This window comes from Thunnus maccoyii, chromosome 18 (genome assembly GCF_910596095.1).
Source record: "Thunnus maccoyii chromosome 18, fThuMac1.1, whole genome shotgun sequence".
Lineage (NCBI taxonomy): Eukaryota > Metazoa > Chordata > Actinopteri > Scombriformes > Scombridae > Thunnus > Thunnus maccoyii.
In genome coordinates this window covers 20,100,350-20,162,435 of record NC_056550.1, presented here as the reverse complement: position 1 = coordinate 20,162,435, position 62,086 = coordinate 20,100,350, and the positions used below count along the sequence as shown (strand labels likewise).

The window sequence follows — 62,086 nt, the reverse complement described above, 5'->3', positions numbered from 1 at the left end:
AAAAGACGCAAGATTGTGTCTATTATTTGTTTCATTAATGTATTCGCAGTTTCTTGCCTAAACCTAATATTCATTCTGTCTTTAAGGTTGAAGCATCACAGAGAAAGAGGGTTTATGACTTTCTTACTGAACTGTACATAACAGGTAAGAAGACAGAAAACTAAAGACTATAAATGTTTTTGACAAGAGTCATCGCGGATGATGATACATAATAGTCAAGTAATTTTTCCAAATGTCCTAACAGGTACAAAATAGATATGAAAAATGCATTAAATAGAAAAACATACTTGTTTCAGACTGTAAAAAACTGTTCAGCTACACAAATTCCCTTCAGCTGCAAAGCTAATTCATGTCATTCAGCTACTGTAAGCAACACAATATATGGTTCCAGTTCCTCACAACAAATACAGCCAGACTTGATAATTACAGAAAATACACTCTAATAATATAGTTTTTCCTGAGATGTGCTCATGACTCACATCCATCCTCTTCCCCTTGTGAATAAACATGTCAGTGGAGTGAATAGAAAAGGCCCTCTCTCCATAAAACAAACACTCAGGACACACTGTAGCTATCATTATTGTCAGCATGATTTACTGAGCAGCACTCCGCTTGTCTAAGTTTAACAGCAGAGATCATTTAGTTGACAAATTGCAGACCTAATCTGGAAATGGAATACATTGTTTCATATCTTTACTTTTCATCTTTTTATTATGTTTTCGGAGAGTGTATTTTCAGTTGTCACATTGTGGACTTCTTTTTCATTCCTAATGTGTTAATGTCAGGGAATCATAAATCATCAATGTGTCTTTTAAATCATAAAAAGACACACACTGGGTTTTGATAGCAGGGGATACGTTCTTGTTTTGTTTTTTTTTGTTTTTTGGGATGCAATTCTTCAGTGATGCCTCTGCACAATGTGAGATAAGTGCCTCCCCCTGGCAGTTATTATATCTGCCAGGATGACTGCGCTGCATGAGCAGACACATCCCTTGATCCCTGTGTATCTGATTATTTTGAGCTCAACCTTTCCATTGCCACATACCATATAGCCATCCTATCGGGCTAAACACACCTGACTGAAAAATGTAACCTCAATGGAACAATATGAACAGTGAATAAGTATCAAATGTGCAATAAACTGATGTTATCAGAAAGCAAATACCCAGACATAGAATGGTGTTTGCTGGTTTTCTCAACATTAGCATCCTGTAAAGCTGCAGGTGAGATAAGGCATGAATTTGAGACTTCTAAGAAAAGATTCAAGGAAAAGTTTTCAGATTAACTGAGAAAAACTCAAACTAGAAAACAGGATAAATGACTTTCAGTCTAAGAAAAATGAAGAAGATTATGACGAAGAAGATCAAATGTTACTTTCTGATTTTGATTTAAGAAAAAAAACTGTGCTGGAAAATAAATCTCTTAAGAACACAAACACACATTATAAAAGTGTAAATTGATCCTGTGCTGCTTATATGCAAACCACTGACAGAACTCTGAAAACTATTGTTTTCACTTTGGCATAATGGATTTGACTTTTCACACATTACATAAAAAGCAAAGAAACATTTTTTTTGGTACCCGAGGATAATTAGTGCTGTGTTAGAGAGATGTTTGAACTTTTTGTTATCAGTCCAGCTGGGAGTCCGTGGATGAACTCTTCCTGAATGAGAATCAGACAGTATCCCCGAATTAATTTAGGGAAAGAAAAAGAAATCAGCAGATGATGAAAAGTAGGAAGATGTTAAGTGGTTGGCTGTCTGCCTCCTCACGCAGATGTTTTTTTATATCTCATCAGGCTTGTTATGGTAAGTTTTATAGAACCCAATGCACAACCAATTTATACATGACAAAATGAAAACGATCAGAAGAAATTACAGATACAGAAATGAAAGAAAAGGAAAAATTGGTTGGACTTGTTCAAGAAATAAGAGACTGTTATAGAAGGGTCGTTGCTCATCCTGATACTAGTACTACTTTTGTAATAGTACAGATATTACAGATGTAACTTGCAAAGTTAGAACTTGTTTTTAGGCTTCATAAATGTGCAAATAAAATGAAAATGTAAACTTACACATTGTTAGGAATGAATCGTAAATGCAAGAAACTATCCTCATTTAGCACATAATTCGACATGTCTTCTTCCAAATAATAATAGCATTTATCTAGATTATAGTTAGTGCGGTAGACTATTTCTAAGTGTTTAAAGCATTCCTAAATACCTAAATAGCTGCATAAGATTCAAGATGACGCCATGGAGCCTGTTTCCTTGTAATTCCAGTTACTCCCATCAAAGACATTTTAATTACTAGCCGTGCTATAATCTAAAACAGTATAACTAAACTCTAGTAAAATAAATAAAAATGTAATAAACAACTAATAAAATTAAAACACTCCCTTATTCTACTTGAGGCCCATCTGGAGACCCTTGGCTGTCCCTGTAGCCTCTACTTTGTGAATCAACATTTCACATTTACAGGAGGAAAGAATCCGAGAGGTTTGGTGTGTTGATCTTCATACTACAAGTGTTGCTGGAGTTCTCATCTCTCTAGACTTCTTTCCCTTCTCCGTGCACCTTGGAAGTTGGTGAAGTTGTGCCAGAGACCCTTACTCTGCATCTGCAGCAGATCAATTCACAGAGGAAACAAATTCACTGTCAGACGAGAGATTTAAAGGAAGGAGAGCTGAGAGTCAGGGGGATTTTGATGCCTCAGGCTTATGGTCTGAACTGTTATATGCTTTGTAGATTTGGTTGAAGAGAAGTAAACAGGGTGTCTTAGAATGTATAAGTATTATTGTGTATATATATATATATATATATATATATATATATATATATATATATATATATATATATATATATATATATATATATATATATATATATATATATATATATATATATGTATATGTGTATATATATAATATTTATATTGGAATGTATATATTACCAAATGGCATAAAGGACAGACAAGGTGAGACATCCTCAGTATGGATGATCAAGATTGCAATATAAATTAATGTAACTGAGGGGATATCAATCATCTAGCTGACTTATAATCAGTCACCAAAATCTTATATTCTTATAGAATATAGAGAAATGACTTCCAGCTGTACATGCAACCAGCTGAATGTTAAAAAAAAGTACATTTACTCAAGTACTGCACTTTCACAGTTTACACCCAAAGCACATGATTAATTTATCAAATATGATGAATTGTTATAAATTAAACCAACCAACAGTAAGTGAAGTTTATAGTAGCTCCACTTCCATCAGTTACTGCATGAAAATGGTGTTTACACAGTAATGCATCAGTAATAATCAACCGATTAACTGATAATGATAAAAACTGATAATAAACTGCCTAATTTATGATAGAATGCTCACATTTGTGCTGCATAATGTCTACTGTTATTTTTGATATGTTTAGTTTAGTTTTTTAGTTACTTACAGAACTTAACTCAAGCAATATTTGAATGCAGGACTTTTACTTGTAATTGACTTTTTTTTTTTTAAATTTAAGTATTTGCAATGCTTAATAGTAAAGCATCTGAATACTCCCTCCACCACTGCTTGTCAGTTAGCTTGTATCCACAAAGGTTTAATTCTCATTAGCAAACTATAATGTATAACTGCAGTGATGTAACAAAATAAATCACAAAACACTTGCATATGTAGTTGTACATCTCCAAATGTATCAAAATTCTTTTAGCTTTTATGCTTTTTATTTTATTTTATTAGCTTGTTCATTTAAGTACACATGACTCAATGTTTATCCAATTATGATGTATATTACCTAAATCATTATTGGAGTATTGATGCTATCGATTCTTGTTGAAGTTGCATTGTCATTTTGTGTGCGATAAGCGGGTACGCCTGCAGGAGGCAGCACTGCGCTGGCGGTAATATGCTGTTCGCTTCATATGAGTGAAGAAGAAGAAGCAAAGGGCGGCCTTCAGCGATACAGCACATTTAGCCAAGTTATTTGAGCTAAAACGATAAAATCACTTTCCCTCCTTTTATATAACCGACGTAGGGATTGTTTGGAATAAAGATCCATTCATGTAAGTACGTACAGCAGCCACTGTTAGATAATGTTTGTGCTGTTTACCGGGTCTCAGCCAGGATCTGAACATCAACAGCTCGCTATTGTTTGCGTTGGGGAACTAGTTCAACTTGGACATGCCTATGCTCGGTTAGGTTCAGACTACTTCCTAGAAACTTAGCCGGGTAACGTCATGTATCTGGTTAGGTCTGTGTGTTTCTTACGCCGCGGTGAACCGCTATGTCCTTCATTTAAGAGTGTATTTGTAGTGTGTAAGCTTCAAATTGCTAGCCTTTGCTAGCAGATGATGATTTGCTAACGAGAAGTCTACTCGGTGGTCCCCGGCCGCGGGTAACACATGTGCGCTAAATGTCATGCGTCCATCATCGGACACTTCCATGTACGAGCTGCGTTGTTTCCCCTTAAAACTTAATTTAAAAGACGTGTTTCTTCTAAGTCGTCCACTGTATTAAAGGAGAAAAGCTTGTTTTTTAATGGAAGCTTCTAACTACGACAATATATCTCCAAAACAAAGTTAATTTTGGCTTTGCAGACCGAAATGGGCGAACTCGCCTAAAGCTAACATCATCACCATCTTCCTGGTGTCATGCTTTAAGATATACTCTCGTCTGATTATTAACTAGTTTTGAAAGAAATGTGAAGTAAAGCGGTGAAAACATTAAATATGAGCTATGACGAGGCATGTTTGACACTTTGACTTGGCGGTTTTATGTGCTGTGAATGCAATCTTTCATTCAAAACACAATAAATAGGCAACTTCTACCTTTTTATATGTTCCTAAACAAACTATTTAGGCACACCAAAAAGAAAAGGATTAACTTCCGTATCTGCTGACTGAAACACCTGAATATGTTGGGAGAATAGACGCCATACGCTTTATAAATCATGTCCGATAATGGATACCTTGCTTTCAGATGCTAGGTTAAAACAGTTTCCCTTGGCCAATAAGTGCAACTCTTATTGTCCACACCCTCAGATGTCAAGTTTTCAGTGTAACTTTTAACATATTAAAATGTGAACAACTGTTTTGTTGACCTAATTACCTCGCAAGCTAACCAAAAAAAAAAATTCAACCTCAATTTCCGTGTCGTCATCTCTGAATGCGGAAGCTGTAAACACTGAGCGAATCAACTGCCAGGCCACCAGTTGGACAACCTGCTTATTATGATTAATGATACGGAAGGTGTGTTTTTAAGTTGGGGATTTCTGTCTGTCACTATCACCAGTTAATATACTGCATATGGTAATTTCAGGCGCTGACTCCCAGGAGTGGATGTTAAAACACGCAAACATGTCCGGAGCGTGTCAGGACAGAAGGAGCCGCTGGCAGGAGATTCAGAAAAGCCTACAGTTCATCCAGTAAGTGTCATGATGAAGGTCGCCGGGTGTTAAAGTGGGAGGGTCTCCCTCTCAATGGATCCCTGACTAACTGAAACTCACAAATGTAATACTTGAACTCCTAGTAAGTAAGCACACTTGTGTTAAGTAGGGATGCAACTAATGATTATTTTCGTCATCAATTAATCGGTCCATTATTTTCTTGATTAGTTGATGCCATAAAACAATGAAACGTGTTGATTGCTGTTTCCCAAAGCCCGAGATGACGTCTTTAAATGTTTTCTTCTGTCCCGACCAACAATCTACAACACAAAGATGTTCGATTTACTGTCACAGAGGACTAAAGAAACCAGAAAATTAATTGTCTTTTGCAACGGTGACTCAAAATGATTAATCGATAATCAAAATAGTAGGTGATTAATTTAATAGTTGGCAACTAATTGATAAATTAACTAATGGTTGAGGCTCTAGTGTCAAGTGTGGTAAGAGTCTACTCTGCTACTGACACTATGTTTGACACTTCCCAATGTTGTGGTGGCCACTAGTCTTTCATATCACCATATTATGGAAATATTGTAGATAGCAACTAAAACATCAGCTGGGGTTCTTTTAAGATGAAGGATCTTCACTATAAATACATGTGTGCTGCTGCTGCTGCCCCTGTTAGTGGGTTTTAATGACAAATCTTGGGCACTCCGATAGACTGCGTGATGCAAGAATGACGATTTGTTTATAATGTTTTATATTTTCCTGATCTGATCACATCTCTGTATGCATGCATCGAACAGACTCACAGTATGTCCGCATATTGTTTCAGAGCTTTGCCAGGCAGCGCAGTGTTGCATTTCATCTGATCTGACAGGGCCCTTTATTCTTAAAACAAAAGTGATACTTAAAATACTACTGTGCAGTCAGCTTGAAACTATGTGGATGTCATGGAAACGCAAAGTGTAATGCAAACGTAATGAACCATTTTACTTTAGTAAACCGTGAATATTATATGCTGAGATTTACAATACATCATCCTAAACCCTGAAGGCTAATGACACTTGGAATCTGTCATGAAGAGAAGCAGCAGTATTTTAAAGGTGATGAAAAGTGGTTTTCCTTATTAAATGCTCTCTTCAGCATGTTGCTGGTGTTACCTGTGAGGTAATGTGATTACCACATATGATACTGGCAGACAGCTTTTGTCCTGCAAGTTTTCTTCACTGGACCCTGAAAAAGAGACCACAACCAAAACCTAGTGCCCTCAAATTATAATTATATAATTATCAATGTAATTATTGTTAGTTTTGAGTAAAAATAACATCTATTTACAACACTGATTTAATGCAGCAGTGCATCAGATATTTAATAACTGTTGTGGATATTAGCCTTGCCTGTGTTATACAAATTATCAAAAATCAGTGTCAGCTGATCAGTGTTAATGTCTTTGCTAGATTTTTAGTCTGTGTGTGTGTGTGTGTGTGTGTGTGTGTGTGTGTGTGTATATGTATGTATGTATATATATATATATATATATATATATATATATATATATATATATATATATATATATATATATATATATATATATATATATATATTTATAGATTAGAATTATATTGAGACTAGAGCTGCAACAATTAGTTGAATAATTGATTGGTTGGTCATCAGAAAATTAATCAGTAACTATTGTGATAATTGTTTCAACCATTTTTCAAGCGAAAAATGCCAAAAAATATGAGCATCTCAAAATGTGAGGCTTTTTTCCCCCTTTTCATTTATGACAGTTAATTGAATATCATAACATTTTGGGTTTTTAAAGAAGACGTCACGGCGGCCTTTTAGACACTGTAAATGCCATATTTTCACCATTTTTTAACACTTGATATACTAAATGATTAATCAACTAATCAAGAAAATGATCGGCAGACTAATTGATAATGAAAGTAATTGTTGGTAGCAGTCCTAGTTGAGACGTCTACAGACGTTTACGCCGCCTTAATTTCCTGCTTTTCATTATCACCTGGTGTAATTCACCACAGTAACCATGTTGCTTTTGCTGACTTGTTGGCATTTGGCAGCCGGTGCAGTCAGTACCTGCATGCACAGCAACCCACCAAACCACTGACACAACAACACGCTCACCTGCACACCTTCCTGTCTCGCTGCCCTCGCGTCTCCAGCTCAGATTTGTTTTGACAATCGAGAAACCAGTGTTGTTATGACAATATACTGAAGTACTGTAGATAAATGTAGAAGATAATAGATAAATAAAGAGAAGTATCATGGATAAACTTGTGAATCATAATTATTAAAGCAGAACAGTAGATACTAGTTGCCGATATACTAAATGTGGATTTGTGTCAATTTAGAAAAACTGATAATCAGCCTCTTTCACTCAGTTGATTTTCATAGATATGTAGATAAGAGATGATGATGATATCTGAATACCGTTGGACTGTCAACACTCACTCTGTTATGTTTTGGTTCTGCTGGCACTTTGAAGTTTTGTCACTTGAACCTCTTTTTCTTTTTTTATTTTCAGATCAAACCTTCCATTTCCTGGAAGTCAAGAGCAGTATGAGGTATGATATGTAAATGTCGATGTGGGGTTTCCAGCTTCCATTTTGCATCAACACTTTTACTATTTTGAGTTAAACTGATTTTATAGGACATCAAGTCAACCTGCAATTTTCTTTTTTTTTTTTACTAAATATAGAGAAAAGGTTGCTGCTCTGTTCATTTACATTTTGTACTGATTCGGTTTCTTTTACCTTTTTTCAGGTGTTCATTAAGGATCTTGTATGGAATCTGTTTGGAGAAGGAAATGACGTATTTAAAGAAGGTGACTGGACAAAATCCATGGAGATGTACACGGAGGCCTTGGGTATCGCTGATTACGCTGTCTCGGAAGACATCAGCGTTCCGACAGCTTTACTGGAAAAGCTGTATGCAAATCGAGCTGCAGCGTACTTAAATATCGGTCCGGTAAGTAAGCTGTGACTCTCTCTCGCTTTTCAGTTTCGCTATGAATCACTTTGAATTCCCTTCCCATGTGTTTCTACTCAAACAGTTTATATATGCACTTGAATAAGAAAAACAAAAGCACAGTCCGAAATACAATGAGCAGGGGGGTTTTTCAGTCGTGTAAAAACTTCTGCTGTAAATTCTACATTGGTAAAAGTTGGACTTTGTATCGTCCACTTCATGTTTGAGAGCCCAGTGTTTCATACAGGTTGTGTGTGTGTGTGTGTGTGTGTGTGTGTGTGTGTGTGTGTGTGTGTGTGTGTGTAAGATCTGCTAGAACAGGTGACTTGAGGATTGTTTGCACTGTTTAAAACAAGTTACATTTCCCAAAACACAATTAATTACATTTTAGTGTGAAACAGAGGTGGTAGGTCCTTCAATTTCATTAAATTGGGGGGAAAACAAACTTTATTGTATTCTTCATTGTCCCCTAATCATTACCTCATTTTGTTGGCACATGTCCTTCACATATTTTGCAATAGCTGAAGGACAGACTGCAGTATAATTGGCCAAAAATATTACCAAACCACTGACCTGTGAGGACAATTTACTCTTGAACGGCGTTCTTTGTACACATTTTCTGAATAGTTCGTCATCCCACGTCATTTTTGCGGTTTTTCCTGACAAACCTCTGTGCTGTAGTTACTGCACTGATTTAAACGTGTTTATCTGTAATAGTGAAAATATCCGGTTAAGTAGCTTTCTTCCTTCAAGGGAGTGCATCATTAACTAGCTACGTTTGTTTGTGAGATTTCAGGTTATGTTGAAAGAGTCGCGTTTTTATAAATAGCACATCCACAGTGTAGTACGTCCCCGCTGTGTGGAAGCTGCTCTCGGATGAGTTTGAGGTGATGTTAGTAGCTCCGTGCTGAGGATAATATTACTGTATCATAATTTGCTAGCAAACTACATCTGATTGCCATCGACAGTTGTCATTTAGATTGATGTTTTATTAGTACAATCAGTGTTAAAGACACACATTTCTTTTGTTTTAGGTGCTGTGGCTGTGATTTTCTATTTCTCAAAGGATTTAAAACAGTGTTATCTGCTCACTGTGTCTGTGTCTGTTTATTATGAATAAAAATATCACAGCCACCCTTGAAAAACAAACTGCGCCGTGCCCACGCCTTCAAAGTAACTTAATATATCAGCTGTGAGTGCTGGAATGTGCCACTACATCATTTATCACAAATCCACAGCGAGACTTGGATTGTTTACACACCATATAGACTTCATTTTCAGCACTTGACATCATAAAAGTACCAAAAAGAGAATCTTTATACCAGTGTTTGTTTATTTTTGCCATTTCTTACATGAGAGCAGTACTTATTAAGCGGTTGCGGAGGTTGTGCTTGTGGCATCTTAAAGTGCCCACAGTGCCACACTGTGCTCTTCCAGTTTGACAATCTTTCTTAGCCTGAGGGCAGCTAGGTCACATTGATGTTAGTGGGGTGGGGCTGTGTTACTTAATGCTGTCCTTTTGTAAATGAGATTTCATCTTAAAACAGTTAATTTTTACTTTTATTCTTTACTGAAATTAAATGTGACTTCACTTCTTTACAGGATAGAACAGAGAATATCACTAAGTATATTAAAGCAGTGCAAATCAATGAACTAAAGAGGTTCTTCTGCAGGTCTCAATAGTTTTATGATGTGTAAAAACTGTTTTATCCTCATACTTTTCCCACTTTTGTACCCACCGAACTCTATAATACTCCAGCAAATCAGTTGAAAGCTTGTGATCCAGTAAAGAAAATGTCCATTTGGTGAAATTTGATCCTTTCAAAGAACATACAGTTCTCATTCCTGTCACTGTTTGTTGGTATTGAATTGTGTCATATGGCAGTAAAAAAAAAAAAAAGCAGCTGTCTTCAGGGAGGCCACACACATACCTGACTTAATCAACATGTCAATTTATCGATGAGTGATGTCTTTGTTCTCTCTGTTCACAACAACACTACAGTTAAGTAGAGCTTTTCTAACTCTGGAACATGTTTTTTTTGGTTTTTTTTTAAGGGACTGTATGACCAAGCATTAGAAGACTGTGAAAAGGCTCTCCAGTTGAACGACGGGAACCACAAAGCGCTGTACAGAAAAGCGAAATCCTTGAAAGAGATGGGTAGACATCAAGAGGCCTATGAGGCTGTTGCCAAATGCTCTCTAGCGGTGCCTCAGGTAAGATGGTAACGTCTGTGTTTTTATGTCGATTTATCCAAATGTGCAGGAAAATCTACTCGCTGTCTTTGTCTTGGCAATTTTTTTTTTTTTTTAAGTAAGAAATTAAGCAAATTGAAACGTCCTCCTGGCTGCCAGCACGCCCAGCGGAGCCCTGATGTTTCTGGCGTTTTGCCCGACACTGAGTTCCACAGGCTACATTAAAAGATCAGCTCAGTATTTAAAGACAAGTGATTGTTCGTTTGCTGCCTTTTAGCATGGATTTAAAAAACGGAGGTAGAATTGATGTAGATGTAAAATTGTCTGATTCATATTAGCAACTATTGAGTTTTTTTTACTCAGTCTGGTCCTATTTTATTATATTTCTATTTGTCTTTCTTATATAATACACATTTATGTTATAGTTAGGCCTACATTATGATAAGTAAGGCAATATGCTTTACAGTTGAGTACATCAGTGGCCTCACAGCTTTATCACAGTGCATCACTGTCCTGTAGTTTTGTATAATGTTTGTGAAGAGGAGTATCAGTCTGGTTCTGTCGTGGCAGGAACATCTTTCAAGTATTTCATCATGTCGGAGAACTCCAAATCTTTACATGCTGTTTTATAACCAGCAGCACTTTACAGCTGTTGTTCACCTTCAAAAGTTTCACAAAAAAACATTTTTAAAATAAAATCCTTGCAGATGGAAACAAAAAAATATCTGATAGTCATGGAAAGTCTGTCATTTCTGCCAAGTATATCCAAAACTATAAACATATTTGAATAAAAGCATTTTTCTATGATTTTATAGCATGATAAGAAGATGATTGTGTTTGAATAACTGCTGTGAATTTCTGTTTTTTTCCCCTCCAGGATGCCAGTGTCACACAGCTGACTCAGGACCTTGCCAAAATTTTGGGATTGAAAATCCGTAAAGCTTATGTGAGGAGTAAGGTAAGTGTGTCTCAGGAACTACATCGTAGTCACATGACACTTACCCGTGTCACTAAAAAAAAAAAAAAAGCATCACTGAAATTCCTGAGAATTGTCACTGTGGTCATTTTTGAGGAAGTCGCTCTAAACACATCATAGTTTAGTGATCTGATTCATGGCTTTTACAAATGAAGACAGTTTTTGCATATAAACTGAAGTCTGTCCTAACTATATACTAAAGTATTAATTTAATTAAATCAATTTTTTGTGTTTTTTTTTTTCCCTTTTACAGCCTGCCTTGAATGTTTTGCGAGGATCAAGTTATCAAGATGCATCATCTGATAAGGTAACGACATGACAACTTCCTCCGCTACACAGTATTAAATATATCTGTATGCTGTCTGAAGAAATGCATCATTCAATGAAACTCTCTCTGTGTTCATTCAGTCCTCTCATGGCTCGTCTTCAGTTGAAGATATAGAAATTGGTAAGTTTTATAGCTTTGAGCAGCTTTTTATTTGATCATTAAAGAGGCGCACGATGAAAATCACTCACCCTGTTTCTCCTCTCGTCTTTTTAGAAGTGCCTCAGTTGACCCAGGATAGCGGCGTTTTGGTTCCTGTCCCAGCTCCGATCCAGGTTCCAGTGGTAGTGCACCCGCCTCTAAACGACGCGGCGGTGGACGAACTCCCTCCCAGCAACAGTATCTTATCTGCGCCCCCGTCTGAGCCTCCAGGCTTCGAGTCTGTCCCCCTGCCCGTGTCTGTACCTACGTCAGTCCCTCTCCCTGTGCCCACTTTTGTAAACGGGTGCAGAACTAGTAAGCCTTGCTTGTTGCTCGAAAGCAGTCAAGATTTTGACGCGGATATCATCGGGGACGACCTCGACGATCTACTGGACCAAGCGGGCCCTGAAGCAGCCATGGTTAGTGAGCGGATATGACCACAGGGTCTCTTTTTATGAATAAAATGTGACAACGTGTCGATACCTGAATGCACATGTGACTTTGCTTGTCTCTTCCTTCAGGTTATACCCACAGTGAAGGGGCCTCTTCCTTTGCCAACCAGTATTGCCTCGGGGAGTTCAATGTCAATTCCATTCCTAATGCCATCTCACATCAACACGTTTCTCCACAGTAGTGCCCAGCAGTGCACGGTAAATCTACCCCCTCTGTATCACAAGTCAGGGTCGAGTGCGTATTTTGGTATGGACACTTTTGACGCTCTCACCCCACCTCTGGACTCCCTGGATAGACTCACCATGACAGACTTTAAACAGACAGGTATGATACTCAGGTTCAACTTATTATTTTAATTATTACTATTGATAATACTCCATCAGAATCAAATTGAATAAACAGGTTAAGTATTGGTTGGCTGATATTGTTTTTTCCCCCTCTTTCAAAATTCAGATTATGCTCAGAGTCCGTTCATTCCGCAGGTAATTACTGTTTATGTTATGAATTATGACAATGACAGTCATTTTAGACATTTTTAACAGGTTTATTTTTCACATTTCATTTAGTTTTTTTTCCTTTTTTTTCTTTTTTTTTTGTCAATACAGCTGAACAACAATGAAAGTCCAATGGGAATGGCTGTGGGTATGCCAGATGTGAAGGGCTCTCCTGCTGCTGTGGATTTAGCAAAAAACCCCTTAGCTGAAACACATGAATTCAAACAAGCGTGCTCACTCTGCTACGTCAAAACTGGTGAGGAATTGCTTTTTCGGTCCTGCGGTGTGGTGGTGGTGGAAGTGGTCTTCTTAAGAATAGGGATGTATGATTTTTTTTTTTTTCCATTTTCATTTCCATATTGGCAGGGCCTGGAGTGTTGGATTACACACTTCATACTGAAGACCATAAATGCAAAAAGGACGCTTTACTCGGCCGAATCAAACATTCGCCCGACAAAACGTGGAAGCTCATTCGACCCAGACCAACAAAAACCCAATATGTTGGACCTTATTACATATGCAAAGGTAACATTTATAAATATATATATTTCCTTGCTTCATTTATTCATCCCTACAATCGACTCAAAACGAGCTATTTTAATTTTTTCCACTGTTTTCTACATTTCTAAAATTGATTACGTGGAAATCATAAATGGCTACCTAATTTCGTACTACTAGTTGAGAGTGAAAATTAAATTTTAAATTTGGTACTCAACCCAATGTGCCTTTGCATCTTTTTGCCCCAGAATGTAAAATAATAAAGATTATTGGTACAGAATGATGTCATGTTTTTGCTGTTGTTGCACTAAAAATTCACATCTGGATAATCTTAAAATGTGTTGTTGTTGTTTCAGAGGTGGCTGTAGGAAAAGAGTGCCTGTATCCTGGCCACTGCACATTTGCCTACTGTCAGGAAGAGATTGATGTTTGGACTCTGGAGAGGAAAGGATTTATCTCCAGAGAGCTGCTCTTTGATCCTTTTGGGCCAAACTCCAATGTAAGGTTGACTGTCCCCAAGATCTTACAGGAGCATCATGGGATATTCATGTTTCTCTGTGGAGTGAGTATTTATTTACCTTTTTTTTTTTTAAAGCCACATCTCGTGTGACATCAAGTGCGGTGGTGTGCATTTAATAAATAAGCTGTGTTGTAGATGATGCTTATTGGCAGCACTGTTTTTACTCCACTTTTTTACAAGAAACAATCATCCGCTTTCAGCACTTTCATGACAAAATAGGAAAAATAAGGCAATTAAATATAAAATGTGATGAGTGGAATGTTAAATTTTTGCCATTTTGGGTTTTTTTTTGCTTCTGTGTAATAATTTATGTTTTCCGGTGCTTAGTAGCAGCTGGCATACAGTTATTAGGGAATTTCAGAGTGATAGTCCTTTTTTATTACCATATTAGATTTGTAATTTATTATTTTTATATTCATTATAATACATATTATTTGATCTGCAGGTGTGCTTTGACCACAAACCCAGAATAATCAGCAAAACCAACAAAGATGATCCGTCACTTTGCTCTCATCCAGTGACAAAGCATGACTTTGAGGATCATAAGTAAGTCGTTCTACATTTCCTAAGTCTGAAACAATCATTTGTGGTATTACTAGAAAAGAACACTGTATTATGAACACTGCACTTAAATGAGAGTCGAAATAATCTACCAAAGCAAACAAGACCATGTGCAAATATGCGAGGGTTATAATAAGATTAGAGGATGATGGTGAGCATTATAGCACTGTTTGTCTTTTTAGGTGCCTGGTCCACATTTTGAAGGAGAATACAGTCCGTTATTCCAAAATCAGACCCTTGAGTCCTCAGTGCCAGCTTGATCTTTGTCGCCATGAAGTCCGCTACGGCTGCGTGAGAGAGGACGACTGCTTCTACGCCCACAGCCTCATCGAGCTGAAGGTCTGGATGATGCAGCATGAGCTCGGTAAGAATAGTCTTTGAAATATTAAAAGAGCGCAGATGCTAGTGTACCTGAAATATGGTTCTTCTAAAACGTTGTTTTCACAGGATTTATAGGATTTTATTTACTGCAAAGGAGTTTTACTGTATGGCATGTCATGTTGCTTCCCATTTCAGTGACTATTTAACGTTACGTGTGTATGATTATGACCAGTTATATATGTGTTGTATCTGTAATATAAAGTTGAAATGTGACAAATACAAGAACTGTAATTAATCCCTGGATTAATAAGATTAATGACAGGATTGTATTAGCATTTAGATGAACCTTCACATCAATTATTTATTTTTAATTTTCCATTTATCTTGCATTATGCAGGTATCACTCATGAAAGTATTGTCCAAGAGGCAAAGAAGTTTTGGAATGCAACAGCTACGTTGCAGGGAGCTCAGGTAAGGTCAACATCACAACTTGTTGCTAATTTCTTGTAATTCTGAGGTTAATTTTAATACAACTGGCTTTGACTCCATTTAATATGTATTTTCCACTAACAATTTCTTACGTTTTTTTGCATGTGTCATCTATATATTTGCAGCATTCATGCATTCATATGGTGTGCAAGCTTTCTGCTGTTTTGATAGGTGTATTGTTGGCTTTTTTTTTAGTTGTATCACTGTTGCTGTGGTAACTTTGTGTTAAATCAGAATGTTTTTAACTTGTCCTTCGAATCTCATCAGCAGCTTTCCAGTGCACAAAGAAGGTTTGGGCCTCCAAATCTGAAGATGATGTTTGTTTGTGGCCAGTGCTGGAGAAACGGCCAACTAAGTGAAGCCGACAAGAACAAGAAGTATTGCTCAGCCAAAGCGAGACACACGTAAGTATTTAAAAAAGTCTCTCACGAATCGTGGACGAATCGGGGGAAGAATTGATGAGTGAAACGGTGCAATCAGGTACATCACTACCACCGACTCAGTTTCTGTCTTTCTGTTTCAGGTGGGCAAAAGACAGGCGGGTGGTGCTTGTTAGTTCCCATGAAAGGAGAAAGTGGACAACGGTTAGACCACTTCCAACCAAAAAGCCAATCCCATCTCAGTTTGAGGTACATTTTCTTACCCTACAGTTCGCCCTAAAACCTAAATAACATAAGCTCTCCATGCGTCCGGCGAGGAGCATCACTAAATGTTCTTCTCTTCCCTAGATTTGCATGCATGTGACAGCTGGCAAGAAGTGTCAGTACATTGGGAATTGCACGTTTGCTCACAGTGTAGAAGAAAGAGACCTTTGGACTTACATGAAGGAAAACAACAGTGAGTTTGTCAAGGAGATGGAGTAGAATTTAATCAGTAGAGTTTACTTTAGTATTTGATGCACCACAAGCAAACACTTATTTTATCCCCCTCATTTAGTTCCAGATATGGATCAGCTTTATGAGCAGTGGCTGCAGTCTCAGAAGCCTGGCTGGGGGGAAGAGACCTCGAATAACTCCGTCAGGGAAAACGGCAAACAGATACACATGCCGACAGACTACGCAGAAGAAGTGGTGAGTTGATGAGGCTGGAAATAAGTGATAGAAAGTTTGTGTTTAATCTGATCAGTGGAGTTAATTCTGTCAAATTTATTGCTACCAAGACTCATTAGCTGCGTTGCGTCCTTTTTTTTTTTTTTTACCTTGTTTTGGTGGATATATATGTAGTTGTCAGAATGTTGATGCAGTAAAACTATTGGTGCCTTTATGGTTAAATTGGTGTAAACATTTTGATAGGATCTTGTTTTAATTTAGTTATTTGCAGATGGATTCAAATAAACAGCGATAAATATGCATTATTTAAGAAACAGTAATTAGTCATTTGTGTAAATGAGATGGCTCTGTGTGTGTGTGTTCGCAGGCTGGCAATCACTGTTGGCTGTGTGGTAAAAACTGCAACAGTGAGAAGCAGTGGCAGCAGCATATCACATCAGAAAAACACAAAGACAGAGTTTTCAACTCTGAGGATGATCAGAACTGCTGGCAGTATCGATTTCCCACAGGCACTTTCAAAGTTTGTGAGAGGTAAGATTATCGGCCGCCAAAAAAATACGTCTCAGGTTACCAATCTGATTCCAGTTGTTTCTCATGGTTGACTTTTTGATCGTGTGTTTTTTTGACAGGTTCCTCAAAGGAACGTGCACAGAGGATGACTTGTGTAAGCTGGCTCATGGGGAGCAGGAGCTAAAGGAGTGGATGGAGCGCAGGGAATTCCTTTTGATGAAACTTGCCAAAGCCAGAAAAGACCATCTTATAGCACCAAATGACAATGACTTTGGAAAATACAGTTTTCTCCTTAAAGACATTAAATAATTATGTGATGACAATATTCATGTTCACTTGCAAGGAACGCAGTATTCAAACAGTCTTGAGTCAGGTGATCTGTGAGGGCCTCAGATGTCCACAGGAAATAGCCTGATCACAGCATGATTTTAAAGCAGGGGCGTTCAGGACCGGCCCTCTGATTGGTGGCTGGTTTACTCTGATCTGAACTACCGGAGTGTTATTGTTAACAGCAAATATTGGGTGTAAGACACTTGAAGCTTTGCTATGCACCAGGCAGTAGAAAAACTGAAGACGGTGATGAAAATAGCATGTGTAAGCCTTGATCAGAGACGTGTTCAGATACTCACAGCTGACCTAAAAAAAAAAAAAAAAAAATTCTTTTTTTTTTCATCAGTTTGTATATGTTAATGACCTTTACCCGTTCAATAAGTTTGAGGTATGGGATACTTAAATTGAGAGTTCAGTTGACATTCTTATTTTAATCTGTCGGCATAGGTCGTTCTCACTTTCCACTTTCCATTTATCTAATAGTGTTACCTGTGTAATGGGCACCACACCAAATAAAAGCTTCTTTTTTTTTAAATACATGTTTTAACTGTTGTGTGTGTGTTTAATCGCCATTTCTGACACGTCACAGGAAGAAATCTACTTGGATTACATCACTTTTTCATCGTGGGGAAAAAATGTTACTGCAGAAATTGAGAAAAGGAGCAGCTATGTAGTTGGTCCTTGTGTTCCAAAAAAGTTATTCAATCTCAATTTGCCATTTAGGTAAAATAGCTCCTGACACGATTTTTTTTTAGATTTTTCTTATTGTCAAATGTGCACAGCCAAAGCAACAGTGAACTGATCCTACTTACAAGTATTGTGTGTGTGTTCTATTGTTGTCCAAAAACTATTAAAAACTCATCAATTAGCTACACTGTTGGATTGGGTGACCTGTAACAATGGTTACTGATAACAGTGATAAGATTGTAACTCTCCAGAGAGCAGTTCCTTCAACAACAGACACTGCTGAGCATGTGCAGGAACGCAGTTCCGTCTACAGAGCTTTGCTAGCTTGTGCTACATATCACAACCTCATGACTTGTACTGAGACTCTTTGTGACATTTATAATGTGGCACAAAGTCAAGAGGTTGTGAAATGTAGCACAGCAAGCTAGCGAAACACTGAAACGTCTGCTGAAAGATACATCTTATTATATTTTTATTATATCTTATTGCTGGTATTAGTCTTTGGAGCCATTGTCTTCCAGGTGAAGGAATGTGTCAACCAGTGCAGTGATGTAGCTCAATCACATGTTTTTAGTAGTTTTTGGACCACAACTGCGGTCTACAGCACAGAGGAATAAGATATACCAGGACACACATAAAATGCTTGTTAGTAGGATCTGCACATGAGATTTGTTGACAATAAGAAAAATATAAAAATCAACAGCCATATCCATTAAATTCATTCAAATTTCTAGAAGAGAAAAGTAGGCCAAGAATGTAAACTGAATCTTTATTTATTACTTTATTATTTACACTTAATGCATCCAAACATCTATGTTTTTCTTGTCTGCAAACCTCAGTAGATATTTCCCACAGCTACTGAACAACTTGTGTGTGTCAGCTCCAGGAGTGTCTCTGAAGGACTCCTTGGAGTAGGGGCCAGTGGAAAAGTCTGTTACGGTTCGTATTTTACAGTGTAAATATTTACAAACATGTCAAAGTCTTCATCGCTCTTGCGTCGTACCTCCTAGTTAGGAGGCTGACATTCAGGAGAATATGCTGTTCAGTCCTGTGAGGTAGTTTCTCAGTTGTCATGAATCACTTGAGTACTGCCTACCCAGCAGGACATATGTGACAGGAGCAGGTCGTCCTGCCACCAGCGAGGCAGCGTTTCCACCAACAGCTCTCTGTATTCAGACCAGCACCTGCTGCAGGTCCTCCACCTCCAGCTTCCACATCCGCCTGTGAAGTGCGGCGAGCTCAGAGAGGTCTGCCATTTTCACTGCGCGGATGACTGGCTCCGGGGATGTGGCCTGGATGACACCCATCACCATGACATATTTGCCTGTAAAAACAGCAGCAGGTGGTCCATTGTTCAGTGACAATAGATTCCAGGAAACAAGGACGGTGATACGGATGTGGCTGTTTTTCAGAGACAAAGATATTATTCATGTACGTTAATTTTTTAAAATCTTAATTTATCTGCTTCAGCCACACATTTCACATTTTTTTTGAGATTTGTGTGGTAGGTTTTCATGTAAACCAAACAATAATTGTATGAGTGATTGGATGTACTATAGGCTGCTTCAAACACACTAATATACTGTAAATTGCTTGTTTATTAGGTATTTATTTAGCTAAATCAAAAGCAGTCTAATACAACAATCTTGTGATAAATAACGTTCAGTTTTTGTAAAAACTGTTTTAAAGAGGTGTTAATTCAAGTTAATGGTCGTTACACTGAGAAGTGTTTCTAATATTTAGTACACCGTCATTGTTATACACGAGGTGGACAAAATATTGGGAACACCTGTCAGTGTAACACAATACAACTCAACAGCCGCCAAAATGACCATAAAGTTAAATTAATACCTTTAAAATGTTCATTTCAACAAAGAAAATAATCTTTATCACAGTAGGATTTATTGCAGGGTTGTTGTCTTAGACTGCATTAGCTTTTAAAGATCCCCTCCAGACATGTTTTGACATGTATATATATTACTCTGCTTTGAATAATTTGTGTCTGATATGATTTTTCGACAAAAAAGTTAAATTATCTTCTTAAAATCCTTAAAATTACATCTTCTCCTCTTCCCTCATTCAAAATCCCAGAATCTATAAATATGCAAGTATATTTCATTTCAGAAGTTTAACTACTTCACAGTGAAGTAGGAAACATCTTCTGTCATGTTCATTTTCAGTGTTTGTGCACTGGAGGCTTCAAGTTTCCACATCACACTCGTGTAAGTTGAATATTGGATCAGGATTGGCTTCCAAACTATTTTGTGATGTAACAGATCCTGCTTGTAAATGTCTGTTAAAACTGAATTTTCAATGAGCTCAGAGAAACTTTCCACTTTCATGAGATGAATATGAAAACAGCCTTCTAGTGTCAAACTTTCCATATACATCACTCTGCAGAATGAATTCCAACTGTAAAACAAGAAGAAAAACATATTTTTGAGTGGAGGGGGATTTTAAGTGTACCTAACAAACTGGCAACTGAGTGTACACAAGACATGCACCTTTGGCAGTGGCGTAAAAGTTTACATTTTTTTAATTCCAGTGCCAAAAGGAATAAAGTTTCCATTAAAAGTAAAAAGCCTGCATTTATTTATCAAACAACAGCAATGCATCATACTTCAGCTTGTACGTTTGTGTGTAAAATATGAATTTGCAACAGTAGTTACACCATCCATGAGTGATTTAATACCTTAATAGACCTTTCTCACCAGGTGTAACTGACCATGACAGTGTGAACAGAGCCATCAGTAATGTTACAGTATAGTTACACTTGTGTAGGGATGCACCAAACAATTATTTTCATTATCGTTTCATCTGCCAATTATTCTCTTGATTAATCAATTAATCATTTAGTCACTGAACTGCTAAATAAAGTGAAAAAAGGCAATCACAACAGTGATGTCTGAGTTGTTTTATCAGTCAATAAGATATTACATTTTCTGTCATATATGACAAAAGAAAAAAACAGCAAATCGCAGCATTTGAGAAGCTCCAACAAAAGACCATTTGGCACTTTTGTTCACAAATGTCCGAAATGATTTATCAAATATCAAAATAGTTGCCAATTGATTTTCTTTCGATCGACTAATTGTTGCTCTACACTAGTGTTTTTACCTGCTGCAAGTACAAGATTTGCTGTAGAAAGGCCTTTGTACTTCTTAAGTTCATAGACTAATTTTGTCTTTAGTGTTGCAGATACAACCATTGGTTGAAATGAAATATTGCACAGGGGGTTATGCTGTACTTTGTGTGTGTGTTATTTAATTCAAATTAAATTCATTTAAATTCATCAAGCAGAAACCAACCACCTGGTTTATTTACCTTGGGACAAACATGGTTTCCCTTTGGGGATGTTGTTAACGCCCTGGACAGCAAAGGTCCCCGTCTCATCCATCAGCAGCACGGTGTTCCGGTCCAGCTGGACTTCCAGGACAGTCCCCTGCATCCACACCAGTGACACCGGCAGTGATCGACCCCTGCCCAGCCTGATGACACACCCATCCCCGCTGTCAACTGCCCCCCGGCTCTCTGCTGTCCTCAGCTGACCCGAGAGGACCTTAACGGGCGGAGGACGTTTTTTTTCTCCGGTTGTTTTCTCTGTTTTGTACATTACTGGCTGCCGCTGTCATTTAACGATGGTCCACGCGTGGAGTACTCCAATAGTCCGTTTGTAGTTCCCGCGTCCCGCCAACAACAATGCTAAACCGGAAGTTTCGGGAATATCCTTCCGCCGGCAGCAACTTCAGTTCCGGCCGCGATAATTTTTTTTCCTAGGACGGCAAAGTCATTGACCGCTCTACTCTGCCTCTGATTGGCTTACCCTGATCGTATTGCCGTTATCCCAACCAATCACATGCCTAAACCTAACAAACTCAACCAACGAAGGCAACGAGTACTAGCCAATCAGAGGCAGAGTAGGGCGGGTCATGACTTCGCCAAAAAACACCACCTCATGTCCTGAGAGTGAATGACCAAACTCCTTACAATTGTGTGTGTGTGTGTGTGTGTTTTAAATGTTTTTGCTGTACAGCACTTATAAAATAAAGGCCAGGGGGACTATTTTTGTTCATTAAAAATAACAAATTGTGAGGATGTTGGACTTTATCTATATAGGCTGTAACATAAAAGTCAAAATGGAAAGTTGCAAAATGGAGTTGCAGTCTGGACTTTACATTTTGACCTTTACCTTGAATTTTTGACCTCAATACATTTGTTTGATTAGAATGAAGGGTTTGAAATAATGATGCTGTAAGCTGTAGGGACACCTCATATGCCACAGGAATATTTGTTCCCCTCACAGACACAAAGTCCATGTGTTAAGAAACAGAAAAAAATATTTAACTGTATTGTGCTATCAGTCTCTATAGCAATGTTAGTTGAAAATGATACTGATGCTCAAAAAGTGGTAGGAAAATTGAGCAGTCATTCATTTTGATCAACACTGTCATGAAAAACACTAAAATAACTACAAAATGATCAGCCATAATGTACTAGTGTTTTAATATTCATTACTATTTCTTTTCATGTGTTAAAATACAAGACAATATATTCATCATGATTACTTAACCCTGTATGTAATGCAATTCTATTCATATGAATAATCTAGGTACAGGACTTTATCACTTGAAGTGACATAATCCATGAGTAATAAAGAGAAATAAGGCTGTGGAACACAAGCCAACACCCAGCTTCATTTCCTCCATTTAGGTGTCCTGCTGAACAAGCACACTGGCAACTGTTTGCCAAAATACATGTGGTATACACTGAAACAAAGCGCAAAAGTACCATCGTCTATAGTCTGAGACCAAAATCAAGCTTTTTGGCCATCATACCAAGAGCTACAGTTTGTTTAATATAAGCTAAACACTGAACATTACATCAGGGCAGAAGACTTGTCTAGGTAAGTACAGAGAAATCCTGGAGGAAAACATGCTGCAGTCTGCAAGGAAGCTGCTACTGGGAGATTTATTTTTTTTAATCAAACAAGCAACCCAAAACATAAAGCTGAAACTGGAAAGGAAGGACTTTAACGGCCAAGTACGAGAGTCAATCTAATTCACAATTTGTGGCAGCACCTGAAAACTGCTCTTCACTCACAATCCCCAAGCAACTTGAAGAGGAACGGTGAGGAACTGCAGTGTCTGGATATGCAAAACTTTTGGTTCCACACAATCTGGATCCAAAACAAAGTTTGAGTGACTTTCACACAACACAGACAGGACAAACAACACTGCTCTAGTTCATTCATTTCATTAAATAAGTTTTATTTCTTTAAGAATAACTGAAGAAAAGTGTTAGCAATTTCTGTACAATTGTTTCATTGTTTTCCCTTGGATTTGCTGAAAACCTTGAATGATCAACAGGGCTGAGAAATGTTATGCTGCCACATAGTGCACTTTTAGCCTAAGAAGAATATGATTAGTCCACAGGTATCCGTCCGTTTCTTTCAAATATATTCCAATTAGTTCCTTAAGCCTCACTGTTGACTCCAGTTTCATTTTTCATTGGCTCCTCCTCTCATTCCCAGTTCATCATTGTCAAAAAAAGAGGCACATTAGAAATACTGCCATTTTCCAAGGACTGTGTCTTTGATTGCATCAACAAACTGTGCAGGCACCCAGTAGACCCAATATTGAGAAGCTTCTGTTGGACCCAACTGAAAAGCCTACAAAAGATTAAAAAAAAAAAAGGGTAGTACATTTTTAAATACAAATCATAACACAGGACATCTAATCTAGAGTATATGCATGATATTTGATTAAACCATTTAAAATGAGAATGAATTATGAAAAAATAGATATCTACATAAAAAATATTTGAAATAAATCAATATTCAATAGGCCTGATAGATACTGTAGATATACTGTGTGTAATATACTGGCTGTCATAAGACCTTTCAATGAAAAAGACAAATTATTTTTGCAGTATATTACAGCCCACTCAATCACTTCCATAGATGTTCTGCAATGCACAAATTAAAGTGATTTTCCTATTCTGTTTACCTTGACTCTCCATCCTTTTAACTTAAATTGTCAATTACACAAGGTCGATCACCAATACCGACGACTGTCTAACAGTTTCAGAAGAAAAACTGCCTGCCCATTGCCGTTTTAAATCATCCTTGTCTCCTCTACCATCTATTCCTCACAGATTTCAACTCTTCAGTGACGCAGGAACAAGCTTTACTTGAGTGACTGGCTCAGAGATTTAACATCTGAACATTTGTTAGATACTACACCCTTTTTCTTATTTTTGGCATCTATCAGAAGTGAAAAGCAACAGCAAGAACAAATATTGCATTTGTTTGTAATCTTTCTAAGAACCTTCATTGTCTGCACTTGTCGTTGTGGTATTTAATTCTCCTTATTCTGATTTCACATACCTCGTCTCCCAACAACAGGATGCTTTGCAGCAGAATTTCGTTTCCATTCCAGAAAACTTCCTATAATTTTATCCCAATTTTTATATTTGTACATTAGAAATATATTAGATTATTTATTTTACATTTATTACTCCTAGAAATTTTAAGATTTAGGTTACTTTTTCACTTTGCTGTAAGTAGGAGCAAGTCACTTGATAAACGAGTCTCATTGCTCTCACTCAGCCCCATTTTTTTACTCTTAAATTGGTTCTTTGGAGCATTTTTAAAGCTGAAATCTTGGAAGTTTGATAAATACAGGCCCAGATGTTAACTTTCATTATGAATATTTTTGCTTCAATGTGCTCGTGGCTGGCTTACATGAAATTCAGTCTAGTAGATTGATATTTATAAGATGAATTCCATGATAAATAGCTAATTTTCTGGGTTTAATGCTTCCCATTCATGCAAAACTTTAGGTTAACAGGGTAACCCCAGTTCTCTGATAACCGAGCGAGGTATCTCACTATAGGAAGCACCTTCAGGCATGACCAATCATGGAAACTCCAATAACACCACGTCTGTCAGGAGACAAATCAATCATCCTGAGATGCACAGGCCAGCCCCTCCCCCTTTATAAACACCTGTGGCGTCCTGCCTGTCATTCTATGTATGTATATGTATTTCTTCCAAGCACCCCGCACATGCAAGCAGGGCAGTGTTGTGAGATACCTCACTCGATGATCAGAGAACTGGAGTTACCCCAGTAACATTAAGTTCTCTTTCAAACCTTGCTCGGTATCCCACTGTGAGAGATGTGGCCCAGTCCTGCATTGCGTGCTCCGAAGCCCCTAACACCTTGACCCAGAACTGTCAACACCACAAGCCCTCTCCATGGACTAGCACACATTTAGCATGAACCCACACTCAGGACTGGAAGAGCCAGTGAAGGTGCGCTAAAACCGAATAAATTTGTGTGGGGATGCCAAACTAGCAGTGGCACTGATGTCACCCACAGAAATGCCCCTGAACAGAGCCCATGAGGTAGCCATAATCCTGGTGGAGTGACCCTGCTGGGTCTCTGGGGGCTGCAGTCTACAACTCTCATAAGCAAGAATTATAGCTTCCACCACCCAGTGTGACAGGCTCTAGCGACTCAGAGCCCTAAGCAGAGTAGTTTTGAGAGAGAGCAACTTCTAAATTACAACAGTCCGAGGGCTCGAAAGGAAACCCTGAGATTGCTTCCAAAACAGTTGCCAAGTCCCATGACATAAATAAAGGATTGCGCGCAGGCCACAGCCAGCGGGCTCCCTTCACAAACCTCCTTATCAGAGAATGCTGTCCAATTGGCACATTCCCAAAACCCACATGGCAGGCTGAAATTGTGGCCAAATAAACATTAATGGTGGATAAACCTTTACCACTGTCCAGTAAATCCTGCAGGAAGCATAATACATCCAGAACAGAACTTTGGAACGAAATGATGGCTCTAGCCTCACACCATCTCACAAATACGAGCTAATGATGAATGCGTATTTAGTGACCTTGTGCTTTGAATACTCTCAATCACCCTCAACAGGACATCTGACTCATTCAAACTTAGCCTCTCATGTTCCAAGCCCAGAGAGCCAGTTGTTCAGGGTATGGGTGAAAAATCTGTCTGTGCGCCTATGACACCAAGTCTTTGCATAACGGCAGCGGCTATGGCTAGCTGTGAAGGAGCTGCACTTGCTCCGCCATCCACGGTCTGCTGGGCCAATATGGGGCTATCAGAACCAAAGACAGCCGCTGCTCTCTCACTCTGATCAGTATCTGAGCAATGAGGCTGAGTGGGGTGAAATGTGTCTCACTTTCAGCCGTGCGTCCCTTCCCAGTGGTGTGTCTCTGTTTCTTAACGAAAAGAACAGAAGACATTGCATGTCTTCGAGCAATGCAGAGATCTACAGACGCTTAGCTGAATCTCTCCCACATCAGGTGAAGCACTTCGGGGGTTGATCCTCCACTTGCCGTAGAGAGGATTTCCTCTGGAGAGCAAATCTGCCCCGCTGTTCAATACACAGGGGATGGTGCGCCGTGCTTGCTGCTCCACATTATTACACTCTGGGCCGGTCTGTTTAATTTCAAGGAGCGTGTGCCCTCCTGCTGGTTCATATAGGCCAGACCAAAACATGGCAATTCATCAGGAATGGAAAAATTATTTGAAAGCCAGGATTACAGCAACCCACCCTGTCAGTGAAGCATCCTTTGACACCATTTTCCCCATAATTACCGTTCCTAAGGGGACACCGGTGGCGAACAACCCCCAGGTCTCTCCAATTATGGAGAGACAGGAGACATTCCGGTGAAATCCCCACCATTCAGCCGAGATGATGTCATATGCCCAGACGTAAAGAAGACACCCAACGTTGGAAATCCCACATTCTCAACAACCCCTAAGAAACAACAGAAATGACTGAGGCCATCAGCCCTGTCAGGCAGAGGTAGGCTCATAATGAGACCGGGTTACCCCAGATAAACAGAGTCAGGTGCTGGCAAAATGTCTCCACTTGAAATTGTGACAGAATTCTGAGTGGGAGACAAAATGCTTTTTTGCATGATTGACATGGCCACTCTAGTGAATGTTTGTGATTCCCCCAGACATGCTGCAGCGCATCCCAAAAGCAGCTCTCCACTCCACTAAACATATGCACCTAGTCTATTTTTGGTGGAAACCACGTCAGGCTGAACAGAGCAGATAAGCTGGGCAGAAAGTCAGACACAGGAACAGCAAAGTGTCTGTTTCGTGACCGTCCGCACCCGCAGCACAGTCGCAGCAAAAAGTAGCAGAGTGAGACATCTGTCTTCCGTTCTGTTCTCTGCTGTAAACACATGTAGTCTAGCTGTTAGTGAGCAGCTGCTGTCATGTCTCCCCGGGTCTCGGTGCTTGTTTTCGGCAGAAACTCTCTGCGTGTCTCTGTCCAGATGGCAGGCGGGTTGCTCAGGTTCTGGTTCTAAGCGGCGGTCGTTCTCTGGCTTGTCCCCACGTCTGTGTGCACCACAGCCCGGCTTTACATGGAGGACAACCCGCTGGCAGCAGCCTGAAACCCGCCGTCACTAACTCTTAAGTAGGGAGAAGAAATTTCGCTCTCCAAAGCCTCTGCTGCTTCCCCCATGACCTCTGAAAACAGTACACAATTGAAAGACGATGGTTTACTGCGAACTGAAGCCTGTAACCCCTGGTAGTGGTTGTAAACACCCAGGGGTGAACTCTGCATGCGCGCCATTCTTCCACTTTGACAGCAAGGCGACCTGGGGGCTTTAGCCTCAAAACTGGAGCAGCTGCGCTCTCTTGTGGAGACAGTCTGCCTCAACTTTTTTGTTTTCTCTTTTACACACTGTGGCCACAGCTTTATTCCTGGCTGCGACAGTGGCTTCTTTAATGAAAAAAACATGTGAAGTCTCGGTGTGAGCTTTGCCTGACACATTCCCAATTCCCCCTTCTGAACTGACCCTGTAGGGTTCTGGGGGCGAGGAGAGAGACATGAACTAGGAAGCACCGAGGGAACTTGTGCTTCTCTGTGTCTGTGAATGGGTGGAACATACTGGACCATTGCACAGCACTGACTGGGACACTGGTGTTTTCTTCTCCTCTTGTGGGGAAGAGGAAACTCCCAGTCTGTCCCCGGAAGGCTCAGGGCAGGGATCTCTCTGAGTGCTGACTGCTGAGCCTCTGTTTCCACTGACTACAGTTCCTAAGTTGGCCTCTTCTTCCCCTCCAACGGGCGGGATGAGCAATTCAACCCGCCAGCGGCAAAGGCTTTTGTCCCAATGCTTCTGGGGAACTGCACCTCTAGACACACGGAAGATAAGGTCCGTGACGATACATATCTCCTCCCAAATAGCTGAACTTGGGAGAACCCTCATCTAAAAAGTGGCCCATGTCCTGGAACAGCTCAGCCTGATAAGCTCTAAGCAGGGTGACCACATTACGGTTTTTCACAGACTGAGCCGCTGACTTGTACATTTTCTGGCACATGAAAGTGGTGATGCGCTCCATCTTTCCCAGGAGAATGGGCCCAGCCAAGGCGAGGGTGGACTGGCAGTTGGGATGAAGATGGTATGCCACCGACTGCTCCACCATTGGAGCAGTTGGACAGTTTGTCCCAGTACTGTTTCATCTCCTTCATGCATGCAGGGACGGCAGCCATGACCTGTTTCACAGAGATCTAACGGGAAGGCAGGATTTTGCCATCATATGGATCACTCTCATCCCCTTTGTCATCCACAGATTTACTCACCTTGTTCGGGTTGACTTCATAGGGGCAGGGGAAGGCTGTGCCTCCTTGCTGAAAGAGCTGCTGAGCCACGATGTCTGAGCAGGGGGAAGGATGGCATCCCTATCTTGTCGCCAAGATCCAAGTTAATGTGATCCTTGTCCTCTGCTCCACCACTGTGCTTGTCCCTAAATGTCGAGCAGTTGGTTGAACAGAGGGGAACACTCACTCTCACGACACTCTCAAGCAACACTCGGGGATCCTCACCGGCATGGTGCAGCAATGCAGTGAGTCTGTGAGCGATGCCTGTGCATGCGTAACTCCCATACATGCGGTCCACACATGGCTGGGTGGGACTCAATGTCCTTAACCTTGCTGCCACCAACCTTCCCCTTACAAGATTGGTTGCCATAGCTAGCTACAAATTACTGACCGCTAACAGCAGAAATGGGGACACAGCTCACCTCGATGTGCTAGCTTGTCCCGTAAGCGGTAGAAAAAAGAGAAGAAAGTGAGAATGACAGGTGGGACACCACCGGCATTTATAAAGAGGGACAGGCTGGCCTGTGCATCTCAAAATGATTGGTCTGTCTCCTGACAGGTGTGGTGATATTGGAGCTTCCATAATTGGTCATGCCTGAAGGCGCTTCCCATAGTGAGATACCGAGCAAGGTTTGAAAGAGAATGCGTAGGTTAAAAATGAGATATAAAAAGCTGTTGGTAATTGCAGTTATAGGACCCTTTTCAGTAAAACATCCAGCTTAAAAAGATATCAGTTTCCAGACGACAGAATTGTCAACTGAGCTTTACATTCTCCTAAACTTTATGATCTCTATATCAATGCTGTTAAATGACACTTGAAAGAGATCTGGATCTCCAATTATTTGTCACAAGACTTCTTTTTCACTGACAGTGAATAACAGCAGAGCCTTTAAACATAAAGGTTAATCTAAGTCTGCTTCTTAGCTACTCTATACACTATTATAATGTAAATGAGTTTGGTCTCTGAGTGTTTGGCATTCTCATAAAACGTAAGTCTGACATGCAGGTAGCGGCAAGAACAGTTACCATCATGCTATAGTCCTCATGGCCTTCAATGGGTTCAGACACTACGTTTTTAATGGAGCCCATTGGGACTTTCTCCGTTCTCTCTGCAGAGGAGAATACACAAAGATGAAGAAAAAGTTATTATCAGTATCTTTGTGTTGCACTGAGCTCGGCAAAATGAGGCCAGCAGCAATAATCTCACCCTTTGTTCCAATCCACAACTGATCCTGCTCCAGTTTGAATGTGAGTCTAACTTTTCCTCCGGACTTGTTATACATTCCGGATAAAGGCACTGTTGGTAATCGTTCCTGTTAGTGAGATGGAGCAGTTAGTCACTATGTCTGGTATTGAAATTACACATTCAATAAATGTATTTCTCTAACAGCAGCACTCAACTGCTTTAGAATTACAAGCCAAACAAAATGAAACTTTGCTCTCACCTTTGTTCCTTTGACAGCTGGCATTACATCATCTGGTTTACCTTTATCCAAAACTTTCCTGTGTTGCTGCAATAATGGGGGTTATAGAAAGGTTTAAAAGTCACAAAACCTTACCGAAAATACTTTACTGTACTGCATGTGCGTGTAATAAATCTTACCTTTTGCCTGCATAAAGGCTCTTTCTTGTTTTCTTCGGCTTTAACTTCCTGCTGAATGACCTCTTTGGGTGTATTCACAGCTAATACATCATTTATTGTAGATCCTACCACCATTATTTTTGCACCATTTGTAATCTTTATTTCACGTAGCGTCTTGTCCTCTGGAAGCAATCCTTTGTACATCACTTTCTGCATTGCAGGTGGAAGACCTATTAAGGTGAAGGAAAACAGTCATTACATTATTAGTCTTTGTCGATCACTCTGAACACTCACAATGATATTTAGTTTAAGGTTTGAACTACTGTCTGCTCTTACCAGTGAGAGAATGGATGCTCTCTTTTAGTTTGGCTCCGGTGCTATCAACAGGAATTTTCAGATCATACTTTATCTTGTTCCAGATAATCTTCAAGTCAACCATCTCCTGCTTTTCGTCTGTGTTGTCTCCATTGCTAATACTAGAGTCCTGAGTTGTGGCGTTTCCCGCATCTGACGGAGATTCTGCGTCACCTTTTTCAACAAGTTCACCTAGTGGTTCAGCTTCTTTTGACTTTGCCTCAGTTTCCATTATAACTTCTTCACTTCCTGTAAGAGCATGAAAACTTTAGATTTATTTCCATTACATAAAATCATATACTGCATCTGCATTCAATGTTGTTAGTTCTCAGAATAGTATATCGCACATTTTACCACATAGATGAAACTATTCTGAAAGTCGGAGTGTTTGTCTTGCAGAAATGACATATGAACAGTGTATTATATAATGCCATACGAGCGAGCCTGCTATCTGTGTTAATGAAAGTTTTATTTGGTCTTTTTATTTAGTTAACACAGTGAAATACGGCCCAGTTAAATTACTTTTCAGTTTAGTTTTTGAAAGTGAAATTTATTTTAGTCTGTGGCGAATTACAAAAACAATGCAGCGAAAAAATAGAGGGGTGATTAATATCGACTAAACAGCACAACAGAAAACACATATCGCAACATTAAAGATTTTCTACAGATATAAAAGAAGAAGAAGAAGAAGAAGAAGTAGGCTGAAACTAGAGCTTATTACACCTCTATCAAGAGTAACAACAGACAAAAATGTCAATATTTCTACCACACTAATTGCAACATGCCGTTTTGATGATACATTTTTACATTTATCGATTAAATTATTTTAAAACAAATTTTAAGCTTACAAAGTGTGCTACAGGTTTTTAGTTCTTCACTGTGACTTTTCCATATATTTACCACTTTACCTGAAATACAACGATCTTTCAGTATTTCTTAGCCTTGCCTGAAATTAAGACCACCTCCACAAAAGTTATATAATAAAACTACCACTTTTATGAACTAAAGAGCAGAAGTTTCAATTTCACACAGGAAATGTCATTCATTCAGTGTGTGTGGCTGTTGATTAGACCATCATCTACTAAACTGATAACCAGACAAGGCTGGCAGAAGAGTCAATTCTGGAAACACCTCTGCTAAAAAATTTCCTGGGGGAAACCCGACTCCCCGTTTTTTGTTTTTTTTTCCTTTTTAAGATAATAAAGATACTGGCTTTCTCTAATTTTAAATATTTGTATACTTTCAGGTTACTAATTATTTCTAACCTTATTTGATGATGATACCAATTTAAAGTCTACCACATCTCTATATTTTAGATCCTTTAACAAACTGTAGGTTAGTTGGTTCTTGATGCAATTCTTATGGCTCTCCTGTAAAGTATAAAAAATGAATTTGTACATGTTTTATGATGTATTTCTCCATACTTTCACACAGTAGTTAATGTATGGATATATACCGTTCTTTCACAGTAAAACGTGTGTGACGAAGTCTAGTTTCGTTTTACTGCTCACGCACTCCGTCTCTTTTGCCCTTTTGGAGGCCTTTCCAACGTTAATTTCTAAACGCAGGCAGCAATGCTTACTTGTGTGTTGGATGAGATAATAAATAGAAAAAAGAGCAAATCAAAACAGAGATGGTTTTCCGACGAAAATGTGTAAGTTAGACACTAGATCTTGTAATATGGTTGGCCTTATAAAACTGGCAACATAACGTACTGCATCATGGCACTTAGTCATTGCCATTCACAACTTCATCATATTTAGTTAGCTCTTTATCAGCTACAGCTCACCAATTCAAACCTAATTCTGGTTAACATTAACCTTAGCTAGACCTCATCAGATCTAAATTTGACTGACGTTAGCAAGCGTTAACGTTAGCTAGCTACAACACTGGTAAATATTTTAGAAATAACGTTACGAATAGACATGAATTTACAATACGTAGCATTAATAGCGTCATATATTAACATATCAGTTGGAAACTCGTGTTATTCCATTAACAGTGTCTAGGCTCAATGCAAAGATATGAAGAAAATATTGCTATATTTTCTCAATACCCACCATCCCGGGTCGCCATGATGATTGTGTACAATCTGTTGTAGGTTGTGGCAAAGAGTTTACAGGGAGCAGGATGAGAGCTGATATTCAGGAAGCAAAAGTCGACCACAACTTATGTCGTGCTCATCTTCGTGTGACAACATAACAAACAAGAAAAAACAATTAGTACATATTTTAAAATGACAGTACGAATATAGCTAGCTAACAGCTACACTTACCGTCACAGCGTTAACACGTTTGTTGTTTCAGTTAGTGAACGGCAAGACAGTGGTAATGCGCATGCCCAAAAGGAATAACTAAAAATAAAGTTGTTTTTGGAAAATTCTGGTTATAATCTGAATAATACGCCAATACGATGACTTTTAATTTAATAAGCGGGGCACAAAATAAGTTTAATGCCCTAATTATTCAACTTTAATTCGAATAATTGAAAATACGAACTATCTGATCTTGCCGCATACGGGGATTTTAGCAAAGACGGAAGTGATAAGTAGATAATGCTCTCGCTTCCTAACGCTTCTTTGTTGTTGTGTCAGCAAAGGCAGACACCGAAAGGTGGCACTTTACCCAATGGCTATTGGTCAAGGTTTCTTCTTCTTTTATATTCTATGACGTTTGAGACTTAAAATAATGCATTATCGCCAACTACTGGATTTTATGAAACACTTCCAACTCTCTCAAACTCACATTAGGACCTAAACCACTTTATGTTTATGTTAAAAATGCCAAACTTTTGAAGATGATCTCCTGCAGCATCATCTTGTGGTACTACCACCCAGCACCATAGCCCATACTTTTACCACTAGTACTACTAGTGTAGTACATGGATCTATGTATGAGCACATCAATTGGAAAATGAACTAAGGCAATACATTTCCTATACATTGAATGAATTGCATTAAATAACTTTGTTCTGAAATGTGTCCAAGGATCTTATATACAGGATGAACTATTTCAGATGAGTTACCTGATGGACTCCTATGACCTGAACTTATTCTCTTATATATATAATAAACCTAATAAAGAAACACTACAGATGACAATATTAACTTTTAGTTACGATCTCATCCCTCATACTGATCTTAATCCCCCTTTCCTTTCAAATTCCATCAATTTCAGTGCCTAAATCTGCCCACCTTTTCTTATGTCTAGAGGCTCTGAATATAGGCTACATGTGATTTTTAAATATTGGAGAACTCTACTAAAAGTGCCATAGAAATCGTTTCTTTACATTAGACACTGTGTAAGACACTTAAAGTTGTCAAATCATTGTCAAAAGTACTGTCCTCTGGAAGGCAGCACAGCCTAGATGAGTGTAAATTACCGCAAATTGCACAAGAAGAAGAAGTAAAAGCGGGTGGTCGTGTCCAGATGGTAACCCTAGAATCGCAAAACTCTCGCGATATTTGTTGTGTATTGGGTTGTTCTTCATTGTACAAAATAATTATGTTTTATTATGTGAAAACGCTGTAATTAAGCCTGATTTGGTTTTGACACAATACAAGACTTGGTTGGATGTAGTTGGCTAGAATTAGGGAAAGATGATAGTTTAGGTTGAAATGGTCAATCTCGCGAGATCTTTCGCAAATCTAGGGTTACCGTGTACAGCGAAGTGGGTGACGACATGTCGAAGTCGAAGTCAGCCAAAAAGGAAGACCGCAATAAAAAAAAAAAGCTTTTAATTAAAGTCACAAGTTGTCATGCGTACTTTGTATGATAGGAGGGAAGTGTCCTCATAACAGTGCTGCACTGTTGCTGCCTGTGTCTCATATTCTCCACTACGCCTTTCATATTGCTGCTGTTTGCGCATTAAGCTGTAACTTAACAGTTAGTAAAGTCAACTTTACTGGCGCGACTTTGTGAAAATGGATTTACCTGAGTCTTTTATGAATCCGTATGGAAGTCTTTCCTAGTTTTGTAGTTCAAATTAATCGACAGCAGCGGTAATAGATTACAAATATGTTGCTGTGATCACAAGGAAAACACCATGGCAGACAGAGGGACTTTCAATGTTGTGATTTTGGGTGTGGGGTTTCTGTTTATTTTCACCGCTTTCACCACCTGTGGGAACATTGAAGTAAGTCAACAAACTTTATACTTCACACTTAAAGTTTTTACTCATTCAAACCAGTGCCTCTTTCTGTAAGTTTTTTTTTCAGGGAGCGTGCAGAGGACGCTGCACTGATTTGACATATTTAATTATTTATTTTTTTAATGGAAGGAACAGATTTCCTGAAACTCTTAACTCTGTAAAACGCATTCAGAAAGATGATATAACCTTATCATGTTTCCACAAATCCTATAAATAGGAATAGATGTTGGCAATACAAAATATATAATTCTTATGGATTTGTTGTAGTTCAATTAGTAAATTTATATTTTATATAATTTATATATTTATAATTTATCCCTAAGAACAAAACAAACATAAAACATTTTTTGAAAGTTTAGTTCTGGGCACACAATGTTTCATTTCACAATTTGATGTCTCATGGGTAGTATTTCAAACAGGCCAATCACAGCTGCATGTCAGGCGCATCTCGTGTTTCTAATTTTCTTCATTGGTCAGTGAAATTATCAAACCGGATGAAAGGCTGAGGAGCATAATTATGACACATCCTGTTTAGGCTGACCCTGCTCTTCACTGAGATGTTTTCTTCTTCTTCTTCCTCTTAATTTCAGCAAACTGTAGTGAAAAGCCTGGAGAATGATACTTTCACAGGAAGTGGATACCACAGGTGAGTCATACAGATTCATTCAGCTCAGGATGGATTAAAAAGGAAAAAGAAAAGATTCTGTTAATTTTAATGAACAGCTAATATAATAATTATAATTCTCCTCCTCCGTCACAGTCTTGGAATCATCTACGGGATCTTTTCATTCTCAAATTTACTTGCACCAACAGTCGTTGCAGTGATTGGACCAAAAATTACTATGTTTCTGAGTGGCCTACTTTACAGGTAACCATTGTCATGCTAATTACACACAATGTATAGACGACAATGCTGAAACTGAAACACTCATCACTGGTCCACATGCTTCTTGTCTAGTGGTTACATTGCTGTGTTCATCATCCCCTCGACATGGGCCTTTTACTTGACCTCTGTGCTGATCGGCATAGGAGCAGCCAGTAAGTTCATCTCCCATCGTTTGTACTGTAACTAACTCACCAGACATGAACTCTTTTCTACAGCGTTAAAGCTATTTATTACTGGAACTGTTTGCAGCAGCATACAAAATATAAAGAAACTTTCAGATATCCTTAGAGGGAGGTAAGTAGTTGAAGATTATATTATTATTGTTGCTGATACTTATCCTATCACAGCGATGAATATTTAGCTCATACTGTGAAAAAAGAAAGCCGTTCTCAAGTTAAAGGCCAAACTCCCTTAATTAGAACAAATTACAGTCATTTAGGACGACTCTTATGGTTCTCGAAACACCTTTGTCCTCTTTCCAAATACTCTCCCTTAAGATGCAGCATCCTAAAATATGAGTTGTAATGTTTAACAGCTTTTTAAAATTCAGAATAGGCAGTTTTCCATTTCTTTGGTCGTCACATGAATCCATGAATTCCATTTACAGAATTACGCATATCAACATTGGAGTGTGTTACAGTGTATTAATAGTAGCCCGAGATAAGTGTGGCACATAAATACTTGGTCTCTGTTGAGTTTTTGCAGCCTTTTGCAAGCTCAGTTTCTTGTATTAAAATTTAAAATAGTGTTTAATCATGCATACAGGGATTATCATGACGTGATGATGCATATAAACAGTATATCCCAAATTAGACCGTAAATGGGTTAGGCACTGTTACTGCAAATAGTATGCAGCACCTTGAGCTTGCTCATAGACGTTAGTGAAAATACTGAGAAAGAATCCCTCTACTGAGCATAAATGAAGAAAAATGATTTGGGCTGTTTTTAATGCAGTGTGATGAATTTTTATCATGCCCCTGGGCTACTGAATGGTTAGATGCATTACTTACCAACACAGAACAGATAATTTTTCACTTCACAAGGGCAATTAAGTGACTGGTTAATTTTTTTTTTTTTATTTTCTTCCTCAAATGACCCCTCTCCCTTACTTCTCTGCAGTGCTCTGGACAGCTCAAGGACAGTTTCTGGTGGAAAACTCTGACGCTTCAACCATCAACAGGAACACGGGGATGTTCTGGGCTCTGTTGCAGTGCAGGTATGCAGCTACTGACACAATGTGTTATGTCAGACTGCAGTTTTGCAGCCCAGTACTATTAGCTCCATGCATTACTTCATTGAAAATCAAATGTTTCCTTTAAACCACATTGCATTTGAACGATTATAGATTATATGTGATGTAGCTATGACCTGTAGTAAATGACATATTCAGTTTTTTATTTGAGATTCAGACATTTTCATATTAATTTGCTTTCTTATATAACTCAGGACTGTGATTAAATAGTCTGCATTGCATTATTCCTTCCCATCATTAAATTCAATGCAGTTCATCACCATGTTTTTTTTTTCACTTGTTCTGTTTGATGCATCTGCCCCAGTTGATCAAAGATATAATTACACTGCAGCAGCCAGAATACCCCCACCCCCCTGTATTCTTAGCTTGAAGGGATATTACTCAATACTTTATATAAAAATGTATTTTATAAATCCTGTTACAAATTGTCATAAGCAGTCAGTATCTCATTAGTTTCTTTGCAGACTCTAAAAACAAAAACACCTCAGTCTCTTAAAACAGGTGCAGGTAAGAGTTTTGGCTTTTTTCATCTCTCGTATTTGGCCCTCTGCTCTTGCACACTGGCTTGGACAACTAATTTGTATTTGTTAAATTATGCAAATTGAATTAGTATAATAATTACATTGGCTGTCATGTGCGCCAAGGCTCACAATAGGGCAATGCTAATCTGACTCCGCAGTGTTGATCCCTGCCACAGTAAACTTATGAATCAGTTCTTCACAGCCTGCAGACATACATACACACACACACACACACACACACACACAAACACACCGAATGCAGTTAGTTGTCGTTTATGAATAACCCCTGTTATCCCTCACTGAAGCTGTGGGACAAACTAATTGCTCATCTACATTTTTTAGTTTAGGTGATCTGTAATTAAAGACAGAAATAGATCACAGCATTTTACAGGACTGGACTGTTAACCATGAATGGCAAATAAACAGCTTTAAAAAAAATGAAAGAAGCATCCTCAGAGGCAGAAAATGCAGATCGTCGTGTTCATAAAGTCAGTGTCTGATTCAACCCAAAATGAGTCCACCGTACTTGACTGCCTTTTCAGTCTACCAAACATGATTTCTCAGATGACATCTCAGATAATACTCTGTTCCCAGTGTTTGTTTTTTTTCTTCCATTATTACACTGATTGTCCTAATGGGAGCACTATAATTAAAGGTCAAATTTCTAAACTCCTGAATGCCCAGAGAGGTTTGATACACATGAAATTTGCTGTGCACAACAAAATGCTCTGCAGGCACAGGAGTCTAAAATCTCAGACATGACAGTAATTTTTGCACCTATACAATGTGATGCAGTGCATTGTTTGACAGAAGGTAGTGTATTTTTGTTTGCTATTGTAAGATATATATATATAGATATATAATTTCACACAGAATTTGGACACTCAAATAAAATGTCGGACAATAAATATAGTGTAGAGAGAGGGTAATTAGTCAATTAATTGATTAATGGATGGACAGAAATTGTGATAGAAATTTACAGAGAATGTGTACTGAAATGCTGAATCATTGTAAGGCCTTAAAATCCAGATAAAACGGCATTTCAAGAGTATCTAGCTTCAGTATCGTGACGTATTTCCGAGTGAAACAGGATAGACACGTAGGACATAACGTTGGGGGGACTTTTATTTGAACATTGAAAAGTGGGTGTGTCACAATGACTCTCTGTGCCACTAAAAGTTGATGATTGATTGATGGGTGGATGTCATGATATTATTGGTTGAAACTGGTTGGATCAAGCCTAAGTATTCGTCATATTTAGTTTTACAGGAAGAAAACATCATTGTATTTTGATGTAAGAATAGAAAGAAATTGATTTTTTTGGTATTTTTTTTAGCATATATTGTTAAATAGGTGCACAGTATGACTGAGGATGTGATCTAAAAGACATTTTTCATTTCATGTTGACTTTAACAAGCATGTAACTTCTATCACACTTAGCGTGGGCCAGACGGATGAACCATAAGGATAAGATGTGGCTTTGCAGGGGCTCATTTCTCATTAGTGTGTGTTGCAAGGACTGGTGCCAGTCGGAGATAACTAAAGGGAGCTGTTTGCGTCAGTTTATAGCCTTGTTGTTCTCAGTGCAGGGGTATAAGACAAGTCTTCTGGTGCTGATCTTTAATCTTTTGTATATACAGCATTGTGTATACAGCATTCGATAACTGCATTCTGTGTGTGTACAGTTGCTTCCTGGGCCCAGAGGCAACTGGGAAGTACTTTCAACTAAGACAACGGAGACTGACCAGGGAGTCTCTGTTTATTATTTGTATTATCCATCAGAAATTGAATCTGCAACTATTCTGACAATCAAATACTCATTTTAGTCATTTTTTAAGCAAATATGCCAAAAAATAGCTTCACATATGTAACAATTTAATGCTTTTCTTTGTCGCGTATGATAGTAAACTAAATCTCTTTGGGGTTTGCACTGTTGGTCGGACAAAACAAGACATTTAAAGACGTAATCTTTGGAATTATAATTATACTTTTTTACTATTTTCTGGCATTTTATAGACAAAATTATGAATCAAGAAAATAATTGGCAGATTAATCAATAGTAAAAATAATTGTTAGCTGCAGCCCTATGTAATAAGTAGGGAGTGATTTTGGACAATATATAATAGTTTAACAGTGTGGGGTTAGTTGGATTTTACAGCTCTCTAATTGTGAATTTCCTCATGTTATAGTTTCATTCTAATGGATGAGGGCATGGTGTAGTACATAGTGTTGTCATATGAAAACTATGTGTCACCAAAACATTTGTTGTGAATTAAGAACAGTCTTATTTTAGCCAGAAGACAATGGATTTCTAACATTAATCAATAGGTTTTATGAGCCTACGCGAAGGGAAAGGTTAGGTTACGTAATTCATTTAGTCATAAAACAGAATGAAAGTCATTGGAGATTCAAGGGTTTCCTCCAGCAGCCATGCCATGTTGCCTTTGTATGTGAAAAATGCCATTGTGATTTGTGTTAATGTCATGTTTTTCATTTATTAATTTGATTTACACATTACTTCTCTCATTTACAGCATGCTGTTTGGCAATCTTTACATTTATTTTGATTGGAATGGAAGAACAGAAATATCAGGTAGGGTTAATACTTGAGTAAGCACTGCAATGATTATAATAGCAAAATGTAGCATGATGATGAAAGCACATTATCAAGAGGATTATATGAGTGATTTGTTATTCAGAATATGCTTGAGCTTAATGCTGATAATATATATTGTGTATTTTAATTAACCGGTTTATTTTAATCTTCCTCTCTCAGACGGCAGCAGGAAAAACATTTTCCTGTTCCTGTTGGTCGCCTCAGTATTGGGCACACTCAGCTTCCTGGTGTTGCGAAAAAGCCATCATGAAGAGGAGATGCTCTCTGAAGAGGAGGGGCAGTCCCTGCTCTCAGCCCGAGTGATGTAAATGAATATCCTATACCGTAATTACACAGTTTTCACTGTAGTCTCACAAAATCACTCAAAATCACTCACAGAATATACAGTATAAACATGTATAAACCACTATTGAAAAAGGATGCTGAGAGTATGAACCTTTCATTCAGTTGACCGTGTTAAAGGTATACTATACAGGATTTCCTAAAAAAACACAATGTATAGACTCATACAAAAATAATCCCTCTCAGTCATCACCCTCTAGAAGTTTGGAGATGTTTTTATCTGCAGAGACTTTGCCCTCTGCCTGTATTTTCTTATTATTTTGCTGTGTTCGGGACGCTTCTGGGCCTTTGGGCAGTGGGTGTGTAGCCCCCAGCCAACAGCGTGCAGGGTGTGAGGTCGGGACTTATAGCATAGCGACCAGGTTACATCGCTATCTCCGTCTCTCTCTCTCCTCTGCTCCACTCTGCTCTTTGTCTCTGTGTCATGGATGTATAAAGAGCAACAGGTCTGTGTGTCTGGTTGACTGAAGGTGGGGCTGAGCTACACACATGCAGAGCAGAGAGTCCACAGCGGACAGGCTGAAACTCTGCACCCACATAAAATCCAGCAATGCAGCACCTTCCTGCAGGGTTGTGCAGAGGTGTGGGTGTGTTTATTTTAGAACGTAACAGCTGTGAAAAAATCAGAAAATAACATTTTATTTATCTGATTCAGGGCTTTGTTCTCTCCAGCACAGCTCGCTCTCCTCATTCAGTCTCTCTCTCTCGCACCCATTGGGTCAGGGAGGCCAACTTTGAATGTTGTTTGTTTACAAACACCAACCAACAAATCCTGCATAGTGTACCTTTAAGCTTTAACCAAACAATCTAGGATTTTTTTTTTTTTTTAAATAAGTCACCTTGGATTTTGTGAAGGTTTGAAAGACAACTATCCACCCCAGCTCTGCAGGAGTTTTAAACCACTCTTGTCCATCACAAAAATTACACTGACCCTTTTGTCCAGATCACTGACAAATTGACAGTCAAGCCTAACCATAACACTTCATACATACATACAGAGGGTGCAATCAGGAACGCTTGGGGCAGCTGGATGGAGACTTTCTTTTCGAGAGTGACAGCAGTTAAATGCTGATCTCTTCAGGCACGGCCCTCGGCATCATTTCAGACATAATGAAAAATTTTATTTCATTTCATTATTTTATTAAGCTAAAAAAATATATAAAGCTGGTATCAAAGAATACTGAGTCATTAAAATCCCAAACACAAGGATATGTAAAGAACAACACTACACTGAAAATAGGTGAACATATAGAAAAATGTTGTTAGGCTGCTAATTGTGGACAAAACAGATTCTCTCAGCCTGTTTTTGACTGCATTTTGGTAACAGATTGTGTTTTCTGGACACCTGCTAGATGCAGGTATTTGATCCGTGCTTATTGGCTGAGTTTGAGTGTGTGCATGATTCCAACAGCATAACAAAGAATCCTATGGGGAGACATCATTTGCTGTGAAAAACACTGTTTGCGGTCTGGGGGGGATTTTGAGGAATCCTTGTAATCTGTAGCTTAAGTCTCTGTATCTGTAAATTACTTCTCCGGTTCTTTACTTGACGGAAGTTATATCCCTGTTTGTGTCTCTTGTATTTCTGTTGATTTATTTCAGCTTTGTGGGTGTTACAATGAATGTGTTTTCTTTTGTTTAGGTATAAGCACAGAGCAAATACTGCCATGCAAGATGCCAAGTCAGAGTTCAGTAAGTTTTGCTGTTGGAATACCACACCAGTGTTTTTTCTTAAAATAATGCATATTCACTCATTTATATGTTGCATCAACATAAATTTACTGTATTCATTATGTATCCATGTAGAATTAATCTACACAAGTTCAAAATGCACATATAGTGTAAATCTACATCGTCTGAAAGATGGGTTTCTTCACAGTTGATATAATAGCTTTAGAAAAACACACTAAAGCACTTAGAGAAATGTTCTTTGGCATACTGCAGGTAACCTAGTTCTCCATATTTCATTGTTCTTAGTCTGAAACTAGCAGGCAGTCTCAGGCAGTTAAAAGTAAAAATTGCTTTTATGTGGATACAAATCTTCTAGCGTTACATCAGAGTACACAGAAACTGCCTGTGCAAGTGTATATTTCAGATTATATCTTTGTTTGTCTACTGGAAACTCTGCTGCACTTGCACCTGTCTTCAGTGCAGCCTCAAGTTGTTTGGATGATCAGATTGCTCTTTGTCTCGCACGTATCTTGTGTGCTTGTAGACTTGTGTACGCCTGCCTTAAAGGTATCGGGTTTATCAAAGTAAACGCTGATTTATGTCAGAAAAGGGGCATCCAGGCATATAGAAACAAACCTAGAGGGATTTCTTCTTTGAAAATCTGAATTTCCCTAACTGGCTGAGTGAAAGTCTCTTTTGGGTGTTTTCCTGCCTGCATTCAAATGACATATAGAGACAGAATATTTTAACATCTTCTACCTTCGCTCAACTTTAATTATCAGAGGAAAACGGGGCTTTATCGTGTGTGTTTTTATCTACTCTCAATCCAGATGTAAAGGGAGCGTATTAGTGCCAGGAATATAATCTTTATTTATTAGCAATTCAAATCAGTCTATTGTGTCCTCTCCTTTTCAGAAACCATACTGCAGCTTCTGAAGGCTAAAACTATGGTGCTCCTGAGTCCCTGCATGGTGTATAGCGGTAAGTCAAATGGAGAATGCATTCATGTAATACAGTAAGTATCTTGGCCTCCAGTGATGGCTTGCAGCTACAGCATGCCCTCCTTGTTCTCCAGGCCTGGAGCTAGCTTTCTACAGTGGAGTGTATGGAACATGTATCGGAGCCACTACACAGTTTGGAGCAGCAGCTAAAGGCTTGATTGGGATCTCTGGGATTGTGATAGGCATTGGAGAAATCGTAGGTGAGTTTACATTTCCTCTGTCAGAACTTGTTAAGTGTATTTACAGTCACTAAAGTGTTGTGAGGGTCATTGCATTCATACAGGTGTTCTCTCTCGCCAGGTGGAGGCTTGTTTGGATTGCTGTGTAAGAACAATCGCTTCAGGCGAACCTCTGTGGTGTTTCTGGGAATGGTTGTCCATTTCGTTGCTTTCTATTTGATCTTCCTTAACATACCTGATGACGCCCCTGTCGTCTTTACAACCACCACCCAGAAAAACCCATTTCTAACTCCAAGGTAGTTAATTTCTCCAATAATTGGTCAGTAAGGAGGAGTTGGTCATCAGGACGTGCAATGAACTTGTGTTTTAATAAGAACTATACTTTCTTCCTCAGTGTATCCATTGCCCTGTTGTGTAGTTTCCTGCTTGGACTTGGGGACAGCTGTTTCAACACACAGCTCTACAGCATATTAGGCTGTGTTTATGCAGAACACAGCACGCCTGCTTTTGCCATCTTCAAATTCATCCAGGTAATCCTGAGTTGCCAATTCTCAGACATTGTTTGCAGAGCCGAGCAAAGCTGGGTTAAAATGTTGTCTTGTCAAGTGTGAAATAAATTCACCTGAAGCCCCATTAAAATGAAAACAACAAGGCCCACAGACGCCTCTAAATCTCCCCTCTTTTCCTCAGTCTCCTGTGGTGCAAACACTTTCTCTTACAAGAAATAAACCCTATAAATTATGGCATTTTCTTAACATATTTTATAGATATTAAAATGTGAACATAACAGTGAATTTAGATGCAGCATATAAAAACAAAAACATTAAATAACATTTGCATAACAAACATGTTGCTACAGAGGTCTAATAAACATAACATTCTACGTGGTATTAAGCATTTATATTTTGCATAAATCTAAAATGATTAAAGTGAAATCTGTATCTTTGTTAAATATGTGCACACAGATGGAATTATCTGTAGCACATAGTAAAGATTGTATAAAAGATATTGACAATACGAAGTTATGTGTACATTTTTTTATAGTTGTATTTATGTGGTTGAATTCAAGGTCTTACTTAACTCTTTGTACTATGAGTTAATTTGTTTTAAGTGACAGTAAATGCATCATTGGGATCTGTTAGTTTGACTGTGGTAAGAATAACATATGTGAGTGTTATTTCCTGCAGTCCAGGAGTCACTGTTGGGCATCTTTGCTGTCCAGTGATGCGAGAGTAACTTCCTCTTTTAAACAACAAAGTGAAATTGTTATCTGTTGTCAGTCTGTGTTTGCAGCAGTGGCGTTCTTCTACAGTGGTTACCTCCTGCTGATGTGGCAGCTCCTACTGATGGTCATTCTGGGCTTCTCTGGAACACTCTGCTTCTTTGTGGTGGAGAGGATGCAGAACTTTTCTGCAGATCTGCAGGACTATTAGAATGAATGTGTTTGTCTGTCTGTTTTGTGGGACAGACACCTTTTGGGAGTAACTGAAGCTCTCATAAAAAGGAATCCTGCAGCTTTTGTTTCATGAGGGGTGATCTTAAAGTCTCTTTACATAGTAATGCACTGAAACTCATACACATTTGGATAACATTTACACTCAGAATAGTTTGAACTGATACTACAAATGAAACCAGGTTGCCTGAATAAAACCGTTAAATTGTATGACATGGTTATCAGCATCAAAGCTGAACTGTACCTTGCACATTTTCTATTGTAATTATCCGACATTACCCAGTGACCGTAGTTAATCATTAACATTATTTTTCACTGCACCCCTGCATTGTTCTTACTGTAGAACTGTAAAAATAACCACTCACCTTATCTCATACTTATCTGCAGTGCTTCCAGCTCAGGTTTGTTGAAAATATTTTATGTATCTAAAACTTTTAGTTTATCTTTTCTGGTCATAGTTTGTCAGAATGACCGACAGTTTGATGGAATATATGAGAGAATATAATGGAGGTCATTATATTTCAGAAAAGTCTTAACTAAGTAACGCTTGACAATCATTGTTCTTAACTTTTTGTAAATTGTGCATATTAATGTAATGTCAGTGTTTAAATCTTTGATAAATAAAGTTTTATGCATTTTGCATTCTCATTGTTCTAGTAAACGGAAGTATTTACTGTCTTCTATAGCAATCTTCAATACACATGTAGCTCAGATGGTGTTCATATATAACACATTCAAGGCCACTGTTAGTAAGGAAATATCATCATTTGAAAATGACTGACAAAATGTTAAAAAAAGGGAATGGATAAATATTCATGTAGAGGACTATTTGGTAAGGACCTGTAAATTAGACATATTGAGAGCTACTTGGTGAGTCAACCACTGGTTTTGACCAGTTTTTGATTGAATTTTATGTTCCTCGACTGAACCCAATTAAGAGAACTGCTTAAAGTCCAGTGAAAATGTTCTTCTTCGTCTCGTTCCTTTAGTTGGATGTTTGAGTTTGACGCTGGAAGGCCGTTTTCACATTCACCTGCTCAAAGTGGAAAGTTTCTCTTTGCTCCCCTTTAATGTGACTTTAAAGCATGTACTTGCAAGCATGATTTGTGACATCACAACAATTCTGGACCCAATTGTGGTCCAGTATACAACTTGCATAAGTGTTATATGGAAATGTGAAGCCTCCAGTGTACATATACTGAGAATGGACTTTACAGTGAAGTAGAGTATTATTCTCATGTCTTCAAACATATCTGGAGGGGATCTTTGAATGCTCCCTTCTGCCTGCAGCTCTGGCACTAAAACACGTACATTTGCCTTGAAAATACTTAAAATATAGCACAGCCTTGTTTCAAGAAGCAGGTTTGTGGGAATAATTTGGATAAGTTTGCTGACTAAAACCTAGAAAAGGTCTTTTTACAGCCGTCTGTGTTCCATTTTTGAAGGTATTCTGGGTTTGACTTGCCATAACTTAACCAATGTAGATCCAGCAGTCACTTAACTGTATCACAAAACAAGATAAATCTACCGGCTTTATCCATGATTTGCCAAAGAACCGTGAGGCTATTAATCAAAAGCGGAGCAGGAGGCGAGGGTCTCCATGGAAGAGAGAGGGTTATAGACCCAGAGGTCCCACATTACTTCACTGGTAATTGAGTATTGATTACTTTATAATGAGAGTAAGCAGTTTTGTGTGATCTTAAGTCAATTGTGCCACTTACTTGACAACAGCAGAGCACTGACGGTCTAAGTGAAGTATACAGCATTTACTCACAGAATTGAATTCTGGCAGTGTTCATAATATTGGTTTAGAGAGATAACCTTGTAAGGAAAGTAACTACATTTAGATAAGTCTATTACCTGAACATGGCATGCTCAATGCATCAGCAATTAGTCCATACCATTTCTCAACTGAAAATCTTAAAGTCATTTAAAAACAAGTTTTTCGCTTTTTATCTGTAACAATGAGGCTGTCTTATCTGCAGCACTGCCACAGAGATTTTAACAAGAAGCAAATATCAACTACTCAGTATTTAATATGCCTTTATCAGCAAACGTTTATCGAATTCAGAGGCACTTAGAGCCAAAAGTGACTTAAATTTCAGTCAAAAAGCTTTTCTACATATGGAAAGATGTGAAAGAGCTCTTATTTTTGCAGCAAATTGCTTGTTTTAGTCACTTTCTTGTGTTTTAAATTGTTATTACATTGTTAGTTCTGTTCAAATTCCTCACTCATCTTTCATAATTTAGGGGGAAATAAGAGGAAAAAAAACCCCAGCCCATTTAATGGCCGTCTCTTGAGCGGTTTTATTAAAAACAATCCCACACAACTCCTCTGCTCCTCCTCAGAAGTTGTCTGCCTTGTGCAGCCTATGATTTCCCAAAACACTACTTAAGCTCACTGTGAATTTAAGCTGAAAAGCAGATCAAATGTATACATCAGACCTGATCTACTTCATGTTGTCACATCCTTGTACATTGCATGGCTCTAATTTGCAGTCTTGAGTGAAATGAACGTACAGAATACATGACTGGGTTTGTTAGAGGTCTGAAATCTGAAATGAAGTGCTGCAGTCTTTGTAATCAGGCATTTGTGTTTTTTCTGTTCTAGACAAGAGTTTTACTGTCAGGGTACTTAACCAATGAGACAATTTTAATTTCAAATTCTGTCTGTGCCCAGGGAATTAATTCATTTAATTCATTAATTCTCATCTGTGACCTGCATGATTGCCTCAGACTGTCAGTTTAACCAGAGAGTCATGTTTATAACCATATTTCTGTACCTGTAGCTCACTTGTAGCTTATTAAATTTGAAGGCTTGCCTCATTTCCATGAATTATGGAAATCACACATCTGAGGATATTTGTAGGAATAAGGTTGAGAACACAATTAAAGAAGCCAATTTGAAAAAGAAAAACATATCCTATCAAATTAGATGACTAACAACCCTCCGTAAATTATATGCAGGATGAAATGAACACAAACAGTTTTAACTGCTCATTTGTTTGGTTTTATTTTTTCCTTGCTGGTAGCTTTACGCACAATAGATGTTGTTGCAATCATCAACAGCACAATTAAACTAATCATTCAGCAGTGTGTGTTCATTGTTCATGGATCAAAGGTTTGTGTGATCAGCGGTTATCCTAACATTTATGAGAATTAGCCCTGCATTAGTTAAGAACACCAAAAGAGAGTGGTGATTGATTTCTCTCTGCAGCAGTAGCACAAAACAAGCAGAACTCAAATGTTATTCTACCAAAATTGTATTTTTAATTATGGATTTGCAATCATGACCACCAGAAGCTGACAGAGAAGCTGAGTTCTAAGGATCGGATATAATGCCAGTGTTGGACAGGAATAAACAGCATGTCTCCAGGCTGTAACACACACTCGAGATACGGAGCCTTGGCAAACTCCGGGAATTGCACCGTGTCTGGATTCTCAACCTCCACCTGCATGGAAGGAGTCAGAAATTGGAAATACTGCATATATTTGCACTCAACAACATGTACTATCTCTATGGACTGTCAATCCCACCTGACTGGTATTGTGAAGGAGCTGTGATTGATGAGGGTAAAGCTTGTCTGTGTCCTCTGGGGAATATAGGCGAATATATTTGCTTCCCACCACCTGATGTACACATGAGAAAATCCCTTGAGTTAAACAAACAGCAATCACGTGACAGATTTTTGACATTAACTGGATTCATAAAACACTTTTATTGTCGTCACCTGTGCCAGGAAGTTCTGTTGAGGGTCCTGGTGGAGAGGAGACACTGTACCTCCAGGCCCAAACCACGCATTTATAGTAATATCGTCTTCGTCCCCCTCACCAAGACAGCAATAATCAGGGAGGCGAATGTCTTCCTTCAGCTCTGGTATCTGAGGCAAAATCAAATGAACAAAATCAAGGGGGTATACTAATGTCTAATGTCACTGACTAAATGTCTCTGGGAACCCCTAGACTAAACTACTGTAATAAACCATCACAGTAAAATGGTGACTTATTTCTTCTCAAAACATTATTAGTTATGTAATTAATGTCATCTGGAAAAATAGATGGGGATCGATGGGGAATAGATTAGGAGTGTTATTATTTTATGAAAGTTACAGTTAATTTGTATATTGTGTAAAATGAAAATAAATGACTGACAGAGTGCTCCTACCCCCCTGATATCATGTGATATTTTAAATTAGGACCCATGACAAACATGAACTCAATAAATATTTACATCTATTAAAACTGCATAGTTGGAATTGGGTGTTTTTGACTAGGTTCCCACAGGACCCCAATACATTGGTATTTTTAAAAATCACTAATTAAAACAGAAACAGAAAACAATGATATGATGTCATTAGGAACAAATTAATTGACAAAGTCATGAAAAATTGGAATGATAGAATAAAGCACCTGTGAGATATGACAAAAAGTATACCTCCTAATCCTACTAGTCGGTAGCTCTGCTGTGTGTGCAGCACACACACGGTGGGCTCAGCCCTGCACTTGCTGAACCACAGAGAGCAGAGGAGAGTAGTGAGACCATAAACGACAGCAAAATGCAGTAGAGACTCTCACCCTGAGCTGCTGCACACACAGCGGAGCAGAGGAGAGACAGTGAACCAGGTAAAGTACTCGAGTTGATGACAACTATGCTCGTTACATTACTGTAAGTGCAATAAAAGCTTTGTGAATAAAAAGCCAATAAGAGTAATTTATTAATGTAATCTGTGAAAAAGATGGACAGACTCCAAATTTAATTTGAAAAATACTGTCATAAAGAGTGTGATCTGCGACACAACAAAATAAAATAATAGAGCATAATATGAAACAGATGTTTTTCTATCATCACATGATATATATCCTTATATTGCACAGCCCTATGTGCAATTTTATTATGTACTTCAAAATCACAATTCAATGCACAGTTATTCCTAATAATAACTCTACTACACCTATTATATTTTTCTTAATGGTCTTTATTCTTATTCAAAATAACAACTTTGACATTTTGAGAAATAAGACTAGTGTTTTTCACTTCTGTGTATAAAGTGAATGTTGATGGTGGGACGGCCCTTGTGTTTACATTTGGATCACACGTAGGGTCTTTAATGGATAGGTTCACAATTTTTCAAGTCAGCTCTAAAACAATAGTCAGGTGTCCATATGGACATTGAAACAGGTCTTGCTTGCTGTAATCATTCTCCTGTTCATACTGACTATTAGAAGATCCTCCCCAGATGCACTTATAATGGGAGTCATGGGCGACAAAATCCACAGTCCCCATTTTGAGAAAAAAATGTATTTAAAAGTTTATGAAGATAATATAAGGTCATCTGAGGTAGTCAAATAAAGTGGATATCTTCCATATTCTTTTTTAGTAAAAGGTCCATCATAGTAACAGAGAGGAAAAGAGGAAATTTGGTACTAAAAACACTGCAGCTTTGAAAGATATTGACTTGATTTGACTAATTTGGATGGCTGAAGCTTCATATTAGCTTCTGATACATTTTTAATGCCTTTTTGCACACACGGAAGGATTTTCTCCCCCATCATTAACATTGAAAGTGAATTATGAAGGGATCTCTAATAGGCCAGCATGAACAGGAGGAATGATTACAGAAAGAAAAACATGTCAATGTTCATTTGGACACCTGACTATTGCTTTAGGACAGACGTGAAAAACTGTGAACCTATCCTTTTAATGATTCTCAGGGGATAGAGTGCTTCAACAAGAAACTGAACCAAACTATACAGGACAACCTGTGAGAAGGTCCAGGTGAAGTGAATGTAAACATGTAAAAACAACAACAAGAACTGCAGAACTTTTGAACTCTGAGCGTCACACAGCAATAACTCCACTCTTCTTATGACATCGGCAGGTATTTGCATACTGAAGTATCCAGTTCATTCCACACCTTTAAACAAGTTACGAACAGCTGAAAAAGTCTTCATCAGAGACAGAGTGTGACACATGACAATACGACTTAGAAAAAGAATCCGTCAGCCTTTGACCCCAAGGAGTTAGCCATAGAAAATGAGGCTATTGGAATACAGGTCGAGGTGCTGAAGGCTCACCTCCAAGGTGCAGAGCGACACATTATCTGCCAGGAGGAAAAGGCTACCGAGTTCTCCAACAGGCCGGAGACAGAGAGAGGTGGAGCATTTAACCAGCAACCTCCAGGACAAGGGCAGAAAGAAACTCACTGACTAGCTTCAGAAAGAGAGAGCCACCCATCAAGAAAAACTTGAGACAGAGATGAAGTCTCATGCTGACAGGGTGAGTGAGGACCAGGAGCTGATCGATAAGCTGAAGGCTGAACCGGGGGCCCTCCGTGAAATGACGGAGCAGCAGGTAAAGGACCTGAAAATAAGACTCGAGGAACAGACCTCCACCAGCCTTGAGCTTGCCACTCAGCTCCAGGGTGAGAAAGAGGCAAGCCAGGCCCTCCAGGCAGAAACTGCCAAACTCAAAGAAGAGCTGGAGGAACGGAAGGACAAGATCCTCATTGCTTTACAGACCGTCAAACTGCTAGTAGAGGAGGAAATCTCTGAGGAGAAGGTTCCAGAGAAAAAAAAAAAAAAAAGAAGAGCTGAGTGTGGAAAAGGATGTGCAAAAAGATAAGATACATGTAGAAATAAGCTGATTAAGGCCTAATCCACATGTACGCAGGTATTTTTGAAAACATAGCTTTTTCTATTGGTTTTAGCCATCTTTCCAAATGCAAACTGCATTTTTCTTTTGGAAAAACTCCTTCCAGGGTGAAGATTTTCAGAAACTCCATTTTCAGTGTTGATGTGTAGACAAGGAAAACAGAATTTTTGGCTTGTGGCGTCAGAATGTGTGTCATTATCTCTTTTGTTGACATGAGGCGACATTTCGTGCAACGGCGGATGCGGCAAAAATACTGCTGGTTCTGACATTGCTAACAGGACTTTTTATATGTTCACACATAAATGTGCAGTTATTCTCCAACTATATTGAGGAACAGAGGTGCTACAAAGGTCACTGCTACATTGCTACATTGCTAGTGGCCTACTGGAAATAGTTTTTTTTCAGGCTTCTGATTGGCCAACATGGCTTTAGGGTTAGGGTTATATCACTGCCAGTTGGCTTGGCATGCTCTTGACAACGCTTCAATTGTGTTTTTGCATTTTTATTTGGACGGAGATTTTTTTGGATTTTTTTTTTTTTTGAACAAAGAGAAGAAAAACCCCATTTTCAAAAATATACATGTACGTGTGGACTCGGGCTAAAGCTGATTCCTGAAGAATGAGGATGCAGTGGGCAAAAATCTGGATGTGTGATGATTCCCGTTTGGCCTCGTTCTAATCTATCAAACAGCCCAAAATACCCCACGCCAGCTTTTGGCTTGACAAGATGCCCTTTTTGTAAAGTTCAATCCAGACAATGTATTGACTTCTATGGTAAAATCAGGACTAAAAAGTCAATACTGTTCAAAGTAATACAGTGTGAGGATGACATCTGGGAAAAAAAAGGAGAATTCCTTTTCTTTATAGTCCGGAAAATATCAGCTGAATAATCAATTTGTAAACAGAGAAAATTAATAGATGATTATTTCTATAATAATTTAGTCATTGAAAAAGTGAAATCCTCAACAGCTCCAAGTAACAGCAAATACTTCTCTACTCTTGAATAGCATCCTGAAAATATACATATACAGGTTACCTTCTGAACCATACCTGATCAAAAAGCTGGTGCTGTGCAAGATAACCCACACTTTTCACTCCATCCTGTGAGATTTTGAACTGCAGAGAAAAATACATTAAAATTTAGTGTTAGAAATCACACAGATGTTTTTACCTTTCTTTGTACATGTCAACAATGTAATAAAAGACTTGATGGCAGTGCACTTACTCTATTTAAAATATATCGATCAATGAATTCATTGACCGTAAGCAGAGTTTGTGACCATTCCTCATCTGTGTACCTGGATCCCACCTCCACAGGGACAGTCCGGCAACCAGCAACAGACCTCAAGTATTCTATGCTTTGCAGGAGTGAGAAAATGAATGATTTAAACATTACTGTAATACCAACTCACAAATAAAAAACCCTGTTCACTTGGATTCTAGCAATGCTCAAAAAAATGTCATATGTGCACTTTTGGATGTCCTCCTCCACTGTCAAGAGCTGAGAGCCAGATGCCAGGAGCCGTATGTCAGATGTTAGAGTAAATAGTCAGCTGTCAAGAGTCAGCAGTGAGAGGGAGGACAGTGAGGGATATTCTTAAATGGAGAGGCAGTTATATCAGACTCTGTTGTCAGACTTTCAATTTATACTCTTCTCCCCACTTACCCTCATTTAAGACTGAAACTTACATTATACGTCATAGTGGCTGGTATCAAACAGATATAAATTGTATGTTACATGCCAGTGGTCCTTCAGTACCGGAGTCGTGCAGGTTTTTTGTCCTCTCAGCTAGATAAGTGCACTCAGCTGGCATCACAAGTGATTACATGGCTAGACTAAACACAAGTAGGGTTTTAGTGTTTAACCATGTTGCAATATTGTGATTAAAGACAGAATCTACTATTTTTATATCTAAAAGGTATCTAAATTAAAATGGAATCACTGCATATGATTTTAATTACTTTGGTAGAGAGTTTCAGTGCACTACGTTCACAACATAACGATGAAAATGGTAACCAGATACACAGAAGTGTAAACATCTGTCTGGATGAGGTTATTTTGATGACAATAAGAAGTCATATGATGGCAAACAGCAATCTTTAATTTATAGTAGTACACTTAAAAAACAAACCTCCAGGGATGTTCGTTGAGGGCAGGCCAGTGGTCGATGATCCCTTCTAAAATAACTGGTTTGAGGGGGAGCAAGTAGTTTGTATTGAAGCTCTCCAGTGAAGGACATTTTATCCTGGGAACTGCCAACTCTTCTTTGATCACAGGAACACGCGGGCACTCGATCTTTATTCTCTGTTAACGACACCGAAACAACAACGATTTGTCAATTATTTATTCCAAAGAACTTTTTTAAAGGAAAATAACAAGACAAACAAATGACATATTTGATCATACTTCTTTAGTGTGCAATTCCGCATAGATACTTATGGCGTCCAAATATGTTTGGAGCTTTTTAAGTTAAAGAGAAAAAACCCTGAAAAATCCTATCATTACTCTAAAGTCATCTCAATTTTGATGGCAAGTGTTCTGACATTTCAGTATATGTTGCACTTTATCTTCCATGATGTCTGGCTTGCAATGAAAAAAGTTGAGAGGGAAGAGGGAAGAGGGAAAGAGGGAAAGAGGGAAAACTTCAGAAAGGCTTCTTCCGATATGTCCTCATCAGTCAGTTTGTTGAAAACTTGCATCATAGAGAATCAAATGGAAAATTTCAAGAACATTTTCATTCATTGCTCCATTGAAACTACAGGGAAAAGTGCCTTTCTGTGATGTTGTATGAGCACAACTTTGATGTTGCACTTGGTGGTTACTTAAATGAAACCAGCAGTACAAATCTTTTACGATAATGAGGGATTTCCTCCCTTTAATTATTGTAACTTTGATAATAACAGTGCTTTAACGATTACTTTTAAGCCTCAGGAATTCGAAGAAATCGATGTTGTTGTCGCCAAAGTAAGTGTTTTAAAAAGACCACTGACCTTGATGTTTGCATGTTCAGTTTCATCCTCCTCTTTTGTGGCTTTCCTGACTTCGCCCTGCAGAATCTGGACCAGAACTTGAAGTATGTTATCCATGACGGCTGCACCCATGAGTAACCCCATGTCACAAGTCCTGACGGCCTGCAGGATTCTTTCCTCTGACGGATCTTCGCGACACAGAGCGGCCACTTTGAACAAGCAGCCATAAGAATAAACACGTCTCCAGTCTTTGTCCACATGCCGCCACGTTCCTGTGTTGAGTTTCTCCCATGAAATATCCAAAATGATCTGAGCGTTGAGCATACGACTGGCGGTTGCAGCGTCGCCACTGTAAAGCTGCTGTCTGGACCGTTTCAGCACGTCCACCACGCTTGACTCCACTTTGTCACTAAACTGCAGCGGAAACTGTTCCTCATTAGGAGGCAAAACAGCAGAGATTTTTGACCACAGCATGGCCGTTGATGAGAGGGTCTTTTATTTATGCTGTAGAACAGACACTGAGGGTGAGGTGAGGCGGCACTTGCTCAAACTGAAGCCAAAACGATGAAACAATCAGCTGAATTTAAATGTGCACTGTTTGTAGACTGACTTTAACAATATACTGTGATTTTCAGAGGCAAGGCTGTAACTTCATCATGGGTTCACTGATGTGTGATGTGATGTGATGATGAATTTGCTAAAACTGGCCATAGTACCCGTTACAAAAAAAAACCATACACAGGACACCTGCTTTTTCCATCACTGACAGCCTCGCTACTGCAGTAAAACGCTTAATTTCCAAATTGGCAACCAAAAAAAAGTAGGTGGGGGCATCCTGAGCCACAACTGCCAGTGTGATACATTTTGTCACATGGTATTTGGACTCCATGTTTGAATGCTATGTGTTGACTGAGGTGATGCCAAACTCATTATATTCTGTGCGGTCAAACAAGCTGAAAGGTTCGCAAAAAACAAAACAAACAGAAACTCCAATTATTTAGGATGTCTGGGGAATCAAAATTTTGCTGTCACCTTTTATGAAGGAGAGTCATTAAAAGACAGTTGGGCAGCGTGAACCTTCTCTAAAAGTGCACCTCATCAATTTTTAATTAGAGCAGAGGGAGGTTTTTTTTCTTGAAACCCTTAGAAATTAGACTCTGTGCCAGAAATGACCATAAATTCTGCTCTATGCTCATCTGTGCCCTACTGTTCAATCACAGAATAAGCTTCACTGAACAGACCTGATATCAGTTTTGTTGGTGCAAAGGCTGAATTATAATAACTTTAAAATCTCAATAAAATACGACACAAAATGGTCTGCTTAAAACTGCAACTTGCAGATACTTTTAAGCAAACACCTACTACCTTGTTTTTCACTTTAGTGACAATTAATGTCAAATTCCTGGTCAAGTAAAACATCCTAAACATCTCCACTGTGTTAAGTTTTCAAGGCTAACGATAACCTCAGCTCTAATGTATCAAACAGCGTGAGAAACATTTTGAATATGATAATTAGTGAAAACAGTCCTTTACATCCAGTTAACGAGTTGTGAAATGTAGCAAAATGTGGAAAATAAAGTAAGAAGTGTAAGCTAAAGGCTAATGTGACCGACACGGAAACCAACACATTTTAAACACAGGTACAGCTAAATTATATACTTTTAATGCTATATTTACCTTTAATTGCGACATTTAAACTGCTTACCCAAGATTATCTGACTGTGTAATAAAAGAAGTCTGAACTAGAAACGAAGCTGCAGCAACTCAGCTCCGGTGTGGCAGCAAAAACATACCGGAAGGGAACTAAGACATGAGAAAACATTAGTTCCACATTGTGTTTAACGTTTCCAAAACTGCCCAAAATAGCCTCCCACAAGATTTAAAAATACACGAGCTCGTTCGCATTCAAAATTTAAAGCCCCCCTCCACTCAGAAATGTGTTTTTCTTCTTGTTCTTGCAGTTGGATGTTTGAGCTTCACTGTGCAGAGTGATGTATTTGCAGAGTTTGACACTAGAAGGTTGTTTTTACATTCATGTGCTGAAAGTGGAAAAATTCTCTCTGTGCTCATTGAAAATCTGATTTTAAAGCGTGGGCCTCCAACCATAATATGTGACATCTGAACTAGTTTGGAAGCCAATACTGTCCAATATTCAACTTAAACAAGCGAGATGTGGAAATTGGAAGCCTCCAGTGCACATACACTGAAAATGGACTTTACAGTGAAATAGGAGACATCTTGTGTCCAGAAATAAACTTTAGAAATGAAATAAATTTTTATATCCATAGATGTTGGAATTTTTAATGAGGGAGAAGGAGTAGATGCCATTTTAAAGATTTCAAAGTGGTAATTATACTTTTTTTTTTTGGCAGAAATTCCATATCAGACACACATTATTGTTCTAAGCAGAGTATTTTTATATGTCTTAATACATGTCTGGAGGGGATCTTCAAGCAATTTCAAGAATGTCAGCTTTGTTGGGTTTAGTTTATTTATATAGCAGAAACTTTGATCTGCATTCACTCTATGGCCCAGTAGAGGGTAGTGGTTAACCACACCTGCAATCATAGAGCTTGTCAGCCTACAGGTGAGCATGATGTATGAATATGGGTGTGGTTTCCTTTTTTTTTTTTTTAAACATTCAGACCTGACGGAGATTGATGAAGGACGTTGTCATTATAAAACTTTTGTGGCTTGAAGTAAGTGTGCAGGTGTTACCCCTTTTTTTCATTGATGCTGTTTTCTGGTAGCCTTGCACCTACGTCGTGATGTGCGTGTAATTCCTCTCCTTCAACCAGTAGAGGATAGCAACATCTGCACATGCTCTAACCTGTTCTATATCAGACACAATTGAATGACATTTTGTCAAGTTATTGGAACATACTGGTCTGTACTGGGGACCCTCTGCCCAACACACTCCCCTTAACACACACCGCACCATGTGTCATATGTTGCCAGTATACTCTCCTACACACAGTCCACAAATCTCAGTCAATTAAAAAAAAATTGTGCATCTGTGACAGCACAGCCTAATTTACATAAACACAAATAAATTATAGATCTGTCTCAACAGGTGAACAACGGAGTCCAGTGATTATGTGGCATTGAGACAATTCTTCCATCATAATAAATGATGGCACAGTTGTTAGAACACAAACATTTGTTTTTCCCTCTTGTCATTGCTCCTTCTACTCAGAAATGTTTTATGTTAATGCAGATATTCCTAGAAGGCTGACTGATACATATCTGCTCACGCAAAGCTAAAACAATAATTGGGTTTGTCTTTTTGATGTCACACAGAGATATTTGAGTTTTTCGTATTCAGTTGCTTTTTTTTTTTTTTTAGGGGGGGAGCCTGAACAAACATGATAGGAACCCTTCGGCAGGGAAGTCGAGAATCTATAAACACACGACACTATTATCAAATGTCAAACACTCTATGAAATTCAAATAATCTCGGTGCAAACCGTGGAGCTGTTCCTTTATGTAAAGCAGATGGAAACAAGAGAGAGGCAGCCTCACATTTCCAGGAATCATGGGGGATTTTAAAATGTTTCATGCATATCTGTTCATTCTCACTGTGTAAACAGCAGAATTCTTGTGGCTTGATCTGTTGTTCACTTACTTGCATGGAGGTGAGAAATTACTGAGGAGGCCAAAACTACAGCATGGTGGTGGGTTTTTTCCCTCTCTTTTAAGCTTTTGTTGCTTTTGTGGTAAAGGGACTAAAAGAAAAAAGTTAATTACAAATTTAATGTAAAAGAATAAAGGAAAGGACGCGGAGTGGACAAACATTTCAGAGCTGTTTGATAAGCTGAAAGTTGAAAAGACTTTTAACGATCAATTATAATGAAATCTACAATAGAATCGGTTTCAACTTGCACTGCAGCTAAATAAGCCACTTGATAACATAAGTCCCTGTACAACTGTATTGTAAGATAAGAATACCGAGAGCTGGTCTCAGCTGGTCAAACACACTCTGTTCATTATTGTACAGGATGTAGTGGGAGACAAACCTCGCACCATGATGTGAACGCTGTGTTTGTGTATCTCTGCTTGTGTGAGCGGTGGGGGTGGTCCCAGCAGGAGAAGCCGATGTATTATTCAGATGTGTCTGACTCTGTGGTTGTAAGACGGTGTGGGGCTACACTGAAGGTCAGAGGCCCAGCAATGTTATTCCTCCACCTGCTGTCAGCTCTGACTTCATGCACTGGCTGTCCTCTCAAATCTTCATAGGTAGGGGTCAGTGACCTCTCTCAGGAAGAGGGTGATCGCTCTGTCTGTTCCTCCCAGGACCTCGTTAGTTGTTGTCACTCAGAAACATTTAATTTTAAAATGTTGTGTTTTCTACGGTTTTTAAATTGACATCGATTGTTGAATTGTTACGTGAGAATTCATCATCACCCCTTTAAAATTTGGTTATTGCATCCTCACCAGTGACACTATTTTGTAAATCAAAGGATTTTCAGTCAGATGAGATACCTCTCTCATGTCTGTATGGTAAAAATCAAGCTACCGCCAGCAGTTGGTTAGCTTAGCTTAGTCTAAAGACTAGAAACAGGGGGAAACAGGGAGCCTGGCTCTATTTAATGGTAACAAAATCCATCTACTCACAAAGTTCACCAATTAACATTTTATATTTCATTTATTTACAGCTCAGTAAAATAAAACAATGTAGTGCTCCTACAACCAGTGAGAACCTTAAAACTGATGATTGCATCCTCGACAATGACACTATTTTGTAAATCAAAGGATTTTGGTGAGCTACTAGAAGGTTTTTGAAAAGGAAGTGGCTATTGGTACGGATTCCTCTGTATCAATAGTCTGTTTATTGTTGGTACGGAATTAATAAGCATGTGAATTGGTATTGATTGCGCAAGATCACATGATCAAATTCAAATTGTTTCAAACGTTTTTGCTTGCAGGTGATATGTCAATCTTTTCCATGGTTTGGGTTAGAATGGTTAGGTTTTAGGCACAAAAACTACATAGTTAGGGGTTAAGGTGTTCGTGTACATACCAATAGAACAAACTACTATCGACAGCCTGTAGACTATTCACATGGAATCCCGTTCTGTGTCAATAGTCGGTAAATTATTGCACTGGTTCCGTAGATGTAGCCGATGCCTTTCTAAAAACATCAGTCCTGTTGAAAACACAGTTTCACTATACAAAGTCTACTGTGTAGCTGTTCTGGAGCTTTTGATCATGTCACGTTATGGAGTTGACCAACTGAGAAAATCTGCATTTTTATACCTTTTTTTTTTCTCTATGAAAAATGTTTTATTACTAAAATCTCTCTGAAATAGATAGTTTATATGTTACTGTTCACTATAATGTGCTATGTGCTTGGTTTGCTTTTGATCAAAAGGGAATTGATTGCGTTTCATGAAAGTTCTCTCCAAGTGGATTTTTGTAATTTCATTTACTTTGAAGTAAACCATTTTAATTTTATGCCTCTACTAATAGGACTCTGTCTTGATGCGTTGTTTGGAATCTCGACTATGCCTGAGTTTGTGTAGTAAACAATTAATTTGGTTTGTATTATCATAATTCCCTTTGAACCTGGGCATGTCTCAGCAGCGCTGTAACAAAAACTTGCAGCCGCACAGGGTTTGCCAGCAGCCAAACGGGGCAGCAGGGCAGCATGGACCGTGACTGTCAGCAGCATATTCCCAGAGGCCTGCAAGGGCTGAACTACTGGGACACCACAGGAGGGATGTAATCACCACCATTATGCTCCAGGTGCTGCTGAAATAAAAGATGGAAACAAGCCTCCGGTGGTGTTGCCATGGATCAGAATCCAATTAAACACTGTTTAGCTCGACACAAACTGCCAGTCGTAGCCTGTTGACTCATGAAATTAATGTATTGTCGTGGCACAAAGAAACTGTTGCAACAGAGAGTGCAGCATGACCTGAGGCAGGACCCATTCAAACCAATGCAGCTTTATTCTTGGGTGATGTAAATTTCATTAGGCAATTGAAGTGTCAGAGAGACAACACAGCATTGCATCTGTAATTCCAAAGCCAGCGTTTTTGTCACTACTTTTGAAGGTCATCTGTTTGCTTAAGCTTGCACATAAACACATTTCATGTCAATACCCCCAAATGCAGAGTCACATTTATCCCCGAGGTAATTTATACACACATAAAAACTAGTGGAGGTTAAGGGTTGCTACATTCCTGTGAAACCTGGTAATGGATATTTGGAAATACCCTGAAGAGGTAACAAATGAGAGGTGTAAAGTTAAATGTCCTGTGAAATCATGAGGAGATCTGAAACAAGCTGCCTTTACAGCCTCAGGGAGGTTTCCACAGACAATTATCTTGGGCACACCCAGACCGCAGCTGAGTGTGACTACAGGTCCGCGTCACAGGTCTGCTCACTTACAGATGTTGCTGGTAAGTCAGAGGCAGGGATGACGGAGCCGTCCCCTGGGCCACTGCGAAGACATGGGCTCGCCAGCTTGGCGTACCTCCACAGAGCGGTGTTAGTGCTTGCTCGCTCCAAGCAGGTGTTCAGTTCCAGTGACTTAATGTTGGACGCCAGAGTGCAGGCAGTCCGTCAAAACCACTTTGGATCAAATTAATGCAACCAGGTGTGCCACTGCAGTTGGGGCTCAGGTGACACCTGCTACTTCCCTTTAATTAGAGCTCAAACAGCTGTTTCAGGATAGACAGAGGGGGAAAGGGTCCCTGGGTTAGTTTGCTGCCTCAGCCACTGCTTGATACTGGTCACATTTGATTATTGCTGCAAGCTTTGGGTAATGCTGATACATGCATCAATACTTGGCAGAGGGTATATATATGGCTTCACCCTTTAGTAGTGAATACAAAAGTAATAATGACATTAAATGTGTTTGCCTAGTTGAATAATCCTGTTTTCGACTCTCCCTCCGCGGAATATGGTACTTCTGGCCAAAAAGACTCACTTCTGGCAAATATGACTCACTTGCTAAGCAAGGTGAAGATAAAAGTGGAGGCAGTCTTCACCTCTTTATTCTAGTACTGTGAAGAATCTTCCGGGGGCTGCAGGCTCGGAGGGTAGTTTAGGTAGCTTTGATCTTTCTTGGATGCAGTAATAAGCATAGTGCAGATGAAGAGAGAGGGTATCCATCTTGAAATATGATTTCCCTTTGGTTCTATAACAAGGCTAAAAAGAGGTGGGTGGTCAGCTTCAGGGGCACTGCAGGAAATTCTTAGCTCCTGACAAGGTGCAAGTGTGGAGCTCATGCAACAGTGAGATCTGAACAAAGTGCTATATCTCCAAATTCAGGAGGCCCCTGCAGCTAGGGATCCTGAGAGTCATTACCAAAACTGCCCTCCCCCCCACAGTCTGTAAATCTGCACGTCACCAAAGTGCAGGACCTGTATCTATAAACTTGCTTGAGGACAAGACAGAACAAATCTGCTTGGTCTCTGTATGCATGTCGTTCTGTACCTCTGAGGGAAAAAATGTATCATACTGGTATGATGATTAATCTTTAACTTCATACATATGCAAATATACAGTATATACATTTTTAATAATGTGCCAACAGTATATGCTCATCCAGGGATTTGAATGCACTTGTGTAATTAAAAGAGATCGTTTTGAACACGTAAAAAGATCTCCTTTTAAACAAATAGAAACTTGAATCTTTATCTCTCCAGCTCTGTCCTGGAACTGATAAAAAGGTCAGTATAACATAAGAAGTTCATTTACCAGCAGAGAGCAGCATTGTGGCAGCAAAGTGCTCTCCCATTCCGGCTTAATAATTTAGTATGCAAAGAGGAAACAGAGATAGTCGCGTATCTCATGCTTTCATTGTTGACACTGTTTTGACTCCAAAAGGCTTTTCATCAGGTCAGATTTATGAGTGACATACCCAAC

General features: G+C 38.8%; 5 protein-coding genes across 9 annotated transcripts; 2 read left to right on the top strand and 3 right to left on the bottom strand.

Annotated features, from left to right (window-relative positions):
* The first annotated feature begins 3,917 nt into the window (after window positions 1–3,917).
* zc3h7a (zinc finger CCCH-type containing 7A) lies at window positions 3,918–17,780 on the top strand. 3 transcript variants are annotated; one of them, XM_042393183.1, is made up of 23 exons: window positions 3,918–4,065; window positions 5,321–5,426; window positions 7,939–7,978; window positions 8,178–8,381; window positions 10,437–10,595; window positions 11,452–11,532; window positions 11,804–11,857; window positions 11,959–11,998; window positions 12,092–12,435; window positions 12,538–12,793; window positions 12,923–12,951; window positions 13,075–13,219; window positions 13,330–13,488; window positions 13,818–14,023; window positions 14,427–14,527; window positions 14,725–14,906; window positions 15,261–15,334; window positions 15,623–15,756; window positions 15,876–15,981; window positions 16,081–16,189; window positions 16,289–16,422; window positions 16,769–16,932; window positions 17,031–17,780. In XM_042393183.1, exons 2-23 carry the CDS (start codon window positions 5,341–5,343, stop codon window positions 17,218–17,220), a joined length of 2,997 nt encoding a protein of 998 aa, XP_042249117.1. In that variant the 5' UTR covers window positions 3,918–4,065; window positions 5,321–5,340; the 3' UTR covers window positions 17,221–17,780. The 3 variants fall into 3 exon arrangements, with proteins under 3 accessions (XP_042249117.1, XP_042249115.1, XP_042249116.1); XM_042393181.1 differs by having other exon boundaries at window positions 15,620–15,756; XM_042393182.1 differs by having other exon boundaries at window positions 3,918–4,069; window positions 15,620–15,756.
* Window positions 17,781–18,683: 903 nt separating this feature from the next.
* rmi2 (RecQ mediated genome instability 2) lies at window positions 18,684–21,689 on the bottom strand. Its single transcript, XM_042393184.1, has 2 exons — window positions 21,253–21,689; window positions 18,684–19,252 (listed from the first exon to the last, which is right to left on the bottom strand). Exons 1-2 carry the CDS (start codon window positions 21,539–21,541, stop codon window positions 19,101–19,103), a joined length of 441 nt encoding a protein of 146 aa, XP_042249118.1. The 5' UTR covers window positions 21,542–21,689; the 3' UTR covers window positions 18,684–19,100.
* A 1,485-nt stretch (window positions 21,690–23,174) lies between these two features.
* On the bottom strand, window positions 23,175–33,065 carry ubfd1 (ubiquitin family domain containing 1). Its single transcript, XM_042392881.1, has 8 exons — window positions 32,796–33,065; window positions 32,581–32,704; window positions 30,503–30,769; window positions 30,188–30,396; window positions 30,030–30,095; window positions 29,792–29,897; window positions 29,611–29,693; window positions 23,175–23,596 (listed from the first exon to the last, which is right to left on the bottom strand). The coding sequence occupies exons 2-8, from the start codon at window positions 32,594–32,596 to the stop codon at window positions 23,486–23,488; spliced, it is 858 nt and encodes a 285-aa protein (XP_042248815.1). The 5' UTR covers window positions 32,597–32,704; window positions 32,796–33,065; the 3' UTR covers window positions 23,175–23,485.
* A 551-nt stretch (window positions 33,066–33,616) lies between these two features.
* LOC121884201 (UNC93-like protein MFSD11) lies at window positions 33,617–45,238 on the top strand. The gene is made up of 13 exons (XM_042392880.1): window positions 33,617–34,654; window positions 35,260–35,315; window positions 35,430–35,537; window positions 35,628–35,707; window positions 36,675–36,771; window positions 39,862–39,920; window positions 40,104–40,248; window positions 41,929–41,978; window positions 42,873–42,938; window positions 43,033–43,158; window positions 43,259–43,433; window positions 43,532–43,667; window positions 44,418–45,238. The coding sequence occupies exons 1-13, from the start codon at window positions 34,565–34,567 to the stop codon at window positions 44,568–44,570; spliced, it is 1,341 nt and encodes a 446-aa protein (XP_042248814.1). The 5' UTR covers window positions 33,617–34,564; the 3' UTR covers window positions 44,571–45,238.
* Window positions 45,239–47,835: 2,597 nt separating this feature from the next.
* On the bottom strand, window positions 47,836–60,756 carry kdm8 (lysine (K)-specific demethylase 8). Of its 3 annotated transcripts, none has more exons than XM_042394150.1 (8): window positions 60,605–60,756; window positions 54,233–54,715; window positions 53,374–53,546; window positions 52,467–52,599; window positions 52,292–52,357; window positions 48,322–48,471; window positions 48,128–48,220; window positions 47,836–48,042 (listed from the first exon to the last, which is right to left on the bottom strand). In XM_042394150.1, exons 2-8 carry the CDS (start codon window positions 54,683–54,685, stop codon window positions 47,878–47,880), a joined length of 1,233 nt encoding a protein of 410 aa, XP_042250084.1. In that variant the 5' UTR covers window positions 54,686–54,715; window positions 60,605–60,756; the 3' UTR covers window positions 47,836–47,877. The 3 variants fall into 3 exon arrangements, with proteins under 3 accessions (XP_042250084.1, XP_042250082.1, XP_042250083.1); XM_042394148.1 differs by lacking the exon at window positions 60,605–60,756 and adding an exon at window positions 55,889–56,020; XM_042394149.1 differs by lacking the exon at window positions 60,605–60,756 and adding an exon at window positions 55,917–56,020.
* Window positions 60,757–62,086: the final 1,330 nt, after the last annotated feature.

Bases quoted from the DNA above. Each gene is read 5' to 3' on its own strand.
- zc3h7a (XM_042393181.1), top strand. From the start codon at position 5,341: ATGTTAAAACACGCAAACATGTCCGGAGCGTGTCAGGACAGAAGGAGC. The intron at 14,528-14,724 runs GTAAGTCGTTCT...TTGTCTTTTTAG, and splicing joins CATGACTTTGAGGATCATAA to GTGCCTGGTCCACATTTTGA. The intron at 16,190-16,288 runs GTGAGTTTGTCA...CCCCTCATTTAG, and splicing joins TTACATGAAGGAAAACAACA to TTCCAGATATGGATCAGCTT.
- rmi2 (XM_042393184.1), bottom strand. From the start codon at position 21,541: ATGTACAAAACAGAGAAAACAACCGGAGAAAAAAAACGTCCTCCGCCC. The intron at 19,253-21,252 runs GTAAATAAACCA...CTGTTTTTACAG, and splicing joins GAAACCATGTTTGTCCCAAG to GCAAATATGTCATGGTGATG.
- ubfd1 (XM_042392881.1), bottom strand. The intron at 29,898-30,029 runs GTGAGAGCAAAG...TCTCACTAACAG, and splicing joins CAGCTGTCAAAGGAACAAAG to GAACGATTACCAACAGTGCC. The intron at 29,694-29,791 runs GTGAGATTATTG...TCTCCTCTGCAG, and splicing joins GTTGTGGATTGGAACAAAGG to AGAGAACGGAGAAAGTCCCA.
- LOC121884201 (XM_042392880.1), top strand. From the start codon at position 34,565: ATGGCAGACAGAGGGACTTTCAATGTTGTGATTTTGGGTGTGGGGTTT. The intron at 39,921-40,103 runs GTAGGGTTAATA...TTCCTCTCTCAG, and splicing joins TGGAAGAACAGAAATATCAG to ACGGCAGCAGGAAAAACATT. The intron at 43,668-44,417 runs GTAATCCTGAGT...ATCTGTTGTCAG, and splicing joins CCATCTTCAAATTCATCCAG to TCTGTGTTTGCAGCAGTGGC.
- kdm8 (XM_042394150.1), bottom strand. From the start codon at position 54,685: ATGCTGTGGTCAAAAATCTCTGCTGTTTTGCCTCCTAATGAGGAACAG. The intron at 52,358-52,466 runs GTAAGTGCACTG...TTTTCTCTGCAG, and splicing joins ATCGATATATTTTAAATAGA to TTCAAAATCTCACAGGATGG. The intron at 48,043-48,127 runs GTGGGATTGACA...CCTTCCATGCAG, and splicing joins TCCTTCACAATACCAGTCAG to GTGGAGGTTGAGAATCCAGA.